The sequence below is a fragment of the Littorina saxatilis genome, linkage group LG2 (assembly GCF_037325665.1).
Source record: "Littorina saxatilis isolate snail1 linkage group LG2, US_GU_Lsax_2.0, whole genome shotgun sequence".
NCBI lineage: Eukaryota > Metazoa > Mollusca > Gastropoda > Littorinimorpha > Littorinidae > Littorina > Littorina saxatilis.
Window position 1 is genome coordinate 65,789,841 of NC_090246.1, and position 72,089 is coordinate 65,861,929.

Below are 72,089 nucleotides of genomic sequence, written 5' to 3' on the forward strand. Positions count from 1 at the left end.
GCGCTGAGAGCACGTGTTGAAATATCTCATCGATGATATTGTGTCCGGGGTGTAGCTGAATACGGTGTCCAAATTTGAAAAAGAACCACCGAGAACTTTGGCGTTGTGATGTGGTGTAGCGGCTATGGTGTGTCGGTATGGGGGCCCGGGTAAGCTGAGGTGGAACCAAAATAGCTGAGGTGGAACCAAAATCGGTTCCGCGCTGCGCGCTGAGAGCACGTGTTGAAATATCTCATCGACCAGGTTGTGTCCAGGGTGTACCTGAATATGATCACCAAATTTGAAACAGATCCATCGAGAACCTTGGCCGCGCATCGCGCACAGACACACAGACACACAGACACACAGACACACAGACACTAGTCGTATATATATATAGATTGTGTGAACAGTACATGTGGTTATTTTTGTCCATATGATTAATTGTTTTATGTAGGTTGTACATTTAATTGTTCTATTTTGTATATGTTCTTTTGTAAAGGGCCTAGAGCCATAGGTTAGGCACTTAAAAATGTCCAGTTATTATTATTATTATAAGTCTGTAATTTTATGTTGGTACAGATTGGACAGAACATTGTCTGAAAACAGTTCTGACAGTCTGCATGATAACTGATAAGCAGTGCATCCCGGGGACCCACTCTCTTCAGGTTAAGTGCGACGCTGGACCCCTTTCATGAATTCTGTTAAGTTTTTTCAACTTGGGTGACGTGCAGTAACGCACAGTTTGGGTAGCCCTGTGTACCACATGCATACACATTGACATGCCCTCATAACTTGGGTGCAGTAACGCACAGTTTGGGTAGCCCTGTGAACCACATGATACACATTGACATGCCCTCATAACTTGGGTGCAGTAACGCACAGTTTGGGTAGCCCTGTGAACCACATGATACACATTGACATGCCCTCATAACTTGGGTGCAGTAACGCACAGTTTGGGTAGCCCTGTGAACCACATGATACACATTGACATGCCCTCATAACTTGGGTGCAGTAACGCACAGTTTGGGTAGCCCTGTGAACCACATGATACACATTGACATGCCCTCATAACTTGGGTGCAGTAACGCACAGTTTGGGTAGCCCTGTGAACCACATGATACACATTGACATGCCCTCATAACTTGGGTGCAGTAACGCACAGTTTGGGTAGCCCTGTGAACCACATGATACACATTGACATGCCCTCATAACTTGGGTGCAGTAACGCACAGTTTGGGTAGCCCTGTGAACCACATGATACACATTGACATGCCCTCATAACTTGGGTGCAGTAACGCACAGTTTGGGTAGCCCTGTGAACCACATGATACACATTGACATGCCCTCATAACTTGGGTGCAGTAACGCACAGTTTGGGTAGCCCTGTGAACCACATGATACACATTGACATGCCCTCATAACTTGGGTGCAGTAACGCACAGTTTGGGTAGCCCTGTGAACCACATGATACACATTGACATGCCCTCATAACTTGGGTGCAGTAACGCACAGTTTGGGTAGCCCTGTGTACCACATGCATACACATTGACATGCCCTCATATTGATAGTTGGACATATGGTTTAAACAGTTTTTTTTATTCAGTTGCATAAATACAAAGCCGTAATTGAAAGTTGTAATTAAGGGAGCACAACAAGATAAACTTATAAATGTGCTCTTAGAAACAAACGAGTAATGTGGCGGACAATATTGTAAATTATTGCATGATATTTAAACAAATGAAAACAAGAACAACAACAACGATAACTATAGCAACAGTGGTATGGAAATCTCACACACACAACGCGCGCGCACACACACACACATAGAGACACACACATAGAGACACAGAGGACACTCAGATACAGAGAGAGAGAGAGAGAGAGAGAGAGAGAGAGAGAGAGAGAGAGAGAGAGAGAGAGAGAGAGAGAGAGAGAGAGAGAGAGAGAGAGAGAGAGAGAGAGAGAGAGAGAGAGAGAGAGAGAGAGAGAGAGAGAGAGAGAGAGAGAGAGAGAGAGAGAGAGAGAGAGAGAGAGAGAGAGAGAGAGAGAGAGAGAGAGAGAGAGAGAGAGAGAGAGAGAGAGAGAGAGAGAGAGAGAGAGAGAGAGAGAGAGAGAGAGAGAGAGAGAGAGAGAGAGAGAGAGAGAGAGAGAGAGAGAGAGAGATTGCATCCACTTTTGAACAATTCAATGCTCTAATAACAAAATGACTAAACATATGGTATTAACAAAAACGTTTGCTGTCTAATATAAATTTCTGAATCTGATGAAACAGCGCTGTGTTTTCAGCCAAGGACTTGTCACTATTACCGTACACAGCACACAGAACAGTAATATTATTATTATCTGGTAGAGTATCAATAGTTGGACATATCAACATGTAGACACATTGACAGATGGGCATATGATGATCCTGACAGATAGACAGACAGACTTACTACAATCAAACAGTCCAAATAAATGTCCATCCTTTCATTGCTTTTATTTGTTACAAAAAGAAATTCATAAACAAACATTTCAATTTACTCATTTTTAAAACACCTGGAAAACACAATCATTTTCACCAAGAAACCTGAACATTTTAATGGATGTTTTTCAAAAAACATAAACACTTGTCAAACTCCATAAAAAAACAAGAAGGGCAAAGCCCATACGACTCACATGCTTGACCTCGACCTTTAGGGTAACTAAACCTAGCAATGACATCATACACTAAGAACTGCTTTACACATTTTTCCTACCAAAATACATGTGACCTTGACCCAAGGTCAAGGTCATCCAAGGTCATGCAACACAAAGCTGTTAATTCAAGACATAGGAAGTACAATGGTGCTTATTGGCTCTTTCTACCATGAGATATGGTCACTTTTAGTGGTTCACTCCCTTATTTTGGTCACATTTCATAAGGGTCAAAGTGACCTTGACCTTGATCATATGTGACCAAATGTGTCTCATGATGAAACCATAACATGTGCCCCACATAATTTTTAAGTTTGAAACAGTTATCTTCCATAGTTCAGGGTCAAGGTCACTTCAAAATATGTATACAATCCAACTTTGAAGAGCTCCTGTGACCTTGACCTTGAAGCAAGGTAAACCAAACTGGTATCAAAAGATGGGGCTTACTTTGCCCTATATATCATATGTAGGTGAGGTATTCAATCTCAAAAACTTCAGAGAAAATGTGAAAAATAAGAAAAATAGCTGTTTTTTAGGCAACATTTATGGCCCCTGCGACCTTGACCTTGAAGCAAGGTCAAGATGCTATGTATGTTTTTTGGGGCCTTGTCATCATACACCATCTTGCCAAATTTGGTACTGATAGACTGAATAGTGTCCAAGAAATATCCAACGTTAAAGTTTTCCGGACGTCCGGACGGACGACTCGGGTGAGTACATAGACTCACTTTTGCTTCGCATGTGAGTCAAAAAACCACTATAAGACAAGCTTTGACTGTGACACTTTGTAAACTCAAACTAGCATGGTAAAACTCATTATGTCCAACAAAACTTTCCGTTTATCAGAAGTAACACAAAAAAATACAATATGCATTAAAATGGAATGTGGACGGTAACTTGTTGACCCAAAAGTAACATGTTCCCTCATTTGTTGGACGGATGCATCTGCCTGCCTGGTCATGGTGATATCACAGATAATATTTCTTCACGTTATGTAATAGGCCAAAATGGCAGTTGTACATATACTAAACAAACTAATCATGTCACTTCACACATTTTATGGACTAAGCACATGATAAAAATCGTTAAAGAAGCACATACTACTCTGATAAATATCTCAATCTGTTCAAGATCACCTAACATTAGGTACCACTACACATGCATGCAAACTCACACAAATACACATCATGTACACACACACACTCACACACACACACAAACACACACACACACACACACACACACTCTCTCTCTTTTTCTTGCGCATACATGTAATAAAAGGTAGAAGCTCTACACCATAATTACCAAGACTGAATGCAGAACGACAAGGACGGATTACTTCACATTCAACAACAAATCAAACCAAAACATGAGGATGTGTTCCCCTCCTCCACATAGAATACCACTAGCAAAGAAACTCTCTTTGAACATGGATTTACTCAGTCAATGTCAAATTTTGACCATTCATGAAGACACTTTTCATCACAGTTGATATTTTGTCATCTCTACCCCTTGAAAGCCATCTCAACCACTCCCATTCCTACTAGTTGCATGTGTAAAATTGTGTGAGGAGTAATCATAATGAAGGTATCCTCAACATCTTAATCTCTATCAAAAAGTTTCAAAAAAACTTGTCCGCAGTCACATCCCAAAATTAGAGTCAGCTCACTGAACATGCAGCGAAGAAGTTAAACAGAAAAATCTATACAATTGAAATTCATTCCTGTAATCCTGTTTCAGTCCCATAACCAGCTGAGTCCATAAGATAATACAAAATCCATTTTCCAATGAGGCAAAGCTAAGCATAAAAACAGAGTTCATGGACAGGCACAAAGTTCCTCTCGATGATGACAATGATGTTCTTCATGGTGCTAACGATGTTGACAGTGAGGACGCTGATCAGATCTAGGAGGGAGACGGAAGTTAAGGGACGGGCACCAGATTGTCCTTGGCCCACTTCTTCATGGTGCGGATTATGTACTCCACCTGCGGGTTGCTGGTGTTGCGCAGCATGTTGATCACGTCACGCAGTGTCTCTCTGCAACAACATGGGCACCACAAAATGTTAACAGCTCAGAAAAGCTTCAATGCAGTAGAACTACTTTTTTTAAGACCCCTCAATTTAAGACTCCCCCATTATAAGACCTTGCTTTTTCAGATTTTCTTCTCAAAACCTGTGTAAATCTACCTGCATTTTAAGACTCCTCAATTTAAGACTTCCCTCTTTTGAGACCTTGCTTTGTCTGATTTTCTGTTCATAACCTCTGTAAATCTACCTGCATTTTAAGACTCCCTCCTTTTTGAGACCTTGCTTTGTCTGATTTTCTGTTCATAACCTGTGTAAATCTACCTCCATTTTAAAACTTCCTCATTTTTGAGACCTGCTTTTCTCAGATTTTGTTAGGTCTCAAAAGAGAAGTTTCCCCGTACTATAAATTACTATGATGTCAAGATAACACAATAAATCAATCTCCAGTCCAAACTTAAGATCTAAACATTATCCAAATGACAGTTCCCAACATATTGTTAATGCTTACAGTCCTGATGGCACATCTTTTTCATGCATAATAATGACATCTAATTCAAGCTTTCACACTTTCTATTTACTTCACTTAATTCATTCATGCATATCAAATTTACTAAATGAAAAAAAAGTGAGAACAAACTCAGTCTTCCTCTGAAAACCCTGACACCATGACCCTTCAATTTTTAAGCAAATATTCATTCTAGAGCCCCAAAGGTAGTTCTTATTTATAACAATTAAGTTAGGATTTGTGTCCATTCAACCAAACTCTAGGGCATACAGCACAATCATGCAAGACCCACCTAAATGTTCAAAAGAAATAATGTTAATTCCACCAGAATCATTCTATCACACATTTAACCCTTTTGAAAAGAGCAAATCAAAACATTTTGATTACATGTATGTAGTTGGTGGTCATTTTAATTGTTTTTTTGTTTTTGGGCCTGACTGTCTGTGCCATTTAATCGGGTGTCTGTGTCTGAATTCTATTTTAACAAATACACATATTTTCAACACACATATGGTGTTTATTTTGAAACAGGTTAGGATTAAGATGTTCTACAAATGCAGGTAGTTTTGAACAAACTTCACATCATCTCAGAACAGTATCATACAATCAATCTCTATCTACATGAACCACAATATGACCCAAAATTATTTCTTAAGCGAGTTTTTTTGTAGAAAAATCACCAAAAGGACTAAGAGGAACAAGAAAGTACAGTCTATAGAAGACTCTCTCTCTCTCACAAACAATCACACATACACACACTCCCAAGAAATATAAATATTGCATCAAAGGAAAAGAATTGTGTCAAAGTAAGGGAGACAACTACCGGCACCATGCAGAGACTAAAGAGTAAAAAATGTGTTGCAGAAACTAAAAATAGATAAATGTAATCCTTGTATCCAGCAAATTCTAGCAACCCCGATGCAAACAGAAAAGAAAATGGACAGGCCAGCAGTTCAAAATCAGTGTTCAGTATATTTCCAAGATAAAATTAGTACAATATGAATAAGATAAATCAGATGCAAAATATCTGCAGTACAAACATAAAAGACTCATAGTAATGGAAAAACTGTAGAGTCATGCACATGCAAAGAACTATTTAGCTGTATCTTTAATCTGCCAGTGACACAAGCAGCAACATTCGATAACAAGAAAACCAAATGCTTACACACGACTCAGTCCTTCCTTACCCCCGCCCCTCCCTGAACCACCTTACCCCATGGAAGACTGACTGACTCCCTCCCTTTTAAGACATTTTCAAGACCCTGTTTTCTAAGATATTCTGTTCATAACCTCTGTAAGTTTACCCCCATTTTAAGACCTGATTTTCTCAGGGTTTTGTAGGTCTTAAAAGGAGGATTCCACTACCTACAATCCCGCCCCACCCCCCCCCCCCCCCCCCCCCAGCCAAGACACTAAGTTGTAACCAAATCAAACAATGAAATCATATCTTGATGACCTCAAGACTTATTTTCTTGATAGCTCAGTGGATATTTCAGGGGTGAAAATCTTCTCCAGAAAATATCTGTATGCTGTAACTCTGAAATTTGACGAAAACAAGCCAAATTTTGGTCATGTCTGCTGATTATCAACACCTACAATTGTGTTAAATTTGGAGGTTTTTGCTCCAAAAATAATGAACAAAATATCAACGTAAAGTTTTTACGAACATGACCCCACTGTGACCCCAAAATGTGACGGGGGTAAACCAAACTGAGGTAATGTTGGCAGATTATCAAACCCTTTAAGTGTTCAAAGTTTCAAAGCTCTAGCTTAATAAACGTCTGAAATATCATCAACGTTAGGTTATTATGAATCAAACATGACCCCCTGTGACCCGAAAACTTGACGAGGGTCAATCAAACTTACATCGAGTCGGGAGATTATCAAACCCTAGAAGTGTGCAAGGATTCAAAGCGCTAGCTTTAAAAACACTTGAAATAACCTCAACGTTAAGTATTTATGACATGACCCAGCTATGACCCCAAAATTTGACGAGGATGAACCAAACTGGGGTCACTTTCTGAGATCATCAAACCCTATAAGTGTGCAAAGTTTCAGAGGTCTTGGTTGAAAAACATCTGAGATAACCTCACGTTAAGTTTTTTTTCTACGGCCGGCCATATGAATCCTAATACTCACCAATTACTCAGGTGAGTCAAAAACAATCAAATAATTTCAGTCAGGACTGAACACTGCAGCATCAAACAGCAGTAACACAAATCCGCAACAACAACAAAAAATGCTGAAAGTAACAAAATATCAGCGGTTTACCCCAAACTTGAACACAGAACCATGCGCCCTTGTAGAACAACACAAAACCAAAAGCATTCATAACATACCACGCACAAAACTTCCACCACAGTATTCAAAGGTGATTTCCATAAGTGAGAGACAAACGAAATTCGAACGTGTATGCAGTTACTGTCACACAACAACAACATGCATCCAAAACTGTCAGTTGCATCTTCAATAACAATGAACATTTTTCAACTGCCAATGGCAATCTCACTCTTGTTCCAAACGGAAAACAGACTCTTCATGTTCAGCAAACTGACGAGTAAAATCCTTTTTTCTGCAACATTATTTACATCATGCATAACCATTATACTTTGTTGCTACCCTACATGCCAACCGGCATAACAGGCAGTAAGTAAGTAAATATAACCATTTCAATCTAATATGGTTTTCTGACATAATTAGAGTAGACTCTTTCCTGAAAACCGTCCAAGACAGCAACACAGGTAAGCTAGTTTATTCCTACTTTTACCTTGCCAACAAAATTTCCTTTCATCTAAATGCACATGTCAAATTTGTCTAAATATGTTTCAAGCCACTGTTGAAATACGTACTGTGCTCATGTTCCTTTGCATATGGAAAAAGAAATATATTCCATGATCCTAGGATGACAGGGGACCTTCTGTGGCAAGGAAGACTAGACCATTATTTCCTCTACATTCAACACTTGTTCAGTCTTTAAAAAGAGTCATAGATAAAACTACTAGTGCGCCTTTTTCTATCACTGATGAATCTACAGTGATTATCCTTGGATGTGTCATATTAGCCCTACCAGATGTGGGAAAAATTGCCGACTAATACTATACCATCGTTTCCTTCAACCATATAATTATAATGTAACAGAAAAGAATTTATCCGGCAGTAAACTGCTAAAAAAAATAAGACAAACACAGTGACACATTTCATGCGTTGATGATCCACACACCATGAAACTGATCATGCATTGCCATGCCACAATAACCCATGACATGACACAGCCTATGGATACGACCTGTACAATACTTGAACATAAAGTCTCTACAATGACACAAAGAATGGCCATGCACCAAAGCTAGAAGCACACAAAGTGCACTTGCCAGACAAGAGTGACTCCAGTGCTATACCACACCCATCACATCCCAACAACATTCTGTCTTCTCCTTTGCTGTTTACCAAAAACTGCTGGTCAGCGTTCTACACTGCAACTTTGTTGTCGCGAGCCCACTTTTTCATTGTTCGAGTAATGTACTCGACTTGCGGGTTGCTGGTGTTTCGCAGCATTTGCAGGACCTCATGCAAAGCATCCCTGTGTACGCATAATGTAGGACGAAAATAATAACAAGAAGAGCAAACGCTCGATCGAGTCACTTTCGCAGTTCTGAATATTATATGAGGCATCAGATGGACAGGAAGAAATTGCTATTCACAACACAATGAGTCACGTTCACATAAAATTTGAGCCCGGTCACTTTTATAGTTTCCGAGAAAAGCCCAACGTTAAGTTGTGTGTTGCCGAACAGAAAAGGCTAGTTATCTCCCTTGTTTTTCTGATAACGTTCGTAAAAGGCTACAGATGTAAATACTTTGATGTAAAGAATAATCCTACAAAGTTTCAATCACATCCGATGAACTTTGTCAAAGATATAAAATGTCTAATTTTTCCTTTGACGCTGACCTGTGACCTTGAAAAAGGTCAAAGGTCAACGAAACCATCGTTAAAGTGTAGAGGTCATTGGAGGTCACGACTAAACAAAATATGAGCCCGATCGCTTTGATAGTTTCCGAGAAAAGTTTGTCAAAGATATAAAATGTCTAATTTTTCCTTTGACGCTGACCTGTGACCTTGAAAAAGGTCAAAGGTCAACGAAACCATCGTTAAAGTGTAGAGGTCATTGGAGGTCACGACTAAACAAAATATGAGCCCGATCGCTTTGATAGTTTCCGAGAAAAGTCCAACGTTAAGGTGGTGTCTACGGACGGCCGGCCAGACGGCCGGCCGGCCGGCCGGACGGCCGGACAGACTAACACTGACCGATTACATAGAGTCACTTTTTCTCAAGTGACTCAAAAATCCACAGCTGATTTTGCAGGTACAGGAAATCTAAATAATTCACAAAAGAAAGAATGAAGGAACAGTAAAAGGATGATTTTTAAGGGGAAGGTTAATACATGTATATGAGCACGCACACACGCGTGAGAGAGGGAGAGTGATAGTCAGACAGGCAGAAATACAGACAGAAGAAAGAAAATAAGTATAGATGAATGAAAAATAGATATAAAAAACATGAAGAAACAGAGACCATTAATACAGGTTTTAACATTCTCAGCAAATATGTCAAACTTAGAAAGTTAAGAATTATGCTTGACAGAAAAGGGTAGGAAAGACTCTTCAGATTAGAAAAGAACACCCTGTTGAGATCATTGCCTGCCAAAGTTTGTTACAACTGAACAAAGGCCTCACTGGTCAAAAAGAAAAGTGTGAGGAGGAGTTTCTAATCAGGTAAACGATAAAAAGGGTCAACATTACTCTGAAATTCCAATCTCCTCCATCAACCCAAGGGTTTTCCTGTTGTCAACAAAATAACCTAATCAGTTTTGCACTCAGCATGGCTTATGTATTAATGTTACCATTCAACCAACATTTTATTTGCATACTTGCAATGAGGCAAACTTAAATTTCAAAGCTAACAATATTTCCACATAATCACTACCATCCCAAGGGCTAAACTGATGTTCATCTACCTTTCATCTTTTCTATAGACACAGGGTTCTCTTACAGGTTAATATCAGGGAAATCAAAAGTTGTTGAGGAAACAAAAAGAAAAAGATGCAATGCAATTACTGTCACAGGCATCAGCAAAGAGTGAAAAAGACTAACCACATTTGCATGGGAATTAGCCACCACCAAATTGTATGTGATCCCCCTCTGCTGTCTCGAGCACAGAGGGGTCGTTAGAACAGAGCTGTCAGAGTTCTAAAGAAAGCAAAAGCAGCCACTCACCTCTGTTCATGGCCCGCAATGATGAGCTGGAAGACACCGACACAAGCCCCACGCTTGCCTTCCCAGTATTCAGGGTTAGGGTCCAGCCTCTCCAGCACGTCAAATGCCTTGGCAGCATAGTAGAACTGACCCATCTGTAAACATTTGTTCAACAGTTGTAAAGATCACCATCAGATCACCTTGATAGTGTAGTAGAATCGACCCATCTGCAAATGTTTGAGCTGTAAAGGTCAACTTAGCATCATAGTAGAATTGAACCATCTGCAAATATTTCAACAATAACTGTAAAGATCACCATGGCATCATAGTAGAATTGAACCATCTGCAAATATTTCAACCATAACTGTAAAGATCACCATAGCATCATAGTGGAACTGCCCCTTCTAAATACATTTGAACAACAAAAATTAATATAAAGACCACCTTGGCAGCATGGTTAACAGGGTTCGTACAGGTCATGGAAAACCTGGAAAGTCATGGAATTTGATTTTTAATTTTCCAGGCCTGGAAAGTCATGGAATTTCAATTCAAGCCATGGAAAGTCATGGAATTTAACAAAAATAAGAAAGAAAAAAAATTAACCTTTAGCACGCCAGCGGCGATTTTCGTCGCCCAGCCATCCCCCTCCCCCCCCCCCCCCCCCCCCCCTTTGCCAGCCAGCAGCAATTTGCGTCGCCAGCACAAGGCTTGTTCGTATGACCAACTTCTCGTTCGTATTTGCATACGAGAATAATGGTATTTTTAACGGCACTTGAGCCAAAGCGAGGCTCACTTCCTTCCGTTATCTTGTCGTGTCGTCTGCGCTGCATTTGAGTCGGTTTCGTCGAAGTTTTCTGCTTTTGTTTTTGCATCGATAAAGTACTTTAGCGCTTCGACAAGCAAGATGGAGGATGATGAGTTTGAAACTTTCTTTCGAGTTGTTTCTTGACAACAACAAGAAGAGCAAACGCTCGATCGAGTCACTTTCGCAGTTCTGAATATTATATGAGGCATCAGATGGACAGGAAGAAATTGCTATTCACAACACAATACAGATGTAAATAATTTGATGTAAAGAATAATCCTATAAAGTTTGAATCAAATCCGATGAATAGTTTCAGAGATATGATATTTCAATTTTTTTCCTTCAAGACATACCTGTGACCTTGAAAAAGGTCAAAGGTCACCAAAGCAGACGTCAAAGTGTAGAGGTCACTGGGAGTCACGTTCACATAAAATTTGAGCCCGGTCACTTTTATAGTTTCCGAGAAAAGCCCAACGTTAAGTTGTGTGTTGCCGAACAGAAAAGGCTAGTTATCTCCCTTGTTTTTCTGATAACGTTCGTAAAAGGCTACAGATGTAAATACTTTGATGTAAAGAATAATCCTACAAAGTTTCAATCACATCCGATGAACTTTGTCAAAGATATAAAATGTCTAATTTTTCCTTTGACGCTGACCTGTGACCTTGAAAAAGGTCAAAGGTCAACGAAACCATCGTTAAAGTGTAGAGGTCATTGGAGGTCACGACTAAACAAAATATGAGCCGGATCGCTTTGATAGTTTCCGAGAAAAGTCCAACGTTAAGGTGGTGTCTACGGACGGCCGGCCGGACGGCCGGCCGGACGGCCGGCCGGACAGACTAACACTGACCGATTACATAGAGTCACTTTTTCTCAAGTGACTCAAAAAGTATGTGGAATTGGAACGAATTACCGAGGAAGATCTTCGCAATGAACTGTGTATCGCGGTGAAAAAATGACAGTTCGTCAAGTCACAGTGACGGTTACGAAACGGAATTTACGAAAGTGCAGATGGATACAAACAGTGGCTGGTCCAGTTTAGTGAAATGACAGGACCAGTAAACATTACCGATAATCTGACTGCGTAGCAAATGCTTGACTTGCTTGTCGAAGAGACACTGCGTAGAAACGGACTCAAATTCAGTGCAAAGCAAGCCAGTGTCAAAACTGGCAGTGACAAGACCTAAAAAGTGTGCATGTTCGGAAATGGCGACCTGTGTATAAAGATCACCATCAATGAGTGAATTTACTTCTATGGGAAAAGAAAAAAATAAAGAACGAATGACAAACAAACGAACGAACGAACGAACGAACGAACGAAAGAAAGAAAGAAAGAAAGAACGAAAGAAAGAAAGAAAATAAGAGATAAATGCAACTTTGCCTTGTAGCAGTCGTTGGCAATGAGCTGCAGCAGGCTGAAAGACTCGCCCGACGTCTCCATCTTGAGGTACAGCTCCCAGGCCAGACGCGCCTTGCGGTTCATGATGTCTGCACACAAACACACAAGACTTTCAAGTCTTCCATTGCCAGATTCAAGTCACTCTGAGCACACAAAACAAGAAGGGCAAAGCCCATACGACTCACATGCTTGACCTTGACCTTTACATGACCTTCACCTTCAGGGTCAAGGTCAAATAACTAAACCTAGCAATGACATCATACACTAAGAACTGCTTTACACATTTTTCCTACCAAAATACATGTGACCCAAGGTCAAGGTCATGCAACACAAAGCTGTTAATTCAAGACATAGGAAGTACAATGGTGCTTATTGGCTCTTTCTACCATGAGATATGGTCACTTTTAGTGGTTCACTACCTTATTTTGGTCACATTTCATAAGGGTCAAAGTGACCTTGACCTTGATCATATGTGACCAAATGTGTCTCATGATGAAAGCATAACATGTGCCCCACATAATTTTTAAGTTTGAAACAGTTATCTTCCATAGTTCAGGGTCAAGGTCACTTCAAAATATGTATACAATCCAACTTTAAAGGACCCTTGCGACCTTGACCTTGAAGCAAGGTCAACCAAACTGGTGTCCAAAGATAGGGCTTACATTGCCCTGTATAGCATACATAGCTAAGGTTGCCATTCTCGATAACTTCAGAAAAAAATGCGAAAATGTGAAAAATGGTCGTTTTTAAGACAACAATTACGGCCCCTGTGACCTTGAACTTGAAGTGAGGTCAAGTTGCCGCACATGTTTTTTGAGATCTTGTAACCATACACCATCAGGCCACATCAGGTGTTGATAGACTTAATAGTGTCCAAGAAATATCCAACATTAAAGTTTTCCGGACGGACGCCGGGACGGACGGACGGACGGACGGACGGACGGACGGATGACTCGGGTGAGTACATAGACTCACTTTTGCTTCGCATGTGAGTCAAAAACCAATTTACAAGTGCAGTGGAACCCCAATGTTAGACTTCATTTTAAGACCTTGTTTTCTCAGACTTTTTGCTCATAACCTCTGTAAAACAAGAGGCGAAGCCTTCACGGCTCACGTAAGAAATCGACATACAGTAACACAAACTCAATCACTCCGTCACACACACACACACACACACACACACACACAGTAAGCATAGGTGACACTGTGCAAGAAAGCGATACACTTGATCTAGATCTGAACGGCCGATTTCGAAGAAAAAATAGTCTCGGCCCGCTCAAAATAACAATGACCGAGACTTTCAGTAATTCCTTCGCGTGACGTCTAACCCTCTTACGTCATAATGTGACGTCTTCAAATGTTGTGACGTCTTCAAATGTTAACGTTTCTACCACAGACATCTATATATATACTAGAATGAATACCCGCTTCGCCGGGTAGCCGGCTTCGCCGGGAAGAAGTACTTAGAGCCGTACGCCGGCTTCGCCGGGTCCGAACAATGGACCCGCCAAGCTTAGGTCCCTCCCAGATTCATGGAATGGGAACAGCACGAAAATGATTCAGTGGCCATAATGCCATTCCTGACCATATCGAGTCCCATCCTTGTCGACGAATGTAACCGTGTTAATCACCTTTGGAGGCGAACTCCACTCAAACAGGACTGAGCAAGTTATGGCTTCTAAAAGGAAGGCCAGTACATAAATTTACACAAAAGCCGCCAGACCACATCACAAACAGAACTGAACAATGCACAGGTGTTGCTCACATAGAGACACACACACACACACACACACAAAAACACAGAGAAGCCGTATCTATAGAGAGATAGATGACAGTGTATTTTTCGCATGGCTATAAATTGATTCGACCTTTGCACTTTTACAGTGAGGATAATTTACGGGTCCAATTTACGTTCTGGACACTGCGTTGACCTTCTAAAAATAGTAACAGTAACAGAACGCCGGGAATATCCGAAGACGCTCCACTCACACTATAGTGCACCATTACGAAGGAAGGGAGGTAAACGCTGAAAACCTGGAGAATATGAGAAGATAAGGAAGAGTTACTTATAATGGTGAAATGAACACAAAAACCAAAATCGATTCAGCGCTGCGCGCTGAGAGCACGTGTTGAAATATCTCATCGATGATATTGTGTCCGGGGTGTAGCTGAATACGGTGTCCAAATTTGAAAAAGATCCACCGAGAACTTTGGCTTTGGTGTGTCGGTATGGGGGCCCGGGTAGCTGAGGTGGAACCAAAATAGCTGAGGTGGAACCAAAATCGGTTCAGCGCTGCGCGCTGAGAGCACGTGTTGAAATATCTCATCGATGAGGTTGTGTCCGGGGTCTCTCTGAATAACCCCACCAAATTTGAAGCAGATCCATCGAGAACTTTGGCCGTGCATGGCGAATACACAAATACACAAATACACAGACACACAGACACAAGTCGTATATATATATAGATACGACTTGTGTCTGTCTCAGTCTGTCTGTCTGTGTGTGTGTGTGTGTGTGCGCGATGCACGGCCAAAGTTCTCGATGGATCTGCTTCAAATTTGGTGGGCATATTCAGATACACCCGGGACAGGACACAACCTGGTCGATATTTCAACACATACTCTCAGCGCGCAGCGCTGAACCGATTTTGGTTCCACCTCAGCTACCCGGGCCCCCATACCGACACACCAAAGCCGCTAGACCACATCACAACGCCAAAGTTCTCGGTGGATCTTTTTCAAATTTGGACACCGTATTCAGCTACACCCCGGACACAATATCATCGATGAGATATTTCAACACGTGTTTTTGGTTTTTCTGTTCATTTCACCATTCCCAGTAACTCTTCCTTATCTTCTCCAGTGTTTTGCGTTTATCTCCCTTCCTTCGTGTGGCTTCAATCCATATCCCCGTTTCTACGTTACTATTTTTAGAATGTCACTGCGCTGTCCAGAACGCTTCCCTTGCACCCGTAAGTTGTTCTTACTGTCAAAGTGAAAAGGTCGAATCAATTTATAGCCACGCGAAAAATACACTGTCACCTATCTCTATATATTTATAGATATACATATATATATACGGCTTCTCTGTGTGTGTGTGTGTGTGTTTGTGTGTGTGTGTAAGCAACACCTGTGGATTATAGAGTTCTGTTTGTGATGGGGTCTAGCGGCTTTTGTCTGTCTGTATGTTCTGGCATTTGAGAAGCCACAACAGATAATATAGGGCTAAGAAATAAGTTCTAAAATTCTCAATCCCGTTTGACAGGACTTCGCCTTCAAAGGTGATTGTGGTGAACCGCCACGCTGTCTGTCTCTGTCTCGCGATTCACCCCGTTTATCTCCCTTCCTTCGTGTGGCTTCAATCCATATTCCTGTTTCTACGTTACTATTTTTAGAATGTCACTGCGCTGTCCAGAACGCTTCCCTTGCACCCGTAAGTTGTTCTTACTGTCAAAGTGAAAAGGTCGAATCAATTTATAGCCACGCGAAAAATACACTCACCTATCTCTATATATTTATAGATATAGATATCTATATATATATACGACTTGTGTCTGTGTGTCTGTGTGTCTGTGTATCTGTGTATTTGTGTATTTGTGTATTCGCCATGCACGGCCAAAGTTCTCGATGGATCTGCTTCAAATTTGGTGGGCTTATTCAGAGAGACCCCGGACACAACCTCATCGATGAGATATTTCAACACGTGCTCTCAGCGCGCAGCGCTGAACCGATTTTGGTTCCACCTCAGCTACCCGGGCCCCCATACCGACACACCAAAGCCGCTACACCACATCACAACGCCAAAGTTCTCGCTGGATCTTTTTCAAATTTGGACACCGTATTCAGCTACACCCCGGACACAATATCATCGATGAGATATTTCAACACGTGCTCTCAGCGCGCAGCGCTGAACTGATTTTGGTTTTTGTGTTCATTTCACCATTATAAGTAACTCTTCCTTATCTTCTCCAGTGTTTGGCGTTTATCTCCCTTCCTTCGTGTGGCTTTCCCGTTTGTAAGTTACTATTACTATTTTTAGAATGTCACTGCGCTGTCCACTGCGCTGTCCACAACGCTTCCCTTGCACCCGTAAGTTGTTCTTACTGTCAAAGTGAAAAGGTCGAATCAATTTATAGCCACGCGAAAAATACACTCTCACCTATCTCTATATATTTATAGATATAGATATACATATATATATATATGACTAAGTGCCAAAAGGTGCTCACAGAACAGAAGACGACTTTGTTTTACAATAAAAATGTTTCTAAAAACGTGTGTCTGCTGAAAATTGGTGTGTGTGTGGATGAATGTGCGAAGAGATAGTGGACATAATTTCGTGTGTCTGACTTGAACGGTTTTGAAGTTATCTTTGTTTAAAGTCAAAAATAACGCCAAAACCGGCCATCTGAAAAAGGACATCGTGATACCTCGTGTTTTGAATATGCCACAGAAAAATAACAAGAAGCACAAATGAATTGCATTTAGTTTGATTGAATGCCTGAAACATCGCTTTAGAGACCAAACGTCAAATCTAAATCTCGAGAGAATTTTTTTTTTTCGATAACCGAATTTTAAGGTGTCGCACGCAAGATGATTCGTCATCACGGCATACATTTTTCAATCGCAGATATTTACTAAATTTCTTTTTCAAAAACTCTGGAATTGATGTCGACACGTCAAGCGATAACGGTGTATCAAACTGCTGTCTTTCAAGTAATCCAGCAAAGACTGCAGAACTTTTGAACAGCATTTTTGAAAACGATTTGAAAATTTCGTCATATCTTGCGTGCGACAAAATGTTCGGTAATTAACGGTTATTTTCTTTTAAAAACAAAATTTACATGTACAAAGATCTACTTCATTTACGGAACCACGTGACACATTCTGTGTTCAAAATTTGTGAAGAAATCACGAACCACGATTGCGCTATCAAGTGTTGAAATTATGTCGTCAACATCTTTTCAGATCTTGCGTGCGACACCTTCTTGCGTTCAACATAAAATGTCACTACCTTATCGAGTTTAATGGGTAAAACTAACTATTTGTTGTCTTAGTTTAATCTTCTTAATTAAAAGCGTAATAAAACCGAACTTCTAAGATGAATTTTAATTGAGATTAGCGAAAGAGCGGGCACGCAAGTCGACCTTAAAGTAAAAGAATGATAACACGAGCGTTTGTCGTGTTGTCTTGCGTGCAACACATTGTCCAAAAAGGAAAATGTATATTTTTCTCAGACGTTTTTTAAGTTGAAACCTTGAAACTTCACACACATTTGGGGTTTAATCGCCCCCATGCATGGTAAAAGTCTTGTTGACCCTTGTCAGATTTCAAGGTCACGGCTGGGTCACATGTGGTTCAGAAAACGGATGAAACATATTTTTTCAGAGATTTTTGAAGCTAGAACCTTCAAACTTCAAACAACGCTTTTGCTTAATGATTGTTCAACATGGAGAATTCAAGGTTGATCCTTGAGAAATGTGAAGGTCATAGCAGGGTCTCGTGTGGGTAAAAAAAAAAACATAACCTTTTTCTCAGAGTTTTTCAAAGCAAGAACCTTGAAAGTTCACATTTTTGGGCTTAATAGCCTCCATACACGGTTAAAGTCTTGTTGACCTTTGTCGAATCTCAAGGTCACATGGGCAAATCAAAAACACGAAAATGCATCATTATCTCAGTTGTTTTTAAAGGGAGAGCCTTCAAACATCACACAACTCTCAACTCCGACTTAAAGAAGTTAAGGTAGATCCTTGTCACATGTCAAGGTCACAGAAAGGTCTCGTACGGGTAAAACAAACAAAACAAACAGATAATATTCATTTTTTCAGCTTTGTTGTTAGCTAGAATAGAGGCACGTGCCACCATTCCATTCAACGTGACTCATAGAAATGTATGATGTATGACGTAATTGCATTGTGTGTAATGACGCGGCTGCCTCTGCAGTTATTCCAGCCTTTGAAGAAATGGCGTTTTTCCTTGCTTGAACACATTTCTCCTTTTCTTGGATGTTTCAGGAGTTTGGGTGAGTTTGGTGTATATGGTTGAACACAATTTAAAATTTGCTTAAAAGTGTATGAAAACAAACCGTGGTAGCCAGTCTCATCTGTTGTGTCGACAATTTAATCTCTACTTACCTACCAGGTTTACCAGAAACATGCCCCTGTCTTGAATGTTTTATTCTTTGAAATCAAAGTTTATATTCTTTCATATAACTATTCAGTTGTCTTCACAATTGTTTAGTTTGTAAGCTTGTACCGTAAAATACCTTGTATACGCCCAATATCGAGTAAACGCCCACCCCCTATTTTTGGTCAAATTATGCGCACAGGGTACAGTACCTAGTAAACGCCCACCCCCCATTTTCGATCATTATCTTTTGGAGTTATAAACTTGTTGATAGACAATAAAGCAACACGATTTCCTTCGTGGTTTGCTTGCAGAATTCCGTGTGTGTGTGTGTGTGTGTGTGTGTGTGTGTGTGTGTGTGTGTGTGTGTGTGCGTGTGCGTGCGTGCGTGTGTGTGTGTGCGTGCGTGCGTGCGTGCGTCAGTGCGTGCGTGCGTGAGTGCGTGCGTGTGTGAGAGAATGAGAGCCAGAGGAACGTTTTGTGCAATAATGCATCGTTTGAACACTTCCTTGCCAAGTGAACAAAAACTTGTTGATCTAGCAAAGTAATTGCAACTGCAAAGGGTATAGTACCTAGTAAACGCCCACCCCAAACTTTTGGGCAAAATTGTTGCATAGGGGGGGGGGTGTGGGGGGGGGGGGGCGTATATACTAGGTAGTTTACAGTAGTTTTCTCTTTTGCTAACACAACGCACATGAGTATTCAGTCGATGTTTGAACATTTTCAGATTCATCATGTTTTAACCACCATGGCCAAAGCATCAATAAAGAAAAATGTGGAAAAATGCCGCAAATACAGAAACAAGATGGAACAGGACCCCAAGTGTCAAGAACAGATGAGGGAGAAGAACCGAAACCGGATGCAGAAAACCCGGCGAAAACCTCAAACTGTGGAACAGCTGGAACATACCCGAAAACTTGCAAGAGAGCGACAGCAGGTGTATGAGTAAGTGCCTTTACGTATTTTACAACTTTGCACAAAATGAATCCCGTGTGTGTGTAATATGAATCCTTTGCTAGACCCAGCAAGATTATCATATTTTTTGTGTGGGGGATGATTATTGAATAGAATGGTGATGGCAGTGTAAGACTACGTGACAGTCGCATTCGTGCAGTGAATGGCACTCCGCTGTGAGATCCCAGCTTTCCCATAGTTCCACTTTGGGTAGGTGTCAAGAAGTGGTGTTTGGTGCGAATAAAGAATTTCCCAACAAAAACCGTAATACAATCACAACAAGAATTCTCTTTAAACTTCACACTAGAATTTAGTGCACTTTGCATACACTAACCTTTACATTCCAGCTATGTATTCAAGCTTCAATAATATACAACATAGTAAATCATTTACCTTAAGAGACCCGTCTCTTGAAAGAGTGCTTGTTCCCCGAACAAGACCCACACGCGCTGACAACCTGCTCGGTTGAGAATGTTAAACGCTGTGCTACTTCCAAGTCAAGAATAACTATATCTTTCCAACTGGTAAACACTGATCAGTTTAAGTCAAGGATATTCCCTCGTGCAATACACGAAACCCGTGATAACCTTCTAACCTGTCCCTACACATCGCAATTCAATCTTTAGGGAGGTTAAAATCACGACGTGTTTCACAGCTCAAATATCCTACTCACGTTTCTTTTTCAGTGCAAAGAAAAGGCAGGAGCGACAAAGTGTTGCGGCCAAGGGGACAGCAAGGGAGAAGGTAGAGAAAAAACGAGAGGAATGGCGTCAGGCATCTCAAAACTACAGGGACGGGATAACCGCACAGAAGAAACGGCGTGTCAAAGAGAAAAGAATGTCCCATTTCTACAAAAAGAAGGAGGCGAAAATGGCTGCTGAAGTTGCCAAAGTCGAGAAGGCAGTCCAAGCTCAGGCGGCCTTTCAACAATCTGGCTGCCCATACCCTACACAGGGAGCTTACAAGAGGGCTGTCCGTCGAATGAAAGCAAAGTTCAAGACTCAGGGGGCGAAACTGGCTCATCTTTTTAAAGGTGTTGTCAAGTATTCAGACCCCAAGACAAGAAGAGCATTAAAAGTACTGAATGTGTCCTACTCCACCCCAGAGAAGACGCCAGACCCTGTTGAGACTCTGCGACATCATGTTGGCAGCCTCAGCAAGAAAAGAGACATAAACACGCTAAAGCACAAGAGGCGACTAGCCCAGGCTTTCAAAGACTGTGGCGAAATTGAAAAATTCGGGATCAACAAGAGATTTTCTCTTACCTTGGGGGAGCACAGTCCCTACAAGAGGCGGGGGACAGGGTTTTCAAACGGCCATCACAGACTTCTTCCACAAGAATTCCTGCCCTGATCCTTGTAAATCTACAAAGAAGCGGCAGCTGACCAAATCTGTGAAGGAGCTCCACAAAAAGTACACTGCAGAGACGGAGGCAACAGTTTCATTGAGGACATTTCACAGACACAAGCCAGCCAACGTTTCTTCTGTGAAGAAGTTAAAGTTTCGGCAGTGTCTGTGCGAAATATGTTTGAATCCCAAACTGAAACTGACCCGGCTTAACCGTTTCTTGTCAGAGAAGTGCGATAGTGTGAGAGATCTGTTAGATGAAAGTGTGTGTTTGTTTGAAGTATTTCCTGCTTTGATGTGTGTGGATCGAAAGTGTTGCAAATGTGGACCGGAGCGTGTGAGAGAAAGACTTGTGAAAGATTTGGGCAAAAACATGAAGAAACGTGTGAGTTGGAGTAAATGGGAGCAGGTGAAAAAAGGAAAGTCTTCACGGATGGAGAAAGTGCGAAAGGAAGGAACAGTTGAAGCGTGTTTGCATGAGTTGTTGCAGGAACTGGGTCCTTTGTGCAGGCATCTCTTCAATGCTGAGTGGCAGCGAAAGCAGCTGCAGTCTTTGAAGGCAAAGCTTCCTGAAGGGTGGGCTATTGTCACCTGTGACTTTGCTGCAAATTTCTTGTGCAAGTTCCAGGATGAACCACAAAGCGCCCACTGGGGTTATAGTCAGGTAACATTGTTCCCAGCTGTGGCTTTCTTTAAATGCCCAGGCTCTGACTGCCAGGAACTGAGGCGTGACACACTAATCTTCCTCAGTGATGATTTGAAACACGATGCCCATTTTGCACAGGCATGCGTGCAGCAGGTTCTGCAACACCTTTCTTCAGTTCTCCCTGATCTGAAGAAGGTTATCCTTGTCAGCGATGGCTGCTCTGCGCAGTTTAAAAGCAAACTGCCCTTCCTGTATCTGTCACATACGGTAGTGCCAGGATACAGTGACGTGTCCATTGAAAAAGTTTTTTTCGGTTCACGTCACGGTAAAAACGACAGTGATTGGTGTGGTGGTGCAGTAAAGCGCTCAGTTACCCAGGACATTGTGGCTGGCAGAGTGACGGTCACCAACGCGCGGGATATGTTCCGTTACTGTTGCAAGACATTGTCACAGTCTCCTTCCACTGACGGTCTGTGTGGGCACAAATCACAAAAGTTTTTCCTCATTGAGGAACACCAGATTAGCAGAAAAATGAAGTCTGCATTCTTGTTGACTGTTCAAGGGACACACAAACTACACCATCTGCGGGCCATGGCACCAGGCGTGCTTGCAACAAGACAGTTGTCTTGCTTTTGTGAGCATTGCATGGCTGGAGAGTACGATGATTGCCTGTCCTCTGACCATGTTGATCAGTGGAAGATTGTGAAGATGAAGAACCCTGGCCCAGGTTCTTTTCTTCTAGAAATGAATCCCACCCTGCCTCATGAAAAAGGTGATGAGACACTTGTCACTTCAAGTTCAGAGGACGAGTCAGACGAAGAATCTCATGTCATACCAGATTCTGACTCTGAGGAGGAAAGTGCAATCATTTCCTCGTCTGAATCAGACTTGGGTGTGGAAGAGGAGTGTGTGATTGTGAAAGCTGAAAGCATGAGTGTGGAAGAAGAAAGCGATCAAGTGGTGGAAGAAGAAAGTGATGGAGTGGAAGACACATGTGCTGGGCTCGAAGAGCATGAAGACAACAAAACATTATTCAGAAAACTCAGCACTGAGCTCACTTCATGCGCTAGCTTTTCGGAGGTTCAGGAAAAGGCAAGATTCTGGCAGCAACACGCTGAGGATATCAAAATTCCCGATTCTTCCAATGAGAACCCCGCACTTGGTTGCAGAATTGACAGTCAAGCAGCCACTCTTCTGCCATCGGACTTGCAGGGGAGATGTTTCCCACTATCTGTGTATGGAGATGGGAACTGCTTTTTTCGTGCATTGAGTTTACTACTTTATGGCACTCAAGATCACCATCAGGAGATGAGAGTTCGAGTTGTCATGGCCATGGCTTTGAACCCAAAGCTCTTTCTTGATGGGAACAACTGGCGCCGTGAATTTCACAATGTTACTGGTGAAGAAAACATTAAAGTAGCTGTCATGACTTCTGCTGAACCAGCGTCTTCATCCCCCTTTGATGATGAAGTTATGGCTATGCGCCAAAATGGCACCTACGCTGGTTTGTGGGAGTTTTTTTGCTGCTTCCCATGTCTTGAAGCGTCCCATCCAATCCGTGTTTCCACCTCTGGGATGGGACATTTACAGACTTCATTGTCACCGAATAATCAAAGCACCTTGCTGCAAGAGCAGTTCAAAGTTAATCATCATGTGGACATCTCTTCGGGATGTCATCAACGAAGAACACTGGACCCCAAACCACTTTGTTCCACTTGTCCCCCGGTTTCAGTAACCTGTTACACCAAAACATGTAAATGACAAAGAGCTCTGGGCTGAATTTAGATAATACTACAGAGCTTGCTGTGTCGTACCAGATTTACAAAAGTTGCTTTTTACAGTTAAGTTTTGACTAAATGTTTTAACATTGACGGGGAATCGCTTATAAGGGTGTGTGTTAGTGTTTAAGTGGACGTCGTTGTGTTTCTGACTGTCATGTGCATGTGCGAATGTGTGTATGTGTGTGTGTGTGTGTGTGTGTGTGTGTGTGTGTGTGTGTGTGTGTAAATATGACATGGTTAGAGACATCGGGTATTCTCTTTTTGCTGGCATAAAGTCGGAATTTCGTTTTGTGTTGTCGTTCTTATGTTCGACATGTTTGCGTAATAAATACAATGTTAAAATTGCAATTTATCATCAATGTGAAACCAGAGTGTGTACTATTTATGCATTGACATCGTTTAAATGAAATTGTTCTGACACTTCATGTAGAGTAGAATGACAAAAAATAAGTTAATGTGTGTATGTGTTAATAAATATAAATCAGATAAATCGGGTATTCTCTTTTTGCTGGCACAAAGTCTGAATTTCGTTGTGTGTTGTCATTCTAATGTTTGACATGTTTGCTTAATAAATACAAATTCACATTGCAAATTGTAATTAATGTGGAAGCAAAGGGTGTAATATTTATGTATTGACTTCGTTTAAATGAAATTGTTCGGACACTGCATGCAGAATGGAAGGACAAAAATTGAGTTATTGTGTGTGTAAATATGACTTGTTTAGATACGTTCAGCATTCTATTCTTGCTGGCATAAAGTCGGAATTTTGTTGTGTGTTGTCGTTCTTATGTGTGACATTTTTCGCAATAAATACAAAGTCACATTGCAAACTATCATTAATGTGAAACCAGAGTGTGTATCATGTATGCATTGACATCGTTTAAATGAGATTGTTCGGACACTGCATGTAGCATGGAACGACAAAACATAAGTCATGTCATATTTCAGATATCAGTACATTTACAAATGGACAACACCAGCAAACATGAACCAAGTCTGGTCGACCTTAGTCAAATGTCAAGGTCAAAGTGGCGTTATGGTTTGGGTAAAAAAAAAGGAAATTGTATTGAACTTCAATTTATATAAAACCAAAGTCTGGTTGATCTGTTTTAAGATTTAAGGTCAAATCTTTTATTTAAGGTCAAATCAAATAGAAATTTGTTGATGCTTAAATCTTTGAAACTTCCAACAGGTTTGAGGTTTGACAACTTCTGGACTTTGAAATCTGGTATGGTTGATCCTGGTAATATTAATTGGTCAAAACATCAAGATCAACAATTATAAAATAAGCACTTTCACCAATGTCAAGTGAGCAATAGCAGCAAACGTGAGTCTTATAAAGATTATCACTTTTTGTGTGACCTCAACTTGACCCCTCTGAATGCTCTCAATCATGGAAATTGACCACACTTTGATTATAACCAAACAACATCAAAACTTTGGAATGTGTGAAGTTTCAAAGGTGTTGCTTAAAAGGCGTTCGTGAAAATGACAATTGTATGTGTCTGACTTCAATGCGACCCCGCTGCGACCTTGCCGTTTGATTTTATCAACCAGACTTTCATCATGTGTGAATGACTTCAAACACTATAAAACTAGTTGAAGAAATTGACAATTTTTCAAAGTTTAAGCCAGATGGCACTGCTGTGACCTTGAAATTTGACAAACATTAACCAGGCGGTCACCTTTTTTAGAAAATATCCTTAAAGGATCTTTAACCTTACTGTGACCTTGGAATTTGATGAGGTTTAATTTAACTTGCGTAGTGTGCCAAGTTTCAAGGCCCTAGCTTCAAAAACATATGAGAAAACCTCATTGAAAAAAATGTATATGTTTGACCTCAACGCGACCCTGCTGTGACCTTGACTTTTTCAACCAGACTTTAATCGTGTGTGAACATTATACACTAGAACTGTGTGTATTTTCAAAGCTCGTGCTATAAACGCGCTGAATAAATTGAAAATATTCCACATTTGGACCAGATGTGACTCCGCTGTGACCTTGAACTTTGACAAAGATTAACAAGCAGGTCACTTTTAATGAGGTTTTATAAAAATGCTGAAAGTATGTGAAGTATGTAAAGTCTAACTGATCTAGTATTAAAACATGTAAGACGTGACAACGACAATTTTCCAGTTTGCAAAGGAAATTTAACCTCGCTGTGACCTTGAAATTCAATGTTGTTTAATGTGATGTGCACCATACCTGGAGGTCATTATACTTTGGTTGTGTGCCAAGTTTCAAAGCCCTAGCTTTAAAAACGTGCGAGATAACCTTAATGCTATGACTCAGTGCCGTTTTGAATGATATAACGAACAAAATTATCGTTATTTGTAAAATCATTTGGGTAAATTTATCTTTTCTTTTCGTAATTGGGTTCCAGCATCTGTTGTCTTAACAAAAATCACAATATCAGTCGTGTTTGTCAACTTTTATTTTTTAGCCCCTTTGTCCGCTTTTCGTGCGCACCTTTTGGCACTTAGTCATATACGGTTTCTCTGTGTGTGTGTGTGTGTGTGTTTGTGTGTGTGTGTGGGAAAAAACCTGTGTATTGTAGAGTTCTGTTTGTGATGTGGTCTAGCGGCTTTTGTCTGTCTGTATGTTCTGGCATTTGAGAAGCCACAACAGATCACGGTCCCTTCACTTGGCACTGAGACAACAACTTGAGAATATGCTCTGCTGTAGCTATTTTTAACCATGCGCGCGCGCCAGCGATCACGCCGGCTTGCACAGCGCCGAGAAAATTCCAGAACCTTCCCTCTTTGTCTTTGTTGGGAAGCCGTCTGTCTGTCTATGCTGCATGTGAAAATGCGCTCTTTTCACTACAGTGTCAAAGAACAGTGCCTATCCGATATTCTTTCATTTGAACGGATTTCGTCCATCAAACATATTAACATTGCAATCAACAAGTGAATATACACAGAAAAGTGTTGTTTTGTGCTGAAATAACGACTACAATTACAAGTGTCTGTGTGGTTCTGTGTTGTGCTGGTCCGGTGTGTGCTAGGAGGAAGTGAGTTTGTGTGGGCCAATGGACGGTTAATCGCAGACAGCTCTAGGAATGCATGGATACTGAGCTATTCTCGCACAGCGTTTGTCTTTGTGCTGTGGGTAGGCTGTGTGGCACTGTCTAGGGCGGTACGCACGCAGGAGGGGAAGGAGAGTGGGGGGAAGGGAAATGGAAGGGAGAGGGTCGGTGTAAAAATAACACATTCCCTGCTAACTCAAAATGCGTTAGTTCTCCACCGTGAGATAATATAGGGCTAAGAAATAAGCTCTAAAATTCTCAATCCCGTTTGACAGGACTTCGCCTGCAAAGGTGATTGTGATGAACCGCCACGCTGTCTGTCTCTGTCTCGCGATTCACCCCGGCGAAGCCGGGTATTCCTCTAGTACATATATATACGGCTTCTCTGTGTGTGTGTGTGTGTTTGTGTGTGCCACGCTGTCTGTCTCTGTCTCGCGATTCACCCCGGCGAAGCCAGGTATTCCTCTAGTACATACATACACATGCACGCACGCACGCACGCACGCACAGACAGACAAAAGTTAGCATCGCATAGGCTACACTTACGTGAGCCAATGACCCCTATTTTAAGACTCCCTCCTTTTTAAGACCCGATTTTCTCAGGTTTTTTTTAGGACTTACAAAGGGGGTTCCACTGCAACTTTCTGTTCAACTTTACTTGCATCTTCGCAGGAAAGGTCAAATAGGGATCTGCTATTACCAAGGCCCATGGATTTCTCCTAAAGCTTATGCTATCCCTCACTGCTAAGCTACTATTATCATAGATTAAACTCTGCCTTCTACTCCTGAGTTCATTCAGCATCTTCTCTCAGTAATATGAATAACATTTATATGAACAAACATGACATCTATTATCCATCATCTGCTCTGAATCACAGCAGTACTGGTTCCATGTAACATGCCAGCAGGACAGTTTCTATGTATCTTTTTTTTTTTTTTTTTTTTTTTTTTTTTTTTTTTTTGTTTGGTTTTAACAGTGTTTTTTTTATTTTATTTTATTTTTTTTTTTTTTTTTTTTTTTTTTTTTTTTTTTTTTTTTCATTGTGGGGCTTTTAATAAAAAAATTCAAGCATCCGTCAATAACGTATCAACATTCATCCTTCAATATTTACACAATGCTGAAATATCTCAACGCTAATTCATATCCTAACATCACATTTATATCAATAGGCCTACCATATCTGTACTTACTGATACACATTTTTGAAATGAGCAAAATATGATTAATAATTTTGTTTGTGGGGGTTTGCACTTCTGGAGAATAACCAAACAATACATCTTTTTCTGTTAATATAATATTTTCTCCCGTATTAACAAATATACATCTTCTAACACTTTCCCAAAACAATTTCATTTTGCTACATTTCCAAAAGAAGTGTTCAATATAATCCATTTCATTACAAAGACTACATAAACTATTTTCTTTTAACTTCATTTTATGCAATAAAATATTTGTTGGATAAATATTATGTAAAATTTTCCATTGGAGTAACTTTAATCTTTCTTCGCTTGTACATGCACTTGCCAGGACCCAATACTTTTCGTCAATGGAAATGTTATATTTGTGGGACCAAAATTTTACAGAGCAGGGTTCACTGGCTTTGGATTGCGTTAATATCGCACGAAATTTCTTCGGGGAAGGGTTATTTAGCACGCCCTGAAAACAGGTCGCAGGAGGCTCGTCACCCGCGTCTTCTTTAACTGTGTTGTCTCGCAGTGCTCGCGCGCAGAGGGCCGTGTGCAAAGCGTTGTACTCAAACAGCCTTGTGGCACTATATCCGACAATGGCACAAATATGTTCAAATGACACAATATTTTCGTCTATCCATACATCACGTACACAATTCACACCGGCTTCAATCCATTTATCAAAACACAACACATTCTTTCTAAAAATAATATCTGCATTATTCCACAAACATTGATCAAAAATACTTTCTTTTTGAACAGGAAATAAATATCTGTTCTCAATCCATATTTTTAAAACTTGTTGCCAAAATTTTGATTTAACTCTGGTCAGACCAATAAACTGTTTCGGTTTGGCAGTTGATTTAAAGCAACACAGCTGGCTTCCAAGAACCTCAAAATAATGTCTTGGAATCAATTGCCAATTTGCAAAATCTGTTTGTTGTAACCTGGCTGCCCAGCATAACAAAAAGGATGTCTGCATATCATGCATATTTATCATGTTAATACCGCCTATTTCTATTTTATTACATACAACTGTTCGTTTCACCTTTTCAAAAGCTTTACTATTTGAGTACTTCCGTTTCCACAAAAATTTAAAAAGGATAGTATTTAATCTATTAAGCACTTTTGTCGGTGCAGAGAGTGCCTGCAAAACATATACAAACTGGGATATCAAAAAAGTTTTAATTATACACAATTTACCACTAATGCTTAAATTCCGTTTTGACCACATTCCAACAATTCTTTCAATTCTATCAAACCGTACTGACCAATTCTCTTCAATGTCAGAAGCACCGATATCGTTTCTAAATATTATACCCAAAATTTTTAACTGTTTTTTCCATCTTATATTACAGTATTGCTCAAGACTGTTCTTCATGGATCCTAGCCACATTGCCTCTGTTTTATTTTCATTCAGATGTAAATTTGAAATACATGAAAACTGCTTTACTATTAACAGTACTTGTTGGAGATCGTGTTTATCTTTAAGGAACATTGTTACGTCGTCTGCATACATTGCCAATTTTAAAATATATTCCAAATTGGTTTTTGAATGAAATGACGGGAATTTTAAGCCTTTTATATTTGGGTCACTGCGTATCTTAATGGCTAAAAGTTCTAGGCCAAGGACAAAGGCCATCGGTGAAAAATTACATCCCTGACGAATTCCGGTTAATACGTCGAATTCCTCAGAGATCCATCCCATGTAATTGATGCAACTTGTGGTATTATTCGTTAACATTTTTACGGAATTCAAAAAGTTATCACCGAAACCAAATTTTCTAAATGCCCAATACATATAATCTTTGGAAATTGAGTCAAAAGCACGTGAAAAGTCAAGGGCAAGTAAAATGCCTGGTTCATTTTTCTGATTCATAAAATCTGTTACGTCATCAATCAATCGAATAACATCGCTTGATTGTCTCCCTTTAATAAAACCGACTTGATCTTCTGAAATAATATCAGTAATGACAGATGCAAGACGAATTGCTAAACACTTTGCAAATATTTTATAGTCAGTATTTGTTAGCGAAATTGGTCTCCAATTAATTAGGCTGTCCCGTGGTAAATCTTTTCCTTTGTGGAGTAAGGAAATAACTGCTCTTTTTTGTGTAGTCGACATCTCACCGACTTGAAAGGATGTTTGTAAAGAATTGAAAACCATCGTCTTTAGGCTCGGCCAAAAAAACTTCACGAAACTAGCTGTAAGCCCGTCCAAACCTGGCGATGATCCGTTCCTCAATAACTGTAATGCTCTGCCAATTTCGTCAATAGTAAATTCACGGTCCATGTCAACTTTCTGTTCTTGTGTTAACTGTGGAATATTTAATCCATCAACTTCACGTTCAGCTTTATTTTCGTCAAAATCAATATTTTTTCCAAATACATCGTGGTAAAATTTTGTTTGCTCTTTCATTATTTCTTCTTGTGATGTAATCATATTCCCGGAATCATCCATTAATTTGTCCATTATCTTAACGTTTGCTCTTATCTTTTCAAGATTCAGGAAGTAGCGAGTGTTTTTCTCACCCTGTTCAATAAATCTTTCTCGCGATCTTACTTGTGCACTCTTTGCTTCTTGAATATTGAATATTTCAAGTTTGTGCTTTAAATTTTCTCTTTGTGTTAACAAATCCTGATTTTTTGTATCAATTGACAATTTCTTATCTGTTTCGTTAAGTTGCTTTTGCAACATAGATTTATTATCATTGTTTTGCTTATGTTTATTTTTACTAAATCGTATGCAGAATTCCCTTATCTGAATTTTACAGAAATCCCATTTGTCGTGGGGGTTGTCCAGGTATTCCTCTAGTACATACATACACATGCACGCACGCACGCACGCACGCACAGACAGACAAAAGTTAGCATCGCATAGGCTACACTTACGTGAGCCAATGACCCCCCTTTTAAGACTCCCTCCTTTTTAAGACCCGATTTTCTCAGGTTTTTTTTAGGACTTACAAAGGGGGTTCCACTGCAACTTTCTGTTCAACTTGACTTGCATCTTCGCAGGAAAGGTCAAATAGGGATCTGCTATTACCAAGGCCCATGGATTTCTCCTAAAGCTTATGCTATCCCTCACTGCTAAGCTACTATTATCATAGATCAAACTCTGCCTTCTACTCCTGAGTTCATTCAGCATCTTCTCTCTGTAATATGAATAACACCTATATGAACAAACATGACATCTATTATCCATCATCTGCTCTGAATCACAGCAGTACTGGTTCCATGTAACATGCCAGCAGGACAGTTTCTATGTATCTTTGATCCCTCTGAGAATCAATTAACCTTTTTTCTATAGCGAAGATCCTTTTATAATTTCCTTTTGAATTAATCCGGGATAAATGATGGCAAGAAATGAACGCCATTAAATTAAAAAGCCAAGAAACTTGCATAAATTGGAGAATCAAGACTCACATGCTCTGGCAAGCCAGCTCAAGTAGGTGTAGTCACTCTTCAGTTTGTCGCTCTGGATCAGCAGTGCCACCTGTGACATGACAATAAAACACAATGTAGATAACTGACACATGACACATTCAGGTGCATAATTGTACACAGAGAAAAAAGAGGGACTGACAGAAGGACAAAGGACTGTGTGGATGAGGAGATCTTTTGCAATACTTGTACATGTACGTCTCTGATGATTGAAGCTGATCCTTTTGACTGCTGTTATATACATATTACATACACATTTATGTCATCACCAAGAATATTCCCTGCTCGAGTACCCATATGCAGATCCCAGAACGCCCGAAAATGCCTGCCATACTAATTACTGTGCTTATCTTGTTCAGTTTTTACTGGCTTCCTGGCAAAAACTTGCTGTGGTTACTTTGCTAGATAAAGTTTGAATTTGGCAGAGTTACTTCCCATGTCACGGGAGGCAAAAGATTTATTTGCAACTAGCTGATTGCCTCCCATGAAGATCATTTTCTTGGTTTGTATGTTTTGACTTTTTTTTATCTGGTCTTATTATTATTTCTGCAGTAGTCAAGAGTTGATTCTTGGCTTTGTTCAATGCCACACAAACTTAGCACCATGCAGCAACAGAAAATGATTTCAACAGCGCATAAGTAGTCACTGGGTTCTTGAAAATATATCCAAGCAGTCAAACATCAGTACTTGCTGCACATGTCCAAACATATATACAAACAAATGCTGGCATCTAACCTCTTCAGATTCCTTGAAGTTGCCCACAGCAGCCTTTGCTTGTGCGTAGTTGAAGTTGAAATTGTCATCATTGTAGAAGTAACTCTGAAACATTCACAACATTATTTTACTACAGTTGCACAGTTTGCCTGTATGACCATACACTTATAAAACCATAACGAATGTACTTCACTGAGGCTTGACGAAGAGGCCACAGCTTGCCTTGTTAAATTTGTTCCCCTTTAAAATACATACATACACATAAAAGAAACCTGACAAAATGTAAATGTAATCAATGGTGTTTGGAGAAGATCGAGGTTCCAGCACGCCTGCGTAAATTTTGTTCGAACACAAAACAACACCCAATTTCAAAGTCAGCAACTGCCTCCAAATGAAGACTTTCTTGTGTGGACATTCTGCAAGGAGTCTGTAACCTTGACACCCTTTTAAAACCATTCAACCTCCTTCGATTTTACATCTTTACATGTGTCAGATTCTGTACATCTAAATAATCGGATTTGGGTTTCAGTCGCAGCATACAACAAAAACAACACTTCCACTCTACCAGGGGAAAAATGCACAGCAGAATAAGAAGACTTTAACTTTACCAGAAAGAAAACACGGGACAGAGGAGACTGTCATTCTCTCATATTCAAATGTATGAGAGATCAAACTGACCTTGATAGAGTTGAGGTAGATGAGAACATCCTCAAACTGTTTCAACAAGAAGAAACAGGATGCCATACACTGTCGCCCAGGGATAGTGTCTGCAAACACACAAGAAACAAGATTAGTTGCACATCGTTTTGACTTGCATGATCTAAACTCCAAACACATCATTCATTACATGCACATTAATAATATTTTTTTAAATTTTTTTTAAAGCTTTTGAAAAAAGTCACCTTACTCCTGTAAGACAAGAACAAAGATAAATGACACAGGAACAACAGCAACATGTCTAGGTTAATACATTTCACACCTTCCTCTTCCTCAGAACAAAACAAGTCGCGTAAGGCGAAATTACTACATTTAGTCAAGCTGTCGAACACACGGAATGAAACTGAACGCACTGTATTTTTTCACCAAGACAGTACAGCTTTGTCAATCCCCGCGTTGAAGGAAATCGCTCACCTTCCACGTGCAAAACGTAGTGATATTGACACGCCAGATTAGCGCGGTGGCGTATTGTGCTAAGCAGGAAAGCGCGCTTTTCTGTATTGTTAACTTTCTGAGCTTGTTTTGAATACAACCTATCATATCTATATGTTTTTGGAATCAGGAAATGATAAAGAATAAGATGAAATCATTTTTGGATCGATTTCTTAAATTTTAATCGTAAGACTAATTAATTTATTTTCGTTAATTGTGATCACATTTTAAGAGTAAACATGACATATGTATATATTTTTAGATTCAGAATGTGATGAAGAATACGATGCAATCAATTTTAAATCTGTTTGCAAAAAAATCGATTTTAATGACAACTTTAATTAGCAAACTCATTAATTAATTTTTAAGCCTCCAAGCTGAAATGCAATACCAAAGTCCGGGCTTCGTCGAAGATTACTTGACCAAAATTTCAACCAATTTGGTTGAAAAATGAGAGCGTGACAGTGCCGCCTCAACTTTCACGAAAAGCCGGATATGACGTCATCAAAGACATTTATCAAAAAAATGAAAAAAACGTCTGGAGATACCATACTCAGGATCTCTCATGTCAAGTTTCATGAAGATCGGTCCAGTAGTTTTCTCTGAATCGCTCTACACACACACACAGACACACACACATACACCACGACCCTCGTCTCGATTCCCCCCTCTACGTTAAAACATTTAGTCAAAACTTGACTAAATGTAAAAATATGAATAAGAAATACTTTGAAAGTTCAACTTACCACATTCACTGGCTGAGCCACCAACTAACTGGAAGTACTGCTGGGCAATTTTCAAATGCTCTCGCTGAAAACAGAAAATTAGTATGACTTTTTTTTTAAACTGAAACAAACAAGAGCATCTCAAATGAAAGAGTCAACAGACGACTTGAACAGCTTTATATCCCTTTATCATTTTGTTGCATGCTTCAGTTAAATAAGACAGAAAAATTAATTGCCCCTGAAAGTAATGTCGTTAGAGCTGTACGTCACTTCTGGTAAAACTATACCTAACAATTCTGTTGTGGATGAATACTATCCCATCAACATAAGGATAACTTTCAAACAGTTGGAGTTTTCACTCTCCAAATAGGCACGGCACATCAAGTGATCAAATACAGCTCCATGTTTTAATCTGCAGAAGACAACAGACGTGCAGGCAGTCAGAAACTTTCTATCATTCACTGATAAGATCTCCCTCCGCAAACTAACAGGCCATCAGAAACCCGCCATGATTTTTTGATAAACTCCCCTTGTCAGTTTGCTTTCTTCTATGTTCGTGGGGTGAAACTCCCCACATACACCTGTGTTTTTTGCAGTGGTATTTTACGTGTATGACCGTTTTGATCCCGCCATTTAGGCATCTATTTGTTGATCTTCATTGGTAAGAAAACCAGCACTCACAGATCCCTGCTCCTGGCCCAAAGAAGCGTTGACAACACCCTTCAGGATGTACTCCTGTGGTGTGGTGGGCTCCAGGTCCTTGATCAGGTTGTAGGCCTCCGGGATATCATCTGCACACAACAGAATGATGCTGCATCCACCACAATATACTTCAACCAGTAATGTCACACGCATTCCTTCTTTGCCACTACTAAAGCAAACGTGTGCAAGATTGTATGTTACACGCTTTGATGCCGAAATCAATTATTTTGATCATGCATTTATTTCTGAACATGTTTACTTTCACATACATTCAGTCACTACCTTTGTTTGTTTGTTTATTTGTTGCTTAACGTCCAGCCGACTACGCAGAGCCATATCAGGACGAGGAAGGGGGGGATGAAGGGGGCCACTTGTCAAGCGATTCCTGTTTACAAATGCACTAACCCATTACTTGTGTCCCAGCAGGCTTTAGTAAAACTAAATTAATACCTACTGGAAGATTACCAGTTTCCAGTATGTTAAAATAGGCTTAACCTATCTACTGCTGGACTTACATCAGAACACTAACAGATTAAACTATACATGAATCGCGAGACAAGCGGCAAGAGAAGAGATTTTTGGAAAAAATACAGGTGAATGAGCAAGAAGGCAGAAAAAAGAAAAGAATTCATGAAGAAAAAGAGAGCATGACAGGAAAGAGGAACCAAAAATCTACCTAACAGCAAACTAGAAAGCTCCTGCGGTTCCAAAAACAGGAGGGGCCTTTAATTTCATAACCGCAGTGCCCCACTGCGGGAGTCACTACCTTAAACACTTATGTTTTCAGTATTCATTTCAAGTGATCACGAACGTAGAAAAATGGGTATCAAAGTGTTGTTACATTTTGTTGTGCATTCTGAATAGTGCACGTTTTATCTGTGTACTTCGTGTTTGACGGAAAAAGAATAACACCAACCCCGTTCTCCTGCATATAACTGAAAGCCACATCTTCTTCTTCATTCAATTTCTGTTTTCAAAAGCTTCGTCAACTTTCCACTTACACGACAAGCTCCCTTTACCAAGCTTCAATTAAGAACCCTGAATACGAAAGGTCAAAACAAAACCATAGGTACTACTTTCACTATCGTCGTCTGCAACGAAAACCGAAAATGGCGAAACGTACACAGAGGACAAAATTTCAAAGAAAAGATCGAACCTTACACCCGTCACTCGGAAAAGTTGCATAGATAGTTCCGTGCGGATCTCACCACGTATCAAAGTACATCCGATGCTCAGGACCTACAGATAGGTGACGCTTTGGCGATTGAGGCTTCGTCTTCAGCTCTAACACGCACGCAGACAGTCAGGCAGGTCTAATCTGCACCAGCTGTGTTGGAAGGTTTTGATTTAGAAACACTCGATCGAATGTTACTTTGACGAGATAAACAAACCAAAAGTCAAAAGTGTGCCCCAAATTCGGAAAATATTCTTTCAAAACGGCACTGTAAAAAACCATCAACATCACTGTGAGAAAATAAACAATATAAACACAACCAGTTCCCCTGTCGAACATTTCGGGTGGACTTTCCCAGGACCTGACCTACAAAAATCCTCCGTGTTCGTTCGCGCTTTGCATTCAATCTGTGTTAGTGCGCGTGTGTGTTTGTGTGCTTTGCTTTCGTTGGTATGTGCTGTTTGGTTCAAAATAAGTTTATCTTTTTTCATTGAAAGATTCAGAAACGTTGGTTGATACTTTGTTGAATGCATTCAACCAGAAAAGACACGAAACGCATTGAATCTATTTTCTGCGCGCATGCGTGTGTAGGGTATGTGTAAAAGGGCAATTGTGTTTTTACAGTCTTGTTTTGTGCCTGTTATTTCGTCCCCAAAAACTCATTGCTGTCTTTCTATGCCTATGCTGTGAGACATAATCGCTATTACGAGTTAGTCGTGTACCATATTCAACCCTGGAACTGGCATCTAACAAGTATCTTTGATTACATGCAGCTGATTGATCTCTGGGGCTTTGAAAATGCTTGAAATCTACTAATCTGAACAATCTTGTGTTTGTAAACCATAACTTTAAACTGGTATACCATGAGATTTGCAAACAAGCAGGAAGAAATAACTGACCAAGATCAATACTAGCCGAGAGCAGTAAAAAAAAAAAAAAGGAGAGCAAACGCTCGATCGAGTCACTTTCGCAGTTCTGAATATTATATGAGGCATCAGATGGACAGGAAGAAATTGCTATTCACAACACAATGAGTCACGTTCACATAAAATTTGAGCCCGGTCACTTTTATAGTTTCCGAGAAAAGCCCAACGTTAAGTTGTGTGTTGCCGAACAGAAAAGGCTAGTTATCTCCCTTGTTTTTCTGATAACGTTCGTAAAAGGCTACAGATGTAAATACTTTGATGTAAAGAATAATCCTACAAAGTTTCAATCACATCCGATGAACTTTGTCAAAGATATAAAATGTCTAATTTTTCCTTTGACGCTGACCTGTGACCTTGAAAAAGGTCAAAGGTCAACGAAACCATCGTTAAAGTGTAGAGGTCATTGGAGGTCACGACTAAACAAAATATGAGCCCGATCGCTTTGATAGTTTCCGAGAAAAGTCCAACGTTAAGGTGGTGTCTACGGACGGCCGGCCGGACAGACTAACACTGACCGATTACATAGAGTCACTTTTTCTCAAGTGACTCAAAAAAGCATTTATACTTATAACCTTCTAAAAACAAGAAGTGTTCCAGCACAGCAACATTTTCATGCAATTTTCTAAGCAGGACTTCGTTAGTGCTTTTGACAGGAGAATCCTTCACACACACACAGTGTCCTCTTACCCTGAACACAATCAGGCAACACAAAGCAGACTAACCTTGCTTTAAGTAGTAGATGACAAGGTTGAGTCGGGCCTCTGGCAGGACATCAATCAAGGGAGGTAACACTTGCAATGCACCCTCTCCACTTCGGAAAACACACTGAAAGAAACCACTTCAACAATTAGTTTTTGGCTTCGAGGTAAGTATATGAAGGAAAGATGAATTCGCTGTATGGCGGAGGGGGGGGTGGACTGATTTTGAGATTGTTTGTGGGTGAAACAGTCTCACGACATGCGCTGCTAAAGGCACAAAAACTAGGAGATTACCCTGACAGCATAAAAATGAGAAACATTCATCATAAGTTTTGAATCCTCTATTTCTACTTACACAGTGGAACACCCCACCCTCTTCTAATACCTGATTTTCTCACATATTTGGCATTCCTAATAGGGAGTTTCACTGTATCCTGAAAAAGGGCCTACTCACCAGGTTATGTTTGATGAGATCTTGAGCAAACTGGAATGACTGTGATGACATCTCTTGCAGGGCCTTCAGCTCAGCCTGTCAAGAAGACAGAAGAACAATTCTGAGCTCAGGCATATATATATTTTTATATTTTATATGTATATATATATCTATACATTTTGAAGAATGTAACTTTACGTCTGTATGTGACGTACGATCGGATGTTCCATTGTTGTGTTATAACTATAGACGCTTGGTCTGTGCACCTTGAAGAAGGCCTGCGGGTCGAAAATTTGGATTTAAAAAGATGCGACATTCTGGCTTGGTTTTGGACTTTTTATTGTGTTGTTTAAATAAGCTTTTTTAAGTTTTACGTTTAAAAGGTTTTCCAGCCTTCATTGTGTGGAGTGGTGCAGAGGAAAAAGAGTTTCTTGAATTCTGTATATACATCTATCTATATATATATATATACGACTTGTGTCTGTCTGTGTGTCTGTGTCTGTGTGTGTGTGTGTGTGTTCGCGATGCACGGCCAAAGTTCTCGATGGATCTGCTTCAAATTTGGTGGGCATATTCAAGTAGACCCCGGACACAACCTGGTCGATGAGAATTTTCAACACGTGCTCTCAGCGCGCAGCGCTGAACTGATTTTGGTTTTTCTGTTCATCTTCCCAGATCCATTCCCAGTAACTCTTCCTTATCTTCTCCAGTGTTTTGCGTTTATCTCCCTTCCTTCGTGTGGCGTCAATCCATATTCCCGTTACTATTTTTAGAAGGTCACTGTCCACAACGCTTTCATCCCGGCGAAGCCGGATATTCCCGTTACTATTTTTAGAAGGTCACTGTCCACAACGCTTTCATCCCGGCAAAGCCGGGTATTCCTCTACTTCTTCCCGGCAAAGCCGGGTACCCGGCAAAGCCGGGTATTCGGCTCTACTTCTTCCCGGCAAAGCCAGGTATCATTCGGCTCTACTTCTTCCCCGCAAAGCCGGGTACCCGGCGAAGCGGGTATTCATTCTAGTATAAAAATATATATATATACTAGATGATTACCCGCTTCGCCGGGAAGAAGTAGAGCCGAATACTCGTACCCGGCATCGCCGGGTGAGTGGTGCACCGTACGCCGGCTTCGCCGGGTACCCGGTTTTGCCGGGTGAGTGGCGCACCGTACGCGATTGACGCCACACGAAGGAAGGGAGATAAACGTGCAAAACACTGGAGAAGATAAGGAAGAGTTACTGGGAATGGGTGTACAGAAAAACCATAAAAACCAAAATCGGTTCAGCGCTGCGCGCTGAGAGCACGTGTTCAAAATTTTCATCGACCAGATTGTGTCCGGGGTCTACCTGAATATGCCCACCAAATTTGAAGCAGATCCATCGAGAACTTTGGCCGTGCATGGCGAATACACAAATACACAAACACACAGACACACAGACACAAGTCGTATATATATATAGATAGATATACATATATACATCTCTCTCTCTTTCTCTCTGCAGGACTACCGACCATCATGGAGTAATGGTATCACAGGTTAAAAACAAAACTCATTACTCATTTCTGTCAATACCGTGATCGAAGATATCACAATAAGAACTGCAACAATGTATTAATGCACTACAACGAATGCTCATATTTCTTTCACTTTCTATGCATGCATCCCTGAAAGTGTTTGTGGGCTTCTGTGCAGCTTTTAGCTAAGGCACAGGGTTCAAGTCATTCTGTGTAGCTTACCTCTGCAGCTTTTCCATTGTACAGTCGGAAATGATTGCAAGCCTTGAGGTTGAGAGCAACAGCACTGTCTGGGTACTGCTGAAGGTAGACTGCCAGGACTTCCTGAAACCAGAAAAAATAATGTGTTAAAAAAAATGCTATGTTAACCAATTCTGAACCAGTTCAAGGTTTCTTCTTTAAACTCTGACTGTAATATAAAATATGAACAAAGGAAATCTCTCTTCACAGTAAAGTTGACAAGTACTGACAGAAAATGTCTATGTATTCAATGGAACTAATGAAAAGGAAGGTGAACATGCACACTGATATACACAGGTAAAACGCCAATCCTTTGAAAGTGTCACACCATGCTATTTTTGTAACTCTCAGCTAAGAAATTCAATTTTCACCAACAGGAGCAGAAAGCCTTGTTTGTAAAGTTCATGAATCACTTTGCTCTACAACTTACCTGTGAAACATCATAGTAGTCCAGTTTGTAGTAGCAAAGGGCAACATACACATTCAGAGCCAGGTAGTCTCTGGAAGCAAAGGAATTTCCATGTTATTCATTCTGGAATACAATGTAGCAATAAACTTAGTCATACTAACCAGCCAGCTTGGAAGAAGTGACGGCTGATCCTCGCTGCTGTTTTGGTTGGAAAGAGATATGCACAATTTACTTAGAGCTTGTCAATCAAATTCAAGGTACCTGATACATGGATACTGTTACCAATTTTAACATCTGACTGTACAAGCTCAAGGTCTTGATTTGACGAAATGATTAACTCTAGTCACAACTGTTGAAGCAATCCAGAAAAAGACAACAACACCACTTTCATTTTCAAAATGAACTTACTGCAGTCAAGCATCGACAAAGGTTTTGCTTGTAGTTGCATGCAAGCGTTTCAAACGTTAACAACAGATACACTTGGCCACTTATCCAGTGTTGCAAAACCAAGCAAACACCCCCCCATGGGTGGCCAAATCGTCCGCCCGATCGCCAGCGGCGAGTAAAAAATCTGCCAGGCTAGTAGAAATTGCTCGGCAACTCGCCCAGCTGGTCAGTGAACATTCTGGTCCAATGCAACACTTTTGATTGTAATATCGAGTTTCAAAGCCATATAAACACGGCAGATGCAGTAACTGTGGTATGTACCAAGCCAGTGAAATTTTTTGCGGAATAGTAATGTTCTTAAAGTTACTCGCCCGGTTGGCAAGTTGAAGTTTTGAAATTTGGCCATCAATGCACCCCTCAGGCAAAACTACCTGTTATCCAAGAGGATTCTTTTGTAGATGTCGATGGCCTCCTGGTAGTGGCTGCGGAGATAATGGATGGAGGCCAGGGTCAGCTGGTCCTCAATGATGTCCTGCAAGTTCTGGTGGAAACTCATCAGCTTGCGTTCATCGCTAAACTTGTGCGACAGGTGGAAGCTCAGTCGATTTTGCAGACGCCCCTTGGGAGCTGTCAAGAGAACAAGACTGTGCCACTTCACTCATGCTGAACATATCATAATAACAGAAGACAAACTGTTAGAAACAAAATCATAGAAACGGTTTCAAACATCAATTTCTGAGGAGCAGCAAAGATCTTTTACCTGGTGCAAATTCTGCTCTGTCCTTGATTTCTTTTCACATAAATTACAGTACAAAGAACAGAGTTGGTCTTAGGGTAAGCCACTGAGGGAACAGGGTAAGGAGGGAGGGAATGGATTAAGTGGCATCAAAACCTATTCCTTTGAAGAGCATCTCCAGTAATTCTTAACCTTTAAAACGGTAGCTTTTTTAATTCTTTATCTGAGTATATTTGAACTATGAACTCTATGTTTGTGTGTGCGTGGGTGTGTGTTTTGTTGTACATTTCTGCGACATCACACGAGAAGGGGTGATTAATAAGTCTTCATTATTATTATCATTGAACAAAACTGGACATATTTGCTGTTAGTGTTACTTCATTTGTCTGCTGCTCTATGACTTGAAGTTGAAGATATATATATATGATGTGTCAACCTACATTTGCCCAGCAGACCCTCAGCCTCCTGATACATGCCAAGAAAGAAATAGCAGCATGCCAGAAACAGGAAGACATCTGGGCTGCAGGCATCTCTTTTTGACAGTCTTTCATACTCCTGCAAACAACAGAAAATTATTACGCTAAAGTATACCGTCATCATCTCAAACTCACAACTAAACTAAGCTTATGTTCAAAACTGAAACAGCCACAGAGCCATTAAAAAGGTAAATTGATATATTATCAAAACTGAAACAGCCACAATTAACAAAGGTAAGTTACTACTTGTATCAACACAATGTACGTTACACAAGATTTTCTCTCTCTCTCTCTCTCTCTCTCTCTCTCTCTCTCTCTCTCTCTCTTCTCTCTCTCTCTCTCTCTCTCTCTCTCTCTCTCTCTCTCTCTCTCTCTCTCTCTCTCTCTCTCTCTCTCTCTCTCTCTCTCTCTCTCTCTCTCTCTCTCTCTCTCTCTCTCTCTCTCTCTCTCTCTCTCTCTCTCTCTCTCTCTCTCTCTCTCTCTCTCTCTCTCTCTCTCTCTCTCTCTCTCTCTCTCTCTCTCTCTCTCTCTCTCTCTCTCTCTCTCTCTCTCTCTCTCTCTCTCTCTCTCTCTCTCTCTCTCTCTCTCTCTCTCTCTCTCTCTCTCTCTCTCTCTCTCTCTCTCTCTCTCTCTCTCTCTCTCTCTCTCTCTCTCTCTCTCTCTCTCTCTCTCTCTCTCTCTCTCTCTCTCTCTCTCTCTCTCTCTCTCTCTCTCTCTCTCTCTCTCTCTCTCTCTCTCTCTCTCTCTCTCTCTCTGATTGGTTGCTGAGCGACAAAAGTTGAACAATTCTGACACAACAAATAAGCACCATGAAAGAAATGACAAAAATAAGACTTAACACTATTGTGACTAGCACTGCCACGGCGTTTACGTCCTGCCTGCCCAAGCTTGCCACCAAGAAACTTCCCAAAAATCAGTAACTGTAAAGAAATCTGTCTAGCAAGCTTGAATTAAGTCCAATCACCACCAAATTGTGTGTACTAATTCAAAAATGGCTGCCAAGTTCAGTCGTGCTATTTATAAGTTTGTCACGCGATTTGTTTTAGCAAAGGGGGGTGAAAGGGGGGTGAAAGGGGGATAATTTGTGTTTTTTAACGTTTTTTTTGTGTGTGTTTTATTTTCTACTGCTTTTTTTAAAAGTTATTTTTTAACAGAAAGTATTATAAATAATGTTATAACCAAACAAGGTGTAAAACCTATGAATTAGCTGAAATATTGTTAACATTGTACACAGAAATAAGGAGACAGTACAAAGAAAAAAACAAGCAAATCACGCATTCACTCACAGCATCCTGACTCAAATGAAACAAAACTGTAGATCTAACACTCACCAAATGATGTCTAGGTAATCCATATTGAATATAAGTCACATTTTCACAACAAAGTACCAACTGTACACCTATGAACAATTCCAAAAGGATTTGAAGGCTCCAGCCATCCATTGTTATCAGTGCTGCCACGCCCCCATAGCTCCTGCACGATTCCGAGATACATGTTCGTCTAGCAGTATCACCGCCAACCACGTGTAGTTTGCCGACTCGTACTAGCAACAACGGGACTGTTTCTTCCTCACTTTCACTGCTTGTATCGCTTTCGTGAGGCGAAAACGATACGTCCGAATCATGCTCTACGGGATCCTCTAGGTCCAACATCCGAAGAATCTCCTCCCGAGACAAGGCTCGCCTTTGATTCATTTTTTTTCCTCAAAAACGCACACAAATCAGGCGGATTTGCAAATGGCAGAAGGGGACGCCAAGTGTATCAAGGGAAACAACTCAATTTATTTGCAAGCTTCAAAAACCGGGAAGCAATCACGAGTCGTGTACCTTGTATGTCTAATACTAAAATAGTCGCTTCCCGTCCGTGGGCGTTGCAGCGCTATTACTAATATAGTCGCATCCCGTCACGAAAGTGTTAAACAGTATTAGATTTTTAAACAACATATGAGTAATACAATTCAGCTCAAAAACGCACCTCCATAGCTCGTTTGTAATCTCCCAAATGAAAGGCACAGAACGCAATCCACATGTCAGTTTCTTCATTCCCCTTGCCACTGGCCCTGCTAAACTGCAAACAAGGAATTAAATCACATAAGACACAGAGTTTCAAAAACATAAACATGAAACTACATCACGTACAGAGTTGATTAACCTGTTGATGTCAATTTGATGACTGTACATACTAATGAACAAGAACAACTAAGAGGCAGAAGTAAAATTTAATATGTATAACTTTTGACAGTCCCCTTTCAAAGCATTATAACTATCAAAATCTTGCCCAGGAGAACACTGCCTGAATGTACCCCTAAACCCAAATGGGAGTGGCATGTCATAATGTTGAAAATGGAACGGTTCTCAGACACTTTCAGTATGACAATATATAGCTATTCTGATGGACACGTGGGGGGATTCGGGGGCTGTGATTAATTATACACGGTGGAGAACTAACGCATGTTGAGTCAGCAGGGAATGTGTTATTTTTACACCGACCCTCTCCCTTCCATTTCCCTTCCTCCCACTCTCCTTCCCCTCCTGCGTGCGTACCGCCCTAGACAGTGCCACACAGCCTACCCACAGCACAAAGACGAACGCTGTGCGAGAATAGCTCAGTATCCATGCATTCCTAGAGCTGTCTGCGATTAACCGTCCATTGGCCCACACAAACTCACTTCCTCCTAGCACACACCGGACCAGCACAACACAGAACCACACAGACACTTGTAATTGTAGTCGTTATTTCAGCACAAAACAACACTTTTCTGTGTATATTCACTTGTTGATCGCAATGTTAATATGTTTGATGGACGAAATCCGTTCAAATGAAAGAATATCGGATAGGCACTGTTCTTTGACACTGTAGTGAAAAGAGCGCATTTTCACAGACAGACAGCTTCCCAACAAAGACAAAGAGGGAAGGTTCTGGAATTTTTCTCGGCGCTGTGCAAGCCGGCGTGATCGCTGGCGCGCGCGCATGGTTAAAAATAGCTACAGCAGAGCATATTCTCAAGTTGTTGTCTCAGTGCCAAGTGAAGGGACCATGGATTGGATGGTCTCACACATCCCTTTTCCGATCATCAAAGCATAACGCTACGAAAGTTGGCCATTTTTGCCGATATCCAAACGATATCGGCAATAACAAAGACGCATGGTTCCGGTTTCTTCCACGTGTATAAAGTACACGCATACCTCGCCAGGCTTGTCTGTGGCTAGTCGACAGACGATGCAATTTGCTTTGTGTGTGTTTTTGTTGTTGCTTACTGTACATGACATACATTACGTGTAAAATCCAGTTCTTTAACTGGCAGCAAACCTTGTAAATTTCCAGAAGCTGCAATCTGAAGCGACCTATCTCTGATTTTTGCAGACGATCTCTCCAATCACCAATGTTTAACACAAAATCAGCAAACTCTCCTGTCACATAGAACGTCCATTGTGTAGTGCAATGTTGAAATGAAGTTACCGGTCTGAAACATTTCGTCGTTTCTTCTGAGACAATCCTTGTTCTCTTATCATCTACAGATTTACCGCAGTCTTCACCACGCGAATTCCCAACAGAAGTCAGACTTTCGAACATACAATCTACGTAGGCAAGCATGATACGTCATAACGTCATATGATTCCTAAGATATTGACGTAATGCTAAGCATCCGGTTATCTTGAGTTTTCTCCGTAATACATGTCCGTGGGTTTTTCAATGTTCGGTTATTTCCGTGGCTTCATGCAGAAAGGGAACCGTCGTCTGCAATCAATGACATGGACCATTCTGGTCCTTGTTGCTGACAAAAACATGATTTTAACACAGAATTTAATGTCAGAATAGCTATATAAACGCTATTGTGTTTTCATCGTAGCAATAGGGTCCGATATTTAGACTCGAACAAGTATAATGCGACTCGTCTTCGACTCGTCGGCATTATACTTGTCTCGTCTAAACATCGGGCCCTATTGCTACGCTGAAAACACAATAGCTGTTAATATTTTGATAGTGCAAACAATTGCCTTACTTTTTTTAAACAAAAAAATGGGCATACTCAAGGTACATATTGCCAGGTCCCTAGAAGTGACATCACATAAATAAATATATATATCCAGGGATGGCCAAATCCCAAAATTTTAGCGAGTAACTGCAAGAAAATCACTAGCCCGCCAGAAATGTTGCTGGCCCAGTACATACCAAAGCTGCTGCATCTGAATAAAAACTCGATATTACAACCAAAAGTATGTGCGTTTGACCAGAATTTTGACTGGCCAGCCGGGCGAGTGGCCAGGTGGTTTACAAGCCCGGCGGATTTTATACTCGCCCCTTGCGATCGGGCGGACGATTGGCCATCCCTGTATATATATATTACTCATTTACTGAGAGAAAAAAAGTAACTTTTGCGATTCATCCAGTTTGACGACGAGGCTCATAAGGGGCTTAATCCCGACATTATTTAAAAAAATGTTGCTCTTTCACTTAGGGACAGCTTTGCTGTTCAGGGCGCTATATGTTAAGTTAATTTAACAGTAGGTATAGCTTGAAGTGACCGGCACGGTTGGCCTAGTGGTAAGGCGTCCGCCCCGTGATCGGGAGGTCGTGGGTTCGAACCCCGGCCGGGTCATACCTAAGACTTTAAAATTGGCAATCTAGTGGCTGCTCCGCCTGGCGTCTGGCATTATGGGGTTAGTGCTAGGACTGGTTGGTCCGGTGTCAGAATAATGGGACTGGGTGAGACATGAAGCCTGTGCTGCGACTTCTGTCTTGTGTGTGGCGCACGTTATATGTCAAAACAAGCACCGCCCTTCGTGGTCTGCTGGGCGTTAAGCAAACAAACAAAACAAAATAGCTTGAAGTCTTTACCTCCAGCAGAGTGATAGCACCAGTATAGTCACGCGCATCCAGAAAATCTTCCACTTTCGGAAGAGCTTTCTTCTTCTTTGGATCTTTGGCTTGCGGTCCAGCGCCGGGCCCGAGGGCCGGCTTGGTGCGTGAGAGCATCTGAAAAGATGAGAACACATTATTCAGTATTTAACCAAGATTGTTTCATTTTTGTTCCACAACCGAAATTCGAACTGAAAGAAAAAACAGTCTGAGTAAGGCTTGGATTCAACAACATTAATTAAATTGAAGCAAGCTTTAAAAAGAACAATTTACCATTTTGAACGGGTTTTAATGGAGATCAATCGACGATGAATAAAACACTTTTTTAAACTGTCGAACTATTTAGAAGCGGACATCTCCGAGAGTAAGAAACTATGCGCCTTAATGCGCAGGCGTGCATTTCTGTTTCCGGCTACTGTTCTTCATAGTTTTGATTGGTCTTACCAGAAGATAGCCAATCACTAAGCTCAATACAGCAAACGTTGGGTGAGGAGGTTTACATTGACGACGATATTTTCATTAAATTGTATCTCTAAAAAAATTAAGCTAACGTTATATTTGTTCTTAGGGTGACCAAAGACACTCCTTTTTGTGGGTATTGACGAAAAAGAAAAACCTGTCTTGATTTGCATTCAGAAGGGGAACAACTCGTCTAAAACAGGAAATTGAGAAAGATAACTGCCACTGGAACAAGAGCAAAGTAGAGAGTGGTGGGAACGACCAAGGTTTGATTCGTTCATTACTTTGAGAATGGGCATATATAGAAAGATTTCTTTGTCGAACATGACTATCTCGTTAGTTTTATCTTGGTGAATCTCTGGTTTGCTTTCGTACAGCACAAATGAGGGTAGTTGCCCTGTACCAAGAAATTATGAAGAAGAAGAAGAGGACTGTTAAATTCTGCAGGAGCTAAACAAAAAAGTAATACAAGCTAGCACACATTGGCAGTGGTTGAATAGACTCCCTTGATGAAATTGATCATTCATAGGGAACTTGGAAGCTCAAATCCTAATTGGTTTGCTCGCGAAGTAATTCTCATAGTCAGTAATTGTGAGTCCCATTCATGAACATTTTATTTTTTAAGTAAAATGGGCCTGTGGAGCTAAAGACAAATACCACATTACCACAACCAGGATAAGGAATACACAGACCTGGGAACCCATACGATTTTGCCGTATTTTGTACGCATGATTGTCTAGAATACGATAAGTACGGGCAGTGGAAAACAAATACGACAAGAAAAATTCCTAGACTACTTTTCTTCACAAGCGCATCCTGAAGTCGATCCAGTATTTTGACACATGATTACAGTGTTTGACAGTAAACATTGAAAGAAGCATATGTTTTAAAATTAAATGTATTGATAAACTTAATTAACAGTGCGACGTACGCGTGTGAAGCATGTTTGAATCATGGTTGTTCCAATTTTTCTGAAAAACGCACCAACTTTGTTTGAGAATACCCCAAGTGCAAAACGGGGGTTCCCAGGTCTGAATACATGACTAAAGCTGGTATTGGTAAACAATTAACTTACAATACCATTCAATACAACTTTATTAAATTTATATATATATATATATACTAGAGGAATACCCGGCTTCGCCGGGGTGAATCGCGAGACAGAGACAGACAGCGTGGCGGTTCATCACAATCACCTCTGCAGGCGAAGTCCTGTCAAACGGGATTGAGAATTTTAGAGCTTATTTCTTAGCCCTATATTATCTGCTGTGGCTTCTCAAATGCCAGAACATACAGACAGACAAAAGCCGCTAGACCCCATCACAAACAGAACTCTATAATACATAGGTTTTTGCCTACACACACACACAAACACACACACACACAGAGAAGCCGTATATATATATGCATATCTGTATCTATAAATATATAGAGATAGGTGAGAGTGTATTTTTCGCGTGGCTATAAATTGATTCGACCTTTTCACTTTGACAGTAAGAACAACTTACGGGTGCAAGGGAAGCGTTCTGGACAGCGCAGTGACATTCTAAAAATAGTCACTCTCAGAAACGGGAATTTGGGGTGAACGGCGCGACAGAGACAGACAGCGTGGCGGTTCACCACAATCACCTTTGAAAGGCGAAGTCCTGTCAAACGGGATTGAGAATTTTAGAGCTTATTTCTTAGCCCTATATTATCTGCTGTGGCTTCTCACATGCCAGAACATGCAGACAGACAAAAGCCGCTAGACCCCATCACAAACAGAACTCTATAATACATAGGTTTTTGCCTACACACACACACAAACACACACACACACAGAGAAGCCGTATATATATATGCATATCTGTATCTATAAATATATAGAGATAGGTGAGAGTGTATTTTTCGCGTGGCTATAAATTGATTCGACCTTTTCACTTTGACAGTAAGAACAACTTACGGGTGCAAGGGAAGCGTTCTGGACAGCGCAGTGACATTCTAAAAATAAATAGTAACTTACAACTGAACGGGAAAGCCACACGAAGGAAGGGAGATAAACGCCAAACACTGGAGAAGATAAGGAAGAGTTACTTATAATGGTGAAATGAACACAAAAACGAACATGAGTTTAGCGCTGCGCGCTGAGAGCACGTGTTGAAATATCTCATCGATGATATTGTGTCCGGGGTGTAGCTGAATACGGTGTCCAAATTTGAAAAAGAACCACCGAGAACTTTGGCGTTGTGATGTGGTGTAGCGGCTATGGTGTGTCGGTATGGGGGCCCGGGTAAGCTGAGGTGGAACCAAAATAGCTGAGGTGGAACCAAAATCGGTTCCGCGCAGCGCGCTGAGAGCACGTGTTGAAATATCTCATCGACCAGGTTGTGTCCAGGGTGTACCTGAATATGATCACCAAATTTGAAACAGATCCATCGAGAACCTTGGCCGCGCATCGCGCACAGACACACAGACACACAGACACACAGACACACACACACACAGACACTAGTCGTATATATATATAGATACAGTACATACAGAAATACCAAAAATAGGCTTGCTGTACACAAAATTACACAGTAAAAAACAAACTACATCATCTAAAAATCAGAGCTTAGCACTCACAGTCACACATCTTCACTCTAAAAATCTTATTAGAATATCACACATCTTATCAGAATATCACTCACTTAAGTGAAAGGGTGGCCGAGTGGTAAGTGCACTTGCCTCGGAAGCGAGACTGAGGTTGCGAGTTCGACCCTGGGGCGGGGCGTAAGCAATTTTCTTCCCCCTTTCCTAGACCAGGTGGTGGGTTCAAGTGCTAGTCTTTCGAACAAAAAAGCGAGGTCCCTTCGTGTACACTACATTGGGGTGTGCACGTTAAAGATCCCACGATTGACAAAAGGGTCTTTCCTGGCAAAATTGTATAGGCATAGATACAAAATGTCCACCAAATACCCGTGTGACTTGGAATAATAGGCCGTGAAAAGTAAATATTCGCCGTAATGGCTTGAGATTTACTGGCCGATGTGAATGCGTGATATATTGTGTAAAAAATTCCATCTCACACGGCAGAAATTAATATGTAAAGCGCTTAGAGAACGTCAAGCGCTATATAAATCTCCCATATAAATAAATAAATAAGTTAAAATCTTGACCAGATTTTATTTTTATTTTTGCAATCAAGCCAATAATCCCCTGCTACAAGTACAAGTTTTTGTATTTGAGTTATACTATAGTGGTGCCTGTAATGTTTGTTTTTAAACATGGTCTTTGATGTTTTTAAAAAAAACTTTTCTTTTCTCTTTTTACATTTAGTCAAGTTTTGACTAAATGTTTTAACATAGAGGGGGAATCAAGACGAGGGTCGTGGTGTGTGTGTGTGTGTGCGTGTGTGTGTGTAGAGCGATTGAGAGTAAACTACTGGACCGATCTTTATGAAATTTGACATGAGAGTTCCTGGGTATGATATCCCCGGACGTTGTTTTTTTTTCGATAAATGTCTTTGATGACGTCATATCCGGCTTTTTGTAAAAGTTGAGGCGGCACTGTCACACCCTCATTTTTCAATCAAATTGATTGAAATTTTGGCCAAGCAATCTTCGACGAAGCCCGGACTTCGGTATTGCATTTCAGCTTGGTGGCTTAAAACATAATTAATGAATTTGGTCATTAAAGGCACAGTAAGCCTCCCGTAAACCATCACAGATACGGTCAGGCTTTTACACACAGTACAAACACCCTTTCATTTAACCTCTTCACTGCCACAGTATAACAGCATTTTGGTATTGCTGTGTGCCAGGGCAAAATTTCGCTTTCTTCGGTAGGTTCACAAATCTGTTCACTGCTCGATCATTTATTGAGATATCTCTTAGATCTTTGGCATGTGTTTTGCTTATACCCTTGGCTATTATAGGATGACATGATCATTGGACTTTGTTTGTGATTGTTATAGTAAAAATTGATATAATGACCATTTTCGTCAAAAATTACAGTTTCCGGACTTACACACACACAGTGACACACATTGCAGCACGTAAAACCACACAAAACACTGCTAAAACTGGTGTCAAACATCATGTACTCACATTACAGCCCATAAAAGTATTCTTCTGTGTGGTAATCCATAAATCACTTCTTGTAGAGCTTCCAGAACACTGTATCGCTTGAAAACAGGTCTACGAGTTGAGGTCCGACTTTCGGCCGCCATTGTGAATGGCGAGAATGCTAACACAGTTTTCAACACGTGGTAGCAACTTTAGTAACTTATCCGAACGGTCTATGGGAAAGAACTGTGTTTAGAACCCCTACAAGTACTTGGACAGTGGTTACCTCCCATTTAGTTTTCAGAAATGTCCTGAAATGTTGGTGACACAAATCCCACGTATGAGATACGGTTATGGGCGTACGACAAACCAAAAATGACCACGTATTACATACGGGGTGGGCAGTGAAGGGGTTAAACACTCACCGATTGAGAACATCCTAGGTGCCCTCCGTAAAGAGCGAACAATTTTCAAAGATTTTTTTTTGCGTGGTTTATTTTACCCCTGAGCCATCGTGAACCCGTGGGATCCAGTTTCCCTTTTTCACAATGCAGTCGTCAGTTAGTCATTTGAATGCGACTCGATGTGAGCTTATCTACAATAGCACGTTTTTATGCACGAAACAAACGGCTATGGTTCACAAGAACTCTAGCGATGGCTTTTGACTGTTGAGAGGAACGGCGATATGCATAAACCGTCATCAGCTACGACCCTTGCGTGACCGTGCTTCCGGGCTTTTCTTTTTTCAAACTTTCACAACTTCGAATTGTACTGATCTTGTCTTGATGAAAAAAGAATTCTTTTATGATTAAAGAATGTTTGTGTAACAAGCTGTCAATTTATTATTTAGATTTTAAAAGTTAGGTCTGGCGCAAAAACGCACCACGGTCCAAAAACATTCTGATAATCATCAATCCACGGCTATGGCCAGTTTACATCGATAGAATGAGACCCGAAGGGAAGTAACTCATTTTTGACCTGAGTTCAGGATGGGTCCAAAAAGTGTTCGAGACAATCTGCAAAATTAATTCTTTAAAAATTGCTCGCTCTTTACGTAGGGCACCTAGGATGTTCCCGTTTGGTGAGCGTTCAAATGGAAGGGTGTTTGTACTGTGTGTAAAAGCCTGACAGTATCTGTGATGGTTTAAGGGAGGCTTACTGTCAGGGCGTGATTTCCGGTATTGAATATTCATAAGAGCACCAAAACGAGGCGCCATTGTTGTGGAGGACCAAGTCCACGAAAATAAATTCTTTGAAAATTTCTCATGCTCGACAGAAAGCAGCCAGGATGTTCCCGTTCGGTGAGCGTTCAAATGGAAGTATGCTTGTACTGTACGTAGACGCTCGGGGAGCTCTGTGATGGTTTACGGGAGGCTTACTGTGCCTTTAAAAATCTGAAAATTGTAAAAAAAAAAATTTTTATAAAACGATCCAAATTTACGTTCATTTTATTCTTCATCATTTTCTGATTCCAAAAACATATAAATCTATATATATATACGACTTGTGTCTGTCTGTCTGTCTGTCTGTGTGTGTGTGTGTGTCCGCGATGCACGGCCAAAGTTCTCGGTGGATCTTTTTCAAATTTGGAGTCCGTATTCAGCTACACCCCGGACACAACCTCATCGATGAGATATTTCAACACGTGCTCTCAGCGCGCAGCGCTGTGCGCGCTGAACCGATTTTTTGTTTGTTTTTGTTTTTGTTTTTTTGGTCGGGATCCACTACCAGTAACTCTTCCTTATCTTCTCCAGTGTTTTCAGCCGCGATTATCTCCCTTCCTCCGTGTGGCGTCAATCCATATTCCCGTTACTACGTTACTATTTTAAGAAAGTCACTGCACGTTACTATTTTTAGAAGGTCTCCAGTGTTTTGCGCGTTTATCTCCTTTCCTTCGTGCGCCGGCAAAGCCGGCGTACACCCGGCAAAGCCAGGTCCCAGGCTCAGCTAGCCTGGTATTCGGCTCTACTTCTTCCCGGCGAAGCCGGTACCCGGCGAAGCGGGTAATCATCTAGTATGTTATATTTGGATTAAAAACAAGCTCTGAAAATTAAAACAAATTAAAATTATGATCAAAATTAAATTTTCGAAATCAATTTAAAAACACTTACATCTTATTCCTTGTTGGTTCCTGATTCCAAAAACATATAGATATCATATGTTTGGATTAAAAACACGCTCAGAAAGTTAAAACGAAGAGAGGTACAGTAAAGCGTGCTATGAAGCACAGCGCAACCGCTACCGCGCCAAACAGGCTCGTCACTTTCACTGCCTTTTGCACTAGCGGCGGACTACGTTCCATTTCATTCTGTGAGTTCCACAGCTTGACTAAATGTAGTAATTTCGCCTTACACGACTTGTTACATTTAGTCTTGACTAAATGTTTTAACATAGACAGGGAATTGAGATGAGGGTCGTGGTGTGTGTGTGTGTGTGTATGTATGTGTAGAGCGCTTCAAAGAAAACTACTGGACCGATCTTCATGAAATTTCACATGATAGTTCCTGGGTATGATATCCCCAGACCATTTTTTCTTTTATTCGATAAATGTCTGATGACGTCATATCCGGCTTTTTGTAAAAGTTGAGGCGGCACTGTCACGCCTTCATTTTTCAAGGAAATTGATTAACATTTTGGTCAAGCAATCTTCGACGCAGGCCGGACTTTGGTATTGCATTTCAGCTTGGAGGCTTAAAAATTAATTAATGAGTGTGGTCATTACAAATTTGAAAATTGTAATTAAAATTATTCTTTTATAAAACGATCCAAAATAATTTAATCTTATTCTTCATCATTTTCTGATTCCAAAAACATATAAATATGTTATATTTGGATTAAAAAACAAGCTCAGAAAATTACAAATATGAAAACTATGATTAAAATTAAATTTTCGAAATCGATTCAACAATTTCATCTTCTTCCTTGTTGGTTCCTGATTCTAAAAACAAATAGATATATATGTTATGTTTGGATTAAAAACAAGCTCAGAAAGTTAAAAAGAATAAAGATACAGAAAAGCATGTTATCCTGCTCAGCGCAACCACTACCGCCCTATTTTGGCTTGTCAATTTCACTGCCTTTGCCATGGGAGTATTCATTCTGTGAGTTCGACAGCTTGACTAAATGTTGTATTTTTGCCTTACGCGACTTGTTTTCAGTTGCAGTAGATCTCAATCTGTTTATCAACTAAAGGATTTTTTTTTTCTCCAGTTTCCCATGTGTTCTGTGGACCATGTCTTCTGTTCAAAACATGATGAAGCGCTTACAGCGAATGGAGTTTCCAGAGTCTACCAGAGAAGCTCTGCGATACATTGTGTCAACCTTTGCATCTCAGGATGGACCAGCAATACCTGGACTCAATGAGGGTCCAGAGGCAGTTGTGGGAGAAATCTGCCAGGCTTTTGTTTTGTTCAAAACCAAACGTGGAATAAAGGTAACATTTTGATTAGAAGAGAAGGAACTAGAGTTTAGGCTCAGTGTTTGTGTGTGTGTGTGTGTGTGTGTGTGTGAATTATATTTGAATCTTTCACCCCAAAACCTATTCAAGCATGATACATCTCCAAAACAGCAATTTTATTCCCCTTCCACTCGTAGCTATCTTAATTGATTTTGTTTGATGGTTTGTTTTTCGTTGATTTTTTTCTCCATTTTAGGTTTTAAGTGCTCTTCACGAACTTCAATTACTGGAGCTGCTATGTGGGTGTTTCAAGGCAGCGTCGGAGAAGTATAAGTACCGCATCTTTCAGCTGATGTTCGGCAACAGGGGAGACGAGCATGCCAACACTCTTCTCACCAAACTGGTGTCCATGGCCCTGTCTGTCAGCTGCACCTCTGTGCTGGACTGTGCTGCCATCTGGATGCAGGTATTGAGTTTGTGTGTGAGGGAAGTTAGTGTAAGAAAAAGGAATGGACGGATGACTCTGTAAGAGGGCATTACTCCCCACAGACGCTCCTACCTGGAGGGTCTTCCGACCCACAACTTTGGAACTTTAGAGGGTTTGAAGACCAGGAGGGCACATTCCTCACCAACATGTGCCTATGTCAACGTAATTCTGAGTTTTTCCATTTCTCTGAGCCTTTCACAAAAACCTTGTTAAATTGCTTCAATGAATTCCATAAATTTGCTTCGGTAAAGATCTTGGAGAACAGTTTCTGAAAACAGTACAAACGGTATGCATGATAATTGATATGTAGGGCATCCAGGGACCCGCTCTTTTCAGGTTTAGTCAATTACGGGACCCCCCTTTATGAATTTCTGTATGTTTTTGTAGTTTTTTGGCTTCTACTTCTAGTGCAAACAGGATTCAGGGATGCACAGTTTGGGGAGCCCTGTGAGAGGCTTCCTTGTTGATAGATAGAGCAATGATAACAAAATTAGGTATGAACAAATATCCAAGTATTCCCACTACAGCCCTTAACACAGGACACACACATAGCACAGACACATGCACACACTTGCACACCAGTCTCATTAAGTCATAGTTAAGATAATTGCGTTTTTCATTTTTATTTCCTTGTCGACTGGCGCAGTGGTTTAGTGGATAAGACATCGGACATAAGATCCTGTAACCCATGTCAAAGTTCGGTGGGTTGTAGAAACACCAAAATACCCAACTGAAAGCGGTGTACCTGACTGGTGGGGTAAAAATGGTCATACACGTAAAAGCCCACTCGTGTAAAAACATGAGTGAACTTCGGAGTTTCAGCCCATGAACGAAGAAGGGAAGAAGAATGTCCTTGCCATTTCTGAGAGAATTGTGTTTTGAAATAACGAAATTATATTTTCATGTTTATCAGCTTGCCTATTTGATGAATTGTATCGACCATTTTCAGCTTACCCTAAATGACTGTTAATTACCAAAATTCATTATCGTTATCTTCCTAACCTGGCAAACACAAGTTTTGTGTGCGTACACAGGAGCGCAGCTGCCACAGTTCTGACTCCTTGTTACTTACAAGTCGACTGGTAGAGGACTACTGCCTGCTGTTTCCTGACCCATGCAACGTCTTTCACCGTCTTCCGTCCATCTCACCGCTCTTCGTCTGTAACTTCACCACGGCTGTCACTGCCCTCTTCACTTTTAACTGTGAGTCTGAAGTGCCAGGAGTGATTGTTTGCATGAACAAAAGTGCCCACTTCTTGTTATAGTTTTGTTAATTTCGTAAATGAACAAAGCTATTAAAAGTTCTCCAACTGATTTAGCTGTACTTATCGGCACCTGTATTCAGCAAAGCCTGTTTAGATGTAAATACATAACCACACTCAATATAAACATAGCTTGTTGTGTGGTCCCAAGTGATTCTGCCTATCCTCACTTTTATCAATCTTTAAGTGTACGTTTTATTTGATTCATGTCTCTGATAGGTTAGTGACCTGTGAGGAAGTTAAGCCTTTAGTTCCATAGCTGTACTTGATTTTTGAGATGCTGACTCACCTGGTTTATAATAGTCAATTCCGGTTAATCGGCCATCCGGATAATCGGCCAATTCCAGATAATCAGCCAATTTTCCCAGGGACCGAATCTTTTCTTCATAGTTATGTGTTAAAATGTTCAGTTAATCGGCCACCACAAAAACTTTGCACATAGGCTAAACGGCCACCTCACACTTTTCACATTTTTGTGAGTGGTTCAATGATCATTACTCACATGACAGCACAAAGGGCCCTCCGTCTGATTGGTAGGCACATTCTCCTTCTCGTTGACAACTGCACACCGCATGTGGTAAGAATCAAGCTGAATAACGTCCAGCTTGAGTTCCTTCCCCCAACACAACCAGCATCTTACAGCCAATGGATCAGGGTGTCATCAAGAATCTCAAAACGCTGTACAGGAAGGAATTGATCGAGATGACCCTAAACCACATAGAAAAAGGACTTCTGGAAACCAACGCCACAGCCTGTGACGTCAGTTCAAAGATCAACGTTCTTGATGCGATCATGTTTGTCTCCAGAAGCTGGCGAGCGGTAAAACCGTCTACTGTTAGCGGATGTTTTAAGAAAGGTGGATTCATTCGTCCTGGCCGACCCCCTCTCATGGACTGTGATACAGAAGACCCCGAGGATTTTTCATTGCCAGAAGAAATCGTCAACGGGGAGGTCTTCAACGATATAGACGACAACATCGTCTGTGTGGAAGGCGAGTTGACTGAGGAAGACATCGTGGAACGCATCTGTGAAAAAAGACCAAGACTAGAAGAAACAGAAACAGAGGAGTCTGATGAAGAACCAGATCAACCACCCATCACATCAGTGGCTGCCAAAAACGCGCTTGAAGTCCTGAGCGTCTATGCCCTGGAAAATGCCTTCGGGGAAGAAGAACTGCATTGCCTGGACGTTGTCTGTGCTGCAGTGAGGAAACGTGCCAGTGCCAAACAGAAGGAGACGACACTGGACACATTCTTTGGAGACATGTAGAGCACGTATGCCAATGCACGAAACTTCCGCTTTCCGCTACCATAAGTAACTTCCAACATCCAACTTTTTTGTTCTGAGGAACTTCCCGATGCGATGTTCGGATAATCGGCCACTTCGGATAATCGGCCATAATTCAGTCAGTCCCAAAAGTGGCCGATTAACCGGAGTCGACTGTAGATGCAAATACTTATATTCAGCAAGTTACAAAACTGCAGCAGAGATGGCAAGATACTCTCTCTCTCTCTCTCTCTCGCTCTCTTTTCAGGCTCCCAAAACCCCACCCGCTTTCCTACCCAGTTCCATATTTGTGCTTTCTCCTTTATTATCCACGATATTCACCTGTAAACGTTTCATCCACAGCACAAGAGTCTGTACCACCCTTCAGCCTGCTAGAGCACGTCACGTCCTGGGTGACCTCGGACTGCACACTGTGCTGCGAGTCTATCCGCCAAGTGGGCATCCACGGCACTTGCTCCTCCCCCATCCCCGGCCTCATGTCCTGGTGCGTGCTGGGCCCCGTAGTCTGCACCCACCTCCTCAACAGAATGCCGCCGAAAGAGAAAGCCAGCAACAAGGGCGGCAAAGTCTGCAGAGCTTCTTTGACGAAGACCTTGTCCATCCTGTCCAAGCTTCACCTGGGCGTTCTGCAGAGTCTGGACTTTTGTCGCTCATCTTCGCTGTCGCAGTGCCTTCTGAACGTGACGGACGCTATGCATCTGGTGACGCAGCTGTCGGAACTGTTGCAGCATGTGAGGGGGGAGGGGGGTGCGTTAGGTGTCGGGGAGGAGGTGGAGGGTGTGGTTGACATGGCGATGGAGAGGCTGGCCCAGGTGCTACAGGTGGCGAAGATGGCTGGATGTCTTATGGTGCAGAGAGGTAAGGACTGCGTGTGTGTGTCCTCCTGTGTGTATGTGTGTGCTTCTGTGTGTGTGTGTGTGTGTGCCTTTGTGTGCGTGTGCCTCCCTGTGTGTTCGTGAGTGTGTGTTCGCCCCTGTGTTGGCACACCTGTTTCTGCGCGTATATCTCTGTACTCTGTGTACTAGGGGCTGTTGGTGTAAATGGTTGTCCTTATCTATTTAGTATGGTTAGCAAACATCAAGTCACAGAATATAATGTCATGTCCATTGATGAAGTTTCAGACTGTCTTGGTGTGTAACCTGAAATCTAGCTCATGGATTTTTTCACTTTATTTTGATTTAGAGTTTTGTTTTGGTTCCTTATGATTCTTTTTCTTTCAGGTTCAATGTCAGAACTAGCAAGTATGGCTGTGAAGCATTTACCAAACAACAGGTATGAGAATCTTTTTTCTGTCTGTCTTGCTGTCTGTCTCTCCCTCCTTCTGTCGCTCTTCCTTTGCATCACCTCTTTCCATGCTGTTATTCTTATTTAAAAGCTGTGATATTCAGGTTCAACAACAACTAGCAGAAGATAAAAACATGTTTTGCTTTGGAGTTGATTAGATTTAAACTAGGATTCTGTGATTTGTTTGGTGAGTTGGTTGTTTTAAATCAGTGAGTTTAGAAACTGGAAAAAAGGATAACTAGATGAACACTTCCGCGGGATAGTACTCCCTTGAAGTCCTGTTTTTCCCTCCTGACAAAAAAATAAAGAAGTCAAACCCACAATGTTTTTTTTTACTGAATGTATCAATATTGTGCAAGTCTTTCGACTAAAGAAAATTGGTAATAAATGGACAACACAGCTTCAGTTGTTTTTGTATTCAGTAATTTTAGGGATAATGCACACACACATACACTACCACCCTCGTCTCAATTCCTGGTCTATCTGAAAAAAATGTATTCAAAACTTGACTAGATGTTAGAACAACTCCAGAAACAGCACCTCCCTACAAAGTACAATCTGAAGGAAAATTTTTTGGAAATCAAGGCGACAACAACGGAGGCAGGAGTAAAGCAGTTTTTCATCTTTGTTACCATCTTTAAGTAAACTGGCAGTTATAATACCTTTCATGTTTTATCTTTCAGTTCGATTGAATAGCGTTTCTTCCTTTTGCAGATTGCTGAATATGGTGGTTGCTGTACCTACACACAGACAACAGTCTTTGAGACATATCCCCATGGAAACGAGCTGATGACTGGCTGAAGAATCAACACCATCAGTGCCAATTCCTGGATTATATGCACATTCAAGCCTGAACCATTTGAATGCGTATAAGAAAGTAAAGTGGAACCTCCCTTTTCTTACCTTTAGGTATCTGAATAAATCCAAAAACAAAGAGACTGCCAACGTTCCACAATTCAGAATCAAAAAACAAGAAAGGTAGGTTGTTGGAACGTTTGTTATGGACAAAACAATAAATTCACTTTTATAGTGAATGTATTGTTTTGTCAATAACAAACTTTCCAACAACCTACCTTTCTTGTTTTTTGATTTCAAGTATCTGAGAAAATCAGGTCTACAAAAGGAGGGAGTCTTCAAATTTGAGAAACACTTACAGAGATTATAAACAGAAAATCTTCAATAGAAAGTGGGGAATCTTTAATTGAGACTGACTTAAAAGGGAGGTTCCACTGTAACAAAAGTGGCATGCGGTAAGAAAGGTTTGGATGAGCAGAAAGAGACAAAAGAGGCAGATCCCAGATGTTAGATCAAAAAGTACCTCTGCCATGCTACGTCATTTTGACCCGTATGTCGACAAGAAGCCATTTCAGGACAGTTTTGGTTCTAAAACAAGGATTTTTTAACAACAAAAAATTGTCTCTTCAAAAGGGTGAATCATTTTGATGAAGTGTTTGTGTGTGCGCGAGGGTGGGTGTGTGTATGTGTGCGTGTGAGAGAGAAAAGGAGAGGGAGATCTATATATAGCAGATATTCACAGAGAGAGAGGTATGCTTGAGAGTGAGACTTCAGGTAACATTAAGATGCTCTGAGTATTCAGTTACAACGTATGTGTAGGTGATTGAAGTAGACTTCCACATAATACGTTATGACCAAAAATTCAAAAACAAACACTTAAATGTTGAATCTCATGTCTGAAATCTAAAAATTTTGAATTAAAAAAACAAAAACTAATAATTTGAAATGATAGCAGTTGTGTGAAATGAGAGCATGCAAGTGTGTGTGTGTGTCTGAATGAGATTTGTTGCCGTTCAGTAATTGCACATGTATGCATTATCTCTCTCCACCTCTCTCTCTCTCTCTCTCTCTCTCTCTCTCTCTCTCTCTCTCTCTCTCTCTCTCTCTCTCTCTCTCTCTCTCTCTCTCTCTCTCTCTCTCTCTGAAGTTTTCTGACCTCCTTTTGTTGGTAAACTTTTTAACTTTTTAATTTTTCAATTTTATCATTGTGTGTCTGTGCGTCCCAAGGACAGATTGTAAGAAAAGGCGTAGCCTTAAATCTTAATCCTTGTTAAATAAAGTTCAATTTAATTCAATTCTCTCTCACACACACACACACACACACACACACACACACAGGAAAAAGGGGAAAAAACAGGAATGCAGGAAGCCAAAGAAAACTGAGCACCTCAATCTCGACAGACTGATCTCTCTGGTAAACAAATAGATAAAAGCAGTATGCATGAATAATGTGTTTGGTTAGCAAGCAAATTGATACATTCGGTTTAAACTGTAATGACTCATGTGTCCGGCAAGTTGACAAACCAGAATGCTTTGAGTTAACAAATAACGCGTAAGGCAAAGAAACGGACCAAAGCAATGGCATATGTCCGGCAAATACACATAAGAACAAAAAGCCTCATGTGAATTACTCAGAACATGCATGACAAACAAACCGAGAAGTCCAATTCGCAGTGATTAATGTGCCGTAACTTTTCGTGAAGACATATCAATTAGGTCTTCATAAAGACTACTACATTTCATAGCAAACCCTTCCCTCTATCAAGCCTCACCCACTACCCCCGGGGTTACCAGGTTATAAATTATAATACAACATGATATTCAGCGGACACCCGTTGTTTGCACGTGTGAAATAATGCCTTGGAAAGGAATTTACTGTTGAACAAGTGATACTGCTGGTTGTGATGAGGCATTGCCGACGAGTGTACTTCTGCTCTTTGTTAGCAGTCATACTGATGAAGAAATAATTAGTATCCAAGCCGCAAACATTATTTCACTCACCAAGTCATAGAGGTTTGATTGTCTTGAATCGATTTTGACAGGAATAAAGAGCAAAAGAAACACGGTTTGTTTTAAATAAAGGGGAAACTTGAAGTACCGTAGGGTCTCAAATACCGGCACGGTTGGCCTAGTGGTAAGGCGTCCGCCCCGTGATCGGGAGGTCGTGGCCGGGTTCGAACCCCGGCCGGGTCATACCTAAGACTTTAAAATTGGCAATCTAGTGGCTGCTCCGCCTGGCGTCTGGCATTATGGGGTTAGTGCTAGGACTGGTTGGTCCGGTGTCAGAATAATGTGACTGGGTGAGACATCAGTGAAGCCTGTGCTGCGACTTCTGTCTTGTGTGTGGCGCACGTTATATGTCAAAGCAGCACCGCCCCGATATGGCCCTTCGTGGTCGGCTGCGCGTTAAGCAAACAAACAAACAAACAAAGGGTCTCAAATGAGCTATGCATGTAAATACAGCTTGCAGGCAAATAGATAGATAATCACAGCCTGTTGTGAAGAGCGTGTGTTTGAAAATAAGCAATCAAAAAGGAACGTACAGTGCAAAAAGTGAGTAATAAATAAACAGACAGAACCTGCCGTTAGAGAATAATACGTCTGAAAAATAAGCAGCTAACTGTGCATCCTGCAGCAAAGAGTGTGTCTGGCAAAGAAATAAATAAAAGCATGCAGTCTGTGCCCGGGAGTGAAGAAACGATAAGAGCAGGCAGTAGTGAATACTGGGACTGTTAAACCCCAGCACGTAAAAGCAGCCTCCAGAAAGATGACGTGTCTGGCAAAAAGGGAAATAAACAACAACTGTCTGCTGTTAAATTATCCTCAAACACTGGAGCTGAAAGTGTTTGTTTTTTAAACACACAAAAAAGGTAGATTGCTAGAGAACCAGCTAATAGTACCACCAAAAGCAACTAGGCAAGCGCGTTTGGGCGCAGATCATTCTGTTCGACGAGGCTTGGTTATGTAAAAACCATTTAAACAGAAAGAAAGGCCATTGAATACCTTACCGTAGCCATCAAACGGCCTGATTTACACGAGGTAGTGTCTTTACAATGGAACGGATACCTCAGACACTTCCGAAAAACGATTTCACAAAGTTGCTTAGTTCCTAACACTAACAACAAACAGCCTGATTAACACGATGTAGTGTCTTTACAATGGAACGGATATTTTAGACACCCTTCAGTGAAATCCGATTTAACAAAATAAACTAAGTTCCCCTCGATAAAATTGAACAACTTTTGCATTTCAATGAAAAGAACAATTAATGCTGTGTCCAAATCAGTCTATTCTGTTCACATATCCTGTCTAGCAACGATGTTATGGCATTCCGAATGGTGCACGTGCCATTCTTTTTAGATTTCCAAAAGGGCAGGTTTGTGTTTGCCATGCGATAACACAACTGCTGTCACATTTGGTCAAAATGGCTTTGTATTGTCCGTCCGTGCATTCGAGAACAAAAATACAAAATATTGGATTTCAATTGGAAGATTTGTACATAGCAGCATGTGAATGCATTGAAAGTGGACATTACAATTTAAAAAGAATTTTGATTAAACTGACCAAATTACACGCGTGGGCTAAGACGTTCGTTAGTGGCAAAGGCAGTGTCAAATCGGTCCATGGCCTTGATGTCCTGTTCCTGTGAGCAGGATATTTTGAGTTATTTTCGGATGCATATAATCTTGTGTCTCTGTATTTGGTTGACGAAAACAACCTTTTTTCTTGTCTTTTTTTTGACATAAATCAAGAATGAACTCTTTCAAGCTATCAGAAAGGAAACAAACAGACATTGGAGAGCTTCAAGTTAAGTGACCGAGATTAAAAAAATAAAATGACAGTGCAGTCAACAAAAGCTTCTGACTGAAATAAAAATTGATACAATTGATCGGATATCTTCGAAAAAATAAGTACTGCGCAGTTCGATTGCGTTTTGACGAGACGTGATTCTTCGCAGCTAGTAACTGATGGTTTATCCACCACACATGCTATTGAATTTTATAGACGAGCACCAACAAAAGAATGCGCGCCAACCAAAAGAATAATTAAAAACAAGTCGCGTAAGGCGAAAATACAATATTTAGTCAAGTAGCTGTGGAACTCACAGAATGAAAGTGAACGCAATGTAATTTTTCAGCAAGACCGTATACTCGTAGCATCGTCAGTCCACCGCTCATGGCAAAGGCAGTGAAATTGACAAGAAGAGCGGGGTAGTAGTTGCGGTAAGAAGGATAGCACGCTTTTCTGTACCTCTCTTTGTTTTAACTTTCTGAGCGTGTTTTTAATCCAAACATATCATATCTATATGTTTTTGGAATCAGGAACCGACAAGGAATAAGATGAAAGTGTTTTTAAATTGATTTGGACAATTTAATTTTGATAATAATTTTTATATATTTAATTTTCAGAGCTTGTTTTTAATCCGAATATAACATATTTATATGTTTTTGGAATCAGCAAATGATGGAGAATAAGATAAACGTAAATTTGGATCGTTTTATAAATTTTTATTTTTTTTTACAATTTTCAGATTTTTAATGACCAAAGTCATTAATTAATTTTGAAGCCACCAAGCTGAAATGCAATACCGAACCCCGGGCTTCGTCGAAGATTACTTGACCAAAATTTCAACCAATTTGGTTGAAAAATGAGGGCGTGACAGTGCCGCCTCAACTTTCACGAAAAGCCGGATATGACGTCATCAAAGACATTTATCAAAAAAATGAAAAAAACGTTCGGGGATTTCATACCCAGGAACTCTCATGTCAAATTTCATAAAGATCGGTCCAGTAGTTTAGTCTGAATCGCTCTACACACACACACACACGCACACACGCACGCACACACACACACACGCACATACACCACGACCCTCGTTTCGATTCCCCCTCGATGTTAAAATATTTAGTCAAAACTTGACTAAATATAACAACGAACGCAAAAGGACAAAAGAAAAGAAGAAGTACACGCAGTGCAGAACGATTTGTTTGCAAACAGCAGAGCAGTTGTTTTTCTTGTGCATTTTTGTTTTTCTCACATTTAGTCAAGTTTTGACTAAATGTTTTAACATTGAGGGGGAATCGAGACGAGGGTCGTGGTGTATGTGTGTTTGTGTGTGTCTGTCTGTCTGTGCCTGTGTGTGTGTAGAGCGATTCAGAGTAAACTACTGGACCGATCTTTATGACATTTTACATGAGAGTTCCCAGACGTTTTCTTCATTTTTGACTCACATGCGAAGCAAAAGTGAGTCTATGTACTCACCCGAGTCGTCCGTCCGGACGTCCAGACGTCCGTCCGTCCGGAAAACTTTAACGTTGGATATTTCTTGGACACTATTCAGTCTATCAGTACCAAATTTGGCAAGATGGTGTATGATGACAAGGCCCCAAAAAACATACATAGCATCTTGACCTTGCTTCAAGGTCGCAGGGGCCATAAATGTAGTCTAAAAAACAGCTATTTTTCACATTTTCCCCATTTTCTCTGAAGTTTTTGAGATTGAATACCTCACTTATATATGATATATAGGGCAAAGTAAGCCCCATCTTTTGATACCAGTTTGGTTTACCTTGCTTCAAGGTCAAGGTCACAGGAGCTCTTCAAAGTTGGATTGTATACATATTTTGAAGTGACCTTGACCCTGAACTATGGAAGATAACTGTTTCAAACTTAAAAATTATGTGGGGCACATGTTATGCTTTCATCATGAGACACATTTGGTCACATATGATCAAGGTCAAGGTCACTTTGACCCTTATGAAATGTGACCAAAATAAGGTAGTGAACCACTAAAAGTGACCATATCTCATGGTAGAAAGAGCCAATAAACACCATTGTACTTCCTATGTCTTGAATTAACAGCTTTGTGTTGCATGACCTTGGATGACCTTGGGTCAAGGTCACATGTATTTTGGTAGGAAAAATGTGTAAAGCAGTTCTTAGTGTATGATGTCATTGCTAGGTTTAGTTATTTAGGTCAAGGTCAAGCATGTGAGTCGTATGGGCTTTGCCCTTCTTGTTTTTCGATAAATGTCTTTGATGACGTCATATCCGGCTTTTTGTAAAAGTTGAGGCGGCACTGTCACACCCTCATTTTTCAATCAAATTGATTGAAATTTTGGCCAAGTAATCTTCGACGAAGGTCGGACTTTGGTATTGCATTTCAGCATGGAGGCTTACAAACTAATCAATGACTTTAATCATTAAAAATCTGAAAATTGTAATTAAAATAAAAAAATTTATATAACGATCCAAAATTACGTTTATCTTATTCTTCATCATTTTCTGATTCAAAAAACATATAAATATGTTATATTCGGATTAAAAACAAGCTCTGAAAATTAAAAATATAAAAATTATGATTAGAATAAAATTTCCGAAATTGATTTAAAAACAATTTCATCTTATTCCTTGTCGTTCCTGATTCCAAAAACATATAGATATGATATGTTTGGATTAAAAACACGCTCAGAAAGTTAAAGCGAAGAAAAGCGTGCTATGCGGCACAGCGCAACCGCGCTAAACAGGCTCGTCAATTTCACTGCCTTTTGTACGAGCGGCGGACTACGGTCATTGTGAAAAAATGCAGTGCGTTCAGTTTCATTCTGTGAGTTCCACAGCTTGACTAAATATAGTAATTTTGCCTTACGCGACTTGTCATTTTTTTATTTTTTTTTGTATTGCATTTTTTTTCTTCATTCATTTATTCATTTCATGACTGTTAATGTGGGGAGATGGGCAGCTAGTTTCAACTGATTTTTAGAGGACGTCGACAAATTTAGGGAAAGAAAGGCAACGGTTTCTGTCACGCCCAAACGTTCATCCTATCTGGCTGCGTACGTATGTGTGGCCGGTGTATGTAGACAAAAGCGTATGTGCGTAGACACACATGCATGTCTTCAATTTACGTATGCGACAGTGTCTCACATTCACACACACACACACACACACACACACACACACACACACACACACACACGCATGTACACCCGATTGCACGCACGCACGAATTCACACACACACATACGCACCCGCACACACGTAGACACACATGCATGTCTTCAATTTACGTATGCGACAGTGTCTCACATTCACACACACACATTCACACACACACACACACACACACACACACACATGTACACCCGATTGCACGCACGCACGAATTCACACACACACATACGCACCCGTACACACGCACACACGTACACGACACACAAACGCGCGCACACACACACACACATGCACACACACACACACACAAGCACACTGACACAACACAGCACAGCACAAGCGCGCAAAAAAAAAAAAGAGAAAGAGAGAGGGGGGGGGGGTCTGGACACTGTCCAGCTAGCTCCCAAGTTAATCACAGACAGCGCAAACCGATGTAAAAGCTAGTCAGTTCTAAAGCAACTAATGTTCAACTGTTCATCACATACAACGCCCATCCCAAGTAACGCACGATACATCTTGGGCCCGGGAAAAGCTTGCTAGTGACACGAATCATAAACACAAAGAACCTACGTGACTACATTCCGATGATTTTCAGTTGGAACAATTGTCAAAATAAATGCATTGTAATGTTCAGCGAAGAAGCGATGTTCAACTGTTGATGATATTTAACGCCCATCCGATGTAGGGGAGACCGGGGCTAGTCCGCCTACTTTTATGCTTTTAGTAGCATAACTGGCGAGTTTGATGAACTAGAAGACTGATTTTTTTTTTATTTTACATCAAGACAAATGTGTAGCTGATATCAATGTGCAGACAGTTTTTATGTGCGCATGAACATTTGTTGTACATACTGCTTTGAGTAGACCTACCCGGCCTAACGTAGGCCAACTTGCCCCAAGTCGGGGTAAGTCCACCTACAGGGTGGGGCAAGTCTGCCGCTCTCATCCCACAGTAGGTACAAGACTAGTAGTGGGCAAGCTTTATACACACACGCACGCACGCACGCACGCACGCACACACAGTCAGTCAAACAAGTACCCGATTAGTGGGAAAGCTTTTTTTAATTCCCTTCAATATTTAGGTTCAAAAATGCCAATGACAAAATACAAAAGAATGTCGAAAGAATGTAACACAAATCGGCGTCAGTCTTTTTTTTGACATGAATCTGCAATCTTTACCATCGAGAATAGATGGAGTCACCATCAGAGTCACAGTTATGGCAGATGTAAACTGGACTGTTCCCCACACCTGCACATTCTTCATGGCGAACATGCCCCATGACAAATAGGCGGACTTGCCCCCGCACGGGCAGGCAACTCTAGTGCCAGATAGCGAGCACAACATGGGAAGGAAGAAGCAAAACTTTCGTCAGAACTCGACGTTAAAGGCACAGTGCAGCTCACAGCCTTCGTTTTGCGTTTTTGTTGCAGCTGAGTGCATTTACAGTTCAAAAATCCTCCTATGGTAGTAAAACAAACCCAAAACTACCCAACGACGACATCTGTGAAGCTCGACAGTTTCTTGTTCACGCGAGTGCATAAATTAACCTAGTTATTACGTGGTGTTTGGTCGGAGTTCGATTCAACTGAGTGATTCCGGGCTCCATTTTGTTTTACACAAACTCATGATGATGTCTGACATAGTTTGCTAGTGACGTGTCTTTTTGTGCATGATGTGGTGATCTACCTGATCTAAATCATTTTAGATTAAAAAAAAAATAGGCCAAGACCAGCCGGGTCCGAGTACGAAATTAATTCGTAAAAAAATCGCAGTTCTTGACTCTTTGGGTGCAAGTCAATGAAATTTGGTAGTTCTTCTAACGGATAGCTGCCTGAGGTATGACTAAAAGCCCCAGGGGCTCCGTGCACCTGGATTTGACAAGTTCAGTACCTTTAATTAACGCACTTTCACTCGACACCAAGACTAAGTATTTGTTCTCAGAGGTAATGCATCAAAACCTAAGTCATAGACCTATATTGCGTCTTTTTCTCTCTCCTAATCATACCTCATGAAAAAGTGACGTCTTTTTCTCTCTCCTAATCATGCCTCATGAAAAAGTGACGTCTTTTTCTCTCTCCTAATCATGCCTCATGAAAGAATGACGTCTTTTTCTCTCTCCTAATCATGCCTCATGAAAAAGTGACGTCTTTTTCTCTCTCCTAATCATGCCTCATGAAAGAGTGACGTCTTTTTCTCTCTCCTAATCATGCCTCATGAAAAAGTGACGTCTTTTTCTCTCTCCTAATCATGCCTCATGAAAGAATGACGTCTTTTTCTCTCTCCTAATCATGCCTCATGAAAGAATGACGTCTTTTTCTCTCTCCTAATCATGCCTCATGAAAAAGTGACGTCTTTTTCTCTCTCCTAATCATGCCTCATGAAAGAGTGACGTCTTTTTCTCTCTCCTAATCATGCCTCATGAAAAAGTGACGTCTTTTTCTCTCTCCTAATCATGCCTCATGAAAAAGTGACGTCTTTTTCTCTCTCCTAATCATGCCTCATGAAAAAGTGACGTCTTTTTCTCTCTCCTAATCATGCCTCATGAAAAAGTGACGTCTTTTTCTCTCTCCTAATCATGCCTCATGAAAGCGTGTCGTCTTTTTCTCTTGAGTAGAAATGTTGGTCCAAATGCTAGATACGTATAGTCTTTGTGAGTGATTCATAAGATGCACATTCACACACAACTCAAAAGTAGACGTCATGAAAGTGATGTGTCAGATAAATGTCATTTTAAACTTCTTTTTTTTTAAGATTTGACGGAGCACTTTTTATGTTTTTATTTTTTATTTCCTTATTAGTATTAGTAGTATTTTCTAACATTCAGTCAATATTTGAACGAATCAGACCCCAAAACTCTTTGAACTTACATTACGCATCAAAAAAAACAACACCATCATTTGCATATGAAATACCCCTTCAAAGTAAATACAGAAATATTGTTTTCTTTTGCTACCGGCACGGTTGGCCTAGTGGTAAGGCGTCCGCCCCGTGATCGGGAGGTGGGTTCCAACTTGGCAATCTAGTGGCTGCTCCGTCTGGCGTCTGGCATTATGGGGTTAGTGCTAGGACTGGTTGGTCCGGTGTCAGAATAATGTGACTGGGTGAGACATGAAGCCTGTGCTGCGACTTCTGTCTTGTGTGTGGCGCACGTTATATGTCAAAGCAGCACCGCCCTGAAATGGCCCTTCGTGGTCGGCTGGGTGTTAAGCAAACAAACAAACAAATTATTTTCTTTATTTAAGTATTTAGAGTATGTAAGAAAAAGTTTTTGATAGGCCACACACCAAAACTGCAATCCAACATTTCCCATGAGCGATAGAGCCAGCATTTTTTTGGTTTTCGATTTAGGAACGTCCACAAAGCTGCCCATTAAGTTCCTTGGACTATTTATTAATCATTGTTGATGACAGACTTCAGTATTGCCTCAGAAAGTCTGTAGCCAATTGCTAAGGAATTGAGAAAACTTCTTAAAGAAAAAAATACGTAACAGCTGACAACGCACAACTCACAGTGAATAGGCCAACTCGAATTTTAGACTACTGTACTACGTTTAATTGTGCCAATATTGCAAAGAATTTTATTTAGATATTCGATTGTTTACAAACCTAATTCGAGTGTAAGCCTATACCTTTTATAAAACTGAAGTTTGGCAAAGAGACCGGCTTGGATTCAGCCAAACAGAAATCGGAACGGGAACAATAAGCTTTACTGCTATACTACCGCTAACCATGCATTTTAAGACAGGTGAAAACTAGAAATAAGACTTCCTGAAAAGCACTGAAGCAGATCAAATGAGAGGAAAGACAGATTTAAGATTAAAGGGAATTTTAAGAATTTTTTCTTGTGAGTTATTTTACTTTGAAGGCTTGAGAAGAGTGAATTGAAAAATATTGATTGAGGTAAGAGCGATGGACATTTTGCTAGTTTATTCAATTTTGCACTGGATCGAGCCTTCATAAATGAGAATTAAATTAACAACAAGACTAAATTTTCACAAAACACACGTACCTAAAGTGTGGATGGTTACCTAAGAGGCGGCACTGGGTGTAGTGCCTTTCTAGTGCACTTGCACTACAACAGCACTGGGTGCAGTACTCGCTCCGGCATCGAAGAATTTTGCACTAAAAAATGCACAAAATTTGACCTATTTCGTCGCCTATAGAGGACGGAAAGAATGTCATTTTGAACATTGTTATGACATTCTTTCCGTCAAAAAAGTCAATTTAACGGTGTTAAATGAAGCGACCATCCACACAATTAGGTTGCCATCCAGAGTTTAGGTTGCCATCCACGTGTGGATGGTTGCCTTATGGTGATTTAGGCAACCAAACCTGTGGAAACGGGGGTACACACACACACACACACACACACACACGCACATACAAAAAAACAAACACACACACACACACACGCACGCACGCACGCACGCACATACACACCTTCTCTCCCAACACACACGCACACACACTGACACGCACACGCACACACACACGCGCGCGCACATACACACCTTCTCTCCCAACACACACACACGCACACACACAAACACACACACACACACACACATAATAATAATATGGGAGATTTATAGAGCGCGTTACGTTCTCTGAGCGCTTTACAATGAAAACAAATATGAAAAAACAAACAAACATACATATACATACAAAGCAAAGCAAAAAAGCATGTGCAGCAGCATTCAGCACACAAGTGAACAACGAAACACTACATCAATACAAGCTGCAAGCATACTAACACAGGCAAAACATTCAAACATTCAAACACCTGATCAAATATGCACCATATTAAAATAAAATTAATCAAAATACTGTGTGAAAAAGTGTGTTTTAAGGTTTGATTTTAAGGAACAAAATGTTTGGCAGTGTCGGATAGAGTAAGGGTGAGAGTTCCACGCAATGGCAGCAGAATGGGAGAAGGCTCTCTGGCCGTGCTGTTTGCGACTAAAAGAAGATAGACGGAATATTCTAGTGTCTACAGAGGAGCGGAGGGATCATGAGGGTGTATAGAGTGTGAACAGGTCAGACAGGTAGGATGGGGCTGAGCCAGATATTATTTTGTAGCAGATACAGCAGCACTTATATTGGATTCTCAGCTCTACAGGGAGCCAATGAAGTTTGTTTAGCAAGGGGGAACAGGACTGGGACCGAGGGGCTTTGCAGACGTGACAAGCCGGGCTGCAGAATTTTGAACGCACTGCAAAGGATGGATGACAGACTGAGGACAGCCAATGAGAATAGAATTTCCGTAGTCTAATCGAGAAAGAATGCAGGAGGAAACAAGGGTCTTGGTGACATCTTCGGTAATGTATGGGCGGATAGAACCTATTCTTAAGCTCGATGTAAGCTGACTGACAGACTTTCATAACATGGTGTTTCATGGAGAGATCGCTATCAAGAAAGATGCCAAGATCACGGACGGAGTCTGAGAATTCAATAGTGCTGCTGCACAAAGTGATAGAAGGAACACACACACACACACACACGCACACACACAAACACACACACACAAAAGCACGCATGTACTAATAGAATTTCGGGAGGCGACAAGCAAAAGCACATTGTCTCTCGACGGACACTGAACATCAGAAATCACCATGCTTCACATGGGCGGGTCTCCGCGAACATTATTGTCAGCCACTTTCCAATTGTTAACAAGTAGGCGGGGACACTTCCGGCTCTGTGGACACCATGTCATCGGAACTAAGCAGGAAATTACTTCAGAGCTGGATGAACTAACCGGAACTAACAAGAAATGTCCACAAATCTGGACCGTTTGATACATTCTAATCATGCATGCTATTCAAACAAAGACTT

General features: G+C 40.8%; 2 protein-coding genes across 4 annotated transcripts; one reads left to right on the plus strand and one right to left on the minus strand.

Moving 5' to 3' along the window:
* Positions 1–2,444: 2,444 nt before the first annotated feature.
* LOC138959551 (intraflagellar transport protein 56-like) lies at positions 2,445–46,700 on the minus strand. Of its 3 annotated transcripts, none has more exons than XM_070331071.1 (18): positions 46,579–46,700; positions 46,285–46,422; positions 43,420–43,512; positions 41,410–41,524; positions 40,665–40,860; positions 39,868–39,937; positions 39,420–39,521; positions 37,704–37,778; positions 37,274–37,376; positions 34,431–34,540; positions 33,771–33,834; positions 32,554–32,642; positions 31,897–31,980; positions 31,144–31,213; positions 12,630–12,736; positions 10,468–10,601; positions 7,702–7,764; positions 2,445–4,696 (listed from the first exon to the last, which is right to left on the minus strand). In XM_070331071.1, exons 1-18 carry the CDS (start codon positions 46,579–46,581, stop codon positions 4,582–4,584), a joined length of 1,731 nt encoding a protein of 576 aa, XP_070187172.1. In that variant the 5' UTR covers positions 46,582–46,700; the 3' UTR covers positions 2,445–4,581. The 3 variants fall into 3 exon arrangements, with proteins under 3 accessions (XP_070187172.1, XP_070187175.1, XP_070187173.1); XM_070331074.1 differs by lacking the exon at positions 7,702–7,764 and adding an exon at positions 8,640–8,772; XM_070331072.1 differs by lacking the exon at positions 7,702–7,764.
* Positions 46,701–46,943: 243 nt separating this feature from the next.
* Positions 46,944–59,419, plus strand: LOC138959552 (integrator complex subunit 15-like). The gene is made up of 7 exons (XM_070331075.1): positions 46,944–47,030; positions 54,003–54,225; positions 54,446–54,655; positions 55,711–55,879; positions 57,568–58,083; positions 58,446–58,497; positions 59,224–59,419. Exons 2-7 carry the CDS (start codon positions 54,025–54,027, stop codon positions 59,297–59,299), a joined length of 1,224 nt encoding a protein of 407 aa, XP_070187176.1. The 5' UTR covers positions 46,944–47,030; positions 54,003–54,024; the 3' UTR covers positions 59,300–59,419.
* The last annotated feature ends 12,670 nt before the right edge of the window (positions 59,420–72,089 follow it).

Coding starts and splice junctions, on each gene's coding strand:
- LOC138959551 (XM_070331071.1), bottom strand. Junction 39,938..40,664: donor AGAATCCTCTTGGATAACAG/GTAGTTTTGCCT, acceptor CTTTGCTTCCAG/AGACTACCTGGCTCTGAATG. Junction 31,981..32,553: donor TCTACCTCAACTCTATCAAG/GTCAGTTTGATC, acceptor TGAATGTTTCAG/AGTTACTTCTACAATGATGA.
- LOC138959552 (XM_070331075.1), top strand. CDS start 54,025: ATGTCTTCTGTTCAAAACATGATGAAGCGCTTACAGCGAATGGAGTTT. Junction 55,880..57,567: donor TGCCCTCTTCACTTTTAACT/GTGAGTCTGAAG, acceptor TTTCATCCACAG/CACAAGAGTCTGTACCACCC. Junction 58,498..59,223: donor AAGCATTTACCAAACAACAG/GTATGAGAATCT, acceptor TTCCTTTTGCAG/ATTGCTGAATATGGTGGTTG.